At 54.0% G+C, this 70,886-nt stretch overlaps 1 protein-coding gene across 2 annotated transcripts; it reads left to right on the top strand.

The window, feature by feature from the left end:
- Positions 1-35,011: 35,011 nt before the first annotated feature.
- On the top strand, positions 35,012-56,036 carry LOC147109998 (serine protease 1-like). 2 transcript variants are annotated; one of them, XM_086004235.1, is made up of 5 exons: positions 35,012-35,051; positions 38,352-38,499; positions 39,862-40,121; positions 41,983-42,119; positions 55,887-56,036. In XM_086004235.1, exons 1-5 carry the CDS (start codon positions 35,012-35,014, stop codon positions 56,034-56,036), a joined length of 735 nt encoding a protein of 244 aa, XP_085860361.1. The 2 variants fall into 2 exon arrangements, with proteins under 2 accessions (XP_085860361.1, XP_085860360.1); XM_086004234.1 differs by having other exon boundaries at positions 38,352-38,505.
- The last annotated feature ends 14,850 nt before the right edge of the window (positions 56,037-70,886 follow it).

Here is a 70,886-nt window from a genome sequence, read left to right as displayed (position 1 = left end):
GAATGGGCCTCCTCCTGTTCCTGTGTAACAGGCTCGAGGGGCTGAATGGGCCTCCTTCTGTTCCTCTGTAACAGGCTCGAGGGGCTGAATGGGCCTCCTCCTGTTCCTGTGTAACAGGCTCGAGGATCTGAATGGGCCTCCTCCTGTTCCCGTGTAACAGGCTCGAGGGGCTGAATGGGCCTCCTCCTGTTCCTGTGTAACAGGCTCGAGAGGCTGAATGGGCCTCCTCCTGTTCCTGTGTAACAGGCTCGAGGGGCTGAATGGGCCTCCTCCTGTTCCTGTGTAACAGGCTCGAGGGGGCTGAATGGGCCTCCTCCTATTCCTATGTAACAGGCTCGAGGGGCTGAATGGGCCTCCTCCTGTTCCTGTGTAACAGGCTCGAGGGGCTGAATGGGCCTCCTCCTGTTCCTGTGTAACAGGCTCGAGGGGCTGAATGGGCCTCCTCCTATTCCTATGTAACAGGCTCGAGGGGCTGAATGGGCCTCCTCCTGTCCCTGTGTAACAGGCTCGAGGGGCTGAATGGGCCTCCTCCTGTTCCTGTGTAACAGGCTCGAGGGGCTGAATGGGCCTCCTCCTGTTCCTGTGTAACAGGCTGGAGGGGCTGAATGGGCCTCCTCCTGTTCCTGTGTAACAGGCTCGAGGGGCTGAATGGGCCTCCTCCTGTTCCTGTGTAACAGGCTCGAGGGGCTGAATGGGTCTCCTCCTGTTCCTGTGTAACAGGCTGGAGGGGCTGAATGGGCCTCCTCCTGTTCCTGTGTAACAGGCTCAAGGGGCTGAATGGGCCTCCTCCTGTTCCTGTGTAACAGGCTCGAGGAGTTGAATGGGCCTCCTCCTGTTCCTGTGTAACAGGCTCGAGGGGCTGAATGGGCCTCCTCCTGTTCCTGTGTAACAGGCTCGAGGGGCTGAATGGGCCTCCTCTTGTTCCTATGGTAACAGGCTCGAGGGGCTGAATGGGCCTCCTCCTGTTCCTGTGTAACAGGCTCGAGGGGCTGAATGGGCCTCCTCCTGTTCCCGTGTAACAGGCTCGAGGGGCTGAATGGGCCTCCTCCTGTTCCTGTGTAACAGGCTCGAGGGGCTGAATGGGCCTCCTCCTATTCCTATGTAAGAGGCTCGAGGGCTGAATGGGCCTCCTCCTGTTCCTATGGTGACAGACTCGAGGGGCTGGACGGGCCTCCTCCTGTTCCTGTGTAACAGGCTCGAGTGGCTGAATGGGCCTCCTCCTGTTCCTATGGTAACAGACTGGAGGTGCTGAATGTACTGTGGATCTCAACTCTTTCAGAAAGTCCCCTGGTTTGTTTTTAGTTCAGTGATGGTGATGAAGGGATCAGCTTTTCTTGCTGTGGGAGTAAGGCATCTTGTCGCCATGATGTTTTGGGAGGCCCAGTGGCCATAACAGGCTGCGTCTCTTCCTACTAGGCCCTGAGACCCCCTGGGTCCAATTGAGATCCTCACCTGATCTTCTGTTGGTTGCTCCCCTCATACAGACCCATGAACGGAGAGATAGAAAGTTCGATTCAAGCGCGTGAAAACTCACACTCTCACACTCACGCACATGCACACTTGGATACAAGTCATTGCCAGGTAGAGTCCTAGAATGATACAGCAGAGAAGGAGGCCATTCGGCCCATCGTGCCTGTGCCGGCTCTTGAAAGAGCTCTCCAGTTAGCCCCGCTCTCCCCCTGCTCTTTCCCCATAGCCCTGCAAAATGTTCCTTTCCAACTATTTATCCAGCTCCCCTTTTGAAAGTTACCATTGAATCTGCTTCCAGTTGGGTCCAACACCAACAGAATGTTGGCCTACATCAGTTCAATAAAGATTTGCATTTATATAGCACCTTTCACCACCTCAGGATGTCCTCGAGCGCTTTACAACCAATGAAGGGATAAATATTGGCCCCAGGACACCGGGGAGAACTCCCCCAGCGTTTCTTCCAATAGTGGCCGTGGGATCTTTTACATCCACCGGAGAGGGCAGACGGGGCCTCGGTTTAACGTCTCATCCGAAAGATGGCACCTCCGAGAGTGCGGTGTTTCCTCAGTACTGCCCCTCCGACAGTGCGGCGCTCCCTCAGTACTGCCCCTCCGACAGTGCGGCGCTCCCTCAGTACTGCCCCTCCGACAGTGCGGCGCTCCCTCAGTACTGCCCCTCCGACAGTGCGGCACTCCCTCAGTACTGCCCCTCCGACAGTGCGGCGCTCCCTCAGTACTGCCCCTCCGACAGTGCGGCGCTCCCTCAGTACTGCCCCTCCGACAGTGCGGCGCTCCCTCAGTACTGCCCCTCCCACAGTGCGGCGCTCCCTCAGTACTGCCCCTCCCACAGTGCGGCGCTCCCTCAGTACTTCCCCTCCTAAAGTGCAGCGCTCCCTCAGCACTGCCCCTCCGGCAGTGCGGCGCTCCCTCAGTACTGCCCCTCCGACAGTGCGGCGCTCCCTCAGTACTGCCCCTCCGACAGTGCGGCGCTCCCTCAGTACTGCCCCTCCGACAGTGCGGCGCTCCCTCAGTACTGCCCCTCCGACAGTGCGGCACTCCCTCAGTACTGCCCCTCCGACAGTGCGGCGCTCCCTCAGTACTGCCCCTCCGACAGTGCGGCGCTCCCTCAGTAATGCCCCTCCGACAGTGCGGCGCTCCCTCAGTACTGCCCCTCCGACAGTGCGGCGCTCCCTCAGTACTGCCCCACCCACAGTGCGGCGCTCCCTCAGTACTTCCCCTCCTAAAGTGCAGCGCTCCCTCAGCACTGCCCCTCCGGCAGTGCGGCGCTCCCTCAGTACTGCCCCTCCGACAGTGCGGCGCTCCCTCAGTACTGCCCCTCCGACAGTGCGGCGCTCCCTCAGTACTGCCTTTCCGACAGTGCGGCGCTCCCTCAGTACTGCCCCTCCGACAGTGCGGCGCTCCCTCAGTACTGCCCCTCCAACAGTGCGGCGCTCCCTCAGTACTGCCCCTCCGACAGTGCGGTGTTCCCTCAGTGCTGCCCCTCCGACAGTGCGGCGCTCCCTCAGTACTGCCCCTCCAACAGTGCGGCACTCCCTCAGTACTGCCCCTCCGACAGTGCGGCGCTCCCTCAGTACTGCCCCTCCAACAGTGCGGCACTCCCTCAGTACTGCCCCTCCGGCAGTGCGGCGCTCCCTCAGTACTGCCCCTCCGACAGTGCGGCGCTCCCTCAGTACTGTAAGATTCGCGAAATTTTCATTAAATAATCACGTAGGAAAATAGGGTTAATAAAACAGCTTTATTGACCAAAAGAAGCTTTTACAGAGAAACCTTTGATAAAAGGGCACACAAAATGGCCGCCAGACCTCGCGAGCAGCTTCTGGGACCATTTGAATTTCTGTTACTGCAAGTCAGACAGGCTTGTGGATTGAGAACATTAAAAGCCCACGAAAACCAGTTTCGGGAAGCCGAAACTCATGGAACTGAGCATACATATTGATTCGATTATAAGTACAGGACAGATTTGGGTGGCAGGATGAGACCCATCAAGAAATGGGCGGACAATTGAACGAACACTTTAACCCATTACAATGTACAAAGAGAAGCCGTTTAACAGCCACCCAGGGCAATCTCCAGACCGATCAATATACAAACCAAGTTACGGTAACAAAGCAAAGACATTGTCGGCCCAGGAAGGCCAGTTAAGCTATCACCGACTCCCGTTATGAAGACAAAACACCCCTGCAGAGAGTTCTGCCAGCCAAAATTATTACAAAGACAGGACTATGATTTGGCGGGAGATAAGAATGTTCCAAAAGGGTATAACTGTGGATTAAGTAAAGTCCATCAGAGAGTTCTCCATCGGTACGTTTCGGGACAGACTCCATCGGAACCAAGCAGCACTTCGGTTTGGACCTTCGGAGCAATTTCGGTTCGGAACGTGTTCGGTGTTCGGCCAGGCAAGGCCCGGCCACGGCGAGAGGACGACGAGAAGAGTTCGGCTTGGAAGCCAGCTCGGCCAGGCAAGGCCCGGCCACGACGGGAAGACGACGAGGGAGGCCCGGGTACTTTTGTCGGGAGATCATCGACGACCCAGGCCGGAGAAGAAGACACTCAAGGCCCAGGTACTCCAGTTCTGCTCCACCGTTGGAGAAATCAGAAGGACAATTCTGACTGTATAAAGAGTCATTTCGGAACCAGCGTCCCGCCCCGGGGAAGACCATCGGGAGATCATCGACGACCCAGGCCGGAGTAGAAGACACTCAGGGCCCAGGTACTCCAGTTCTGCTCCACCGTTGGAGAAATCAGAAGGACAATTCTGACTGTATAAAGAGTCATTTCGGAACCAGCGTCCCGCCCCGGGGAAGACCATCGGGAGATCATCGACGACCCAGGCCGGAGTAGAAGACACTCAGGGCCCGGTACTCCAGTTCTTCAACATCACATCGGCGAGCGCTCATCGCAGGAGAACCAAGAGGAAAACAAGCTGCGCCAGAAGCTTCCAAACCCACGTGACGACGGAAAGCTGTGTCGAAAGGCTGCAAAGCCTTTTTCGCAATTCTTAAAGTGGTGAGCATGATCCCGAGTCCCTCAAATCGAAACTTAGTTAGGTCTAGGGGAGGGGGTTAAGGGTAATTGTAATGTGTTACCCCTTTTACGATGTGCCGTGTGTTCCCCATTTCTATAGAGTTAAGTTTATAGATGTGTGCATGCTTGTAGTTGCTTTAATCTGTGCATATGACATGTATTTTATAATCTGCAAACTGTTCAATAAAGGCATCCATTTCGTGCTATTCGACCTGGTCTATTGAGTTTTTCTGCACTACAGCTCCCTGCACCTAAGTCCAAGGTCGAGAACCGTAGGGGCGAGTGGGTCGAACCACTCATGGGTAATTATTGCAAGAAGCCTGGCAGGAGACCAGAGCAGGCAAGAGAAACCCCCTACAGTACTGCCTCTCCGACAGTGCGGTGCTCCCTCAGTACTGCCCCTCCGACAGTGCGGTGCTCCCTCAGTACTGCCCCTCCGACAGTGCGGTGCTCCCTCAGTACTGCCCCTCCGACAGTGCGGTGCTCCCTCAGTACTGCCCCTCCGACAGTGCGGTGCTCCCTCAGTACTGCCCCTCCGACAGTGCGGTGCTCCCTCAGTACTGCCCCTCCGACAGTGCGGTGCTCCCTCAGTACTGCCCCTCCGACAGTGCGGCGCTCCCTCAGTACTGACCCTCCGACAGTGCGGCGCTCCCTCAGTACTGCCTCTCCGACAGTGCGGAGCTCCCTCAGTACTGCCCCTCCGACAGTGCGGCGCTCCCTCAGTACTGCCCCTCCGACAGTGCGGTGCTCCCTCAGTACTGACCCTCCGACAGTGTGGCGCTCCCTCAGTACTGACCCTCCGACAGTGCGGCGCTCCCTCAGTACTGCCCCTCCGACAGTGCGGTGCTCCCTCAGTACTGCCCCTCCGACAGTGCGGCGCTCCCTCAGTACTGCCCCTCCGACAGTGCGGCGCTCCCTCAGTACTGACCCTCCGACAGTGCGGCGCTCCCTCAGTACTGACCCTCCGACAGTGCGGTGCTCCCTCAGTACTGACCCTTCGACAGTGCGGTGCTCCCTCAGTACTGACACCCTAGTGGATGGTCGGGGGGAGGGGGTGCGGGGGGAGGACTGGCCAATGATGTAACACTGGAGAAACTTCAGCTATTCAACTCGAAGTGAAGGTGCCTCAGAGGTGACCTTATAGAGGAATGTAAGAGAGTTGAGGGAATGGAAGAAGGAGATCCGCAATATTACTTTCAACTGAACTGTGAGAGTGGCACAATGCGGCACTGCGCCAAAGCTTAAACATTCACCCCATCCACCACCGTAAACATTCACTCCCTCCACCACCGGCGCACCGTGGCTGCAGTGTGGACCATCTACAAGATGCACTGCAGCAACTCGCCAAGGCTTCTTCGGCAGCACCTCCCAAACCCGCCACCTCTTCCACCTAGAATGACAAGGGCAGCAGGCGCATGGGAACACCACCACCTCCAAGTTCCCCCCCAAGTCACACACACCATCCTGACTTGGAAATATATCGGCCGTTCCTTCATCGTCGCTGGGTCAAAATCCTGGAACTCCCTCCCTAACAGCACTGTGGGAGCACCTTCACCACACGGACTGCAGCGGTTCAAGAAGGCGGCTCACCACCACCTCCTCAAGGGCAATTAGGGATGGGCAATAAATGCCGGCCTGGCCAGTGAATGAATAATTTTAAGAAAGCAAATTCATACATAGATCCACAAACTCATGCAATGGAGCCTTGGATGGAGGAGTGGGGGCAAAAACCTTGGGATAATTTAAGAAACATTTAAATGCTGCAAAGAGGGTAAGTGTAGGATCTAAATGATACCCGGGGCTGAAAGGGTTAAATCACGAGGACAGATTGGCACAGACTAGGCTTGTGTTCCCTGGAGTTTAGTAGATTAAGGGGTGATACAATCGAGGTATTGAAGATAATTGAAGGATTCGAGAGAGAGAGAAACTATTTCCTCTGGTGGGGGGAGTCCAGAACAAAGGGGCAGAACCTTAAAATTAGAGCCAGGCCGTTCAGGGGTGATGTCAGGAAGCATTTCTTCACACAAAGGGTGGTGGAAATCTGGAACTCACTCCCCCAAAAAGTTGTTGAGTCTGGGGGTCAATTGGAAATGTCAAGGCTGGGATTAATCTTTAGGTAAGGTAAGATATGGGACTGAGGCGGTTAAATGGAGTTAAGATACAGATCAGACATGATATGAACATAGGAACAGAGGAGGCCCATTCAGCCCCTCGAGCCTGTTACCATAGGAACAGGAGGAGGCCCATTCAGCCCCTCGAGCCTGTTACACAGGAACAGGAGGAGGCCCATTCAGCCCCTCGAGCCTGTTACACAGGAACAGGAGGAGGCACATTCAGCCCCTCGAGCCTGTTACACAGGAACAGGAGGAGGCCCATTCAGCCCCTCGAGCCTGTTACACAGGAACAGGAGGAGGCCCATTCAGCCCCTCGAGCCTGTTACACAGGAACAGGAGGAGGCCCATTCAGCCCCTCGAGCCTGTTACACAGGAACAGGAGGAGGCCCATTCAGCCCCTCGAGCCTGTTACACAGGAGCAGGAGGAGGCCCATTCAGCTCCTCGAACCTGTTACACAGGAACAGGAGGAGGCCCATTCAGCCCCTCGAGCCTGTTACACAGGAACAGGAGGAGGCCCATTCAGCCCCTCGAGCCGGTTACACAGGAACAGGAGGAGGCCCATTCAGACCTTCGAGCCTGTTACACAGGAACAGGAGGAGGCCCATTCAGCCCCTGTAGCCTGTTACACAGGAACAGGAGGAGGCCCATTCAGCCCCTCGAGCCTGTTACACAGGAACAGAGGAGGCCCATTCAGCCCCTCGAGCCTGTTACACAGGAACAGGAGGAGGCCCATTCAGCCCCTCGAGCCTGTTAAACAGGAACAGGAGGAGGCCCATTCAGCCCCTCGAGCCTGTTACACAGGAACAGGAGGAGGCCCATTCAGCCTCTCGAGCCTGTTACACAGGAACAGGAGTGTAGTGATCAATAGCATATCATTCTATAGTGGACACTAGGTGGAACAGTAGAGCTGTATATAGCTGTATGTATAAGACTACACTACCCAGCTATATATTATATTAAGACTACATTACCCATGAGGCTAGGCTACCCACAAGGCAGCAGTCAAGATGGAAGCCTCTACAAGATGCTGTACAAGTCCACATGTGCTCAATAAAGTAACTAGCAAAAGCTAGCTGTGTAAAGAATGTCTATTTATTAATGAACATAACATGGTACCAGGGTGGTGAAGATCTGCTGAAAATTGTGAAAAGCGACATGGAGAATTTGAAGACACCAGAGCATTTGAAACTCACAGAAAAAATCGACTACAATTGGCAGACTTTTAAACAGCAATTCGAACTCTACATTGCAGCCATCGGATTCGGTACGAAGCCAGACGCAAGGAAGATAGCGTTGCTGCTTACGGTTGCAGGCCCACAGGCGATAGAGGTATTTAATACATTTGTATTTAACCCAGCGGAGAACAGAGACAAATTAGACGATGTGCTACAGAAATTTGATGCACATTGTTCTCCCAAAAAGAATGAGACGTATGAAAGATACATCTTCCGTTCTCGGACACAGCAACAAAATGAGACTTTTGATAGCTTTATAACTTAACTGAAACTGAAAGCACAGACATGTAATTTCTCTGAGCTCAAAGCATCCATGATTCGTGACCAGATTGTGTTTGGTATTCATGATAAAAATGTCAGGGAACGTCTGTTGAGAGGAACCGAACTAAATTTGGAAAATGCGGTGAAAATATGCCAAGCCAGCGAGCTGGCTCGAAAGCACGTGCAGACTTTCAGTGAAATCAATAATGATGCGATTGTAATGAGTGATAATGCTGCTGTCGGTGCTGTGTCCTATAAGGGGAAGAAACATGGGCAGAACAGAAATGAAAAGCAATCGGAGGATGAAATTTTTAATTGTAAACGCTATGGTTACAAACACCAGTTAAGACAATGCCCAGCGTTTGGAAAAATGTGCACAAAGTGTAATGGAAAGAATCACTTTGCCAAACAATGCTTTTCAAAAGTACAAACTAAGAAAGGGCAACGAGTTAATGTAATTGAGGACACTGATTTAAGTGAGACATTTTTTGTAGGAATGGTGTCATGTGACAATATCAAAAAGGATACAGAAAATGTGCAGCCCTCAGAAATGGACAATGCTGAACATAAAGTTAATGCAGTAAAAGAGGACAAATGGATGATCCCACTGCAGGTAAATGGAGCATTAGTTACCTTGAAACTAGACACTGGGGCAAAAGCAAACTTAATCAGTTTGAGTGACATTAACAATATGAAAGAAAAGCCCAAAATACAGAAAAAGTCAGTACTACGAAGGACTATAATGGACAGAAAATAGATAGCTTAGGTGTATGCAGACTTAAAGTGACAGTCAAAGACAAAGTGCATCATCTCATGTTTTCTGTTGTGGCTGAAAGGCTTGGTTCACTCCTGGGTGACAAAGCTTGTGAGGACTTAGAACTGGTCAAAAGAGTCTACCGTATAAACTGTGCCATAAGCAGACCAGATGACTCGGTGGATTCTGTAGTGAATAATTTCCAGGATGTGTTCAAAGGATTTGGAGTTCTACCATTCACTTACAAGATCCAGCTAAAGCAGGATGCTCAGCCAGTGGTACATGCTCCACGAAGAGTTCCAGCACCCCTGCGTGACCGGCTCAAGAATGAACTGGACAGAATAACCACACTAGGAGTCATCAGGAAAGTCGAAGAGCCAACAGACTGGGTTAACTCCATGGTATGTGTAAAGAAAAAGAACAATGATCTAAGAATATGCATGGATCCAAAGGACTTAAATGCAAACATAAAACGTGAACACTACCAGATTCCCAAGCGAGAAGAAATCACCAGTGAAATGTCAGGTGCCAGATACTTTACAAAGCTCGATGCCTCACAAGGATTTTGGCAACTAAAACTGGATGAAGAGAGCACCAAATACTGTACCTTGAACACACCATTTGGCAGGTATTGTTTCCTCAGAATGCCTTTCGTGATAATATCTGCATCTGAAATCTTTCATAGAGCGATGGAACACATAATTGAAGGTCTGGAAGGAGTTCGGGTCTATGTTGATGACATCATCATCTGGGGCTCCACACTGAAAGAACACAATGAGAGACTGACTAAAGTGCTACAGAGCATACGCCGGAATGGACTGAAGCTCAACAAAGCCAAGTGTCAGTTTGGCGTCCAAGTCATCCAAAACTCTAAAACCACTGACAAAGGACGATGTTGTCAGGATTGAGGATCCAGATGCATGGAACAGGAAAGCTACAGTTCTTGAGGAAGTAGGACCAAGGTCATACACTGTTAGAACTGAGGAAGGACAGATTCTCAGGAGGAACCGCCGTTCCCTCCTAAAAACACAAGAGACTATTCAAGACCAGATTGATGACAATGCCGCAACTGCATCTTGTCATTCACCGCCAGAACAATCTCATGAAGACACATCAGACTTACCCATGTTGAGAAGATCCACACGTGAAGTAAAAGAGCCTGATAGACTTAATCTTTGAGTACAATGTAAAGCTTTGAAAATGTGTTGACTGTTTTGAAAATGTTTATGTTTATAGAGCACTAACAAAAGTGTTACTGATATTATCTTTATTATTTTCTTGAAAGTTGATTGATATTGATTTTGTTAAACCTCAAAGAAAGGGGGATGTATTGATCAATAGCATGTCATTCTATAGTGGACACTAGGTGGAGCCGTAGAGCTGTATATAGCTGTATGTATAAGACTACACTACCCAGCTATATATTACATTAAGACTACATTACCCATGAGGCTAGGCTACCCACAAGGCAGCAGTCAAGATGGAAGCCTCTACAAGATGCTGTACAAGTCCACATGTGCTCAATAAAGTAACTAGCAAAAGCTAGCTGTGTAAAGAATGTCTATTTATTAATGAACATAACAAGGAGAAGGCCCATTCAGCCTCTCGAGCCTGTTACATGTAATGATATCAGCAAATAGAGATGGTATTTGCCTGTTCGATTATGATGCCTTAATAGCATGTATTGATTGCTTGTGCCTGACCAGCAGAGGGCATGTGACCGAGAGAAGCAAGGCAGTTAGTTTAGTTTCGGTTTCGTTCTAGATGCATCACAGCATCGTGTCTCCTGTAAAACTGTATAAAAGAGTTGAACAGACTTTAGATTAAAACTCATTCTCTTTCATAAATGTCTCGTCATTGAACCCACAAAGAAATCAATACATGGTGTCAGAAGTGGCTGAAAGAGATGAAGAGAAAACATCTGAAGTTAAATCAACTCTCCACAAATTAGCAGCCAAAAGAGAACATCGTTGCTTAACATTAGAGAATAACTAACGAAGTGAAAAATGGAAGGTTTACTCCCACCGGCGACGCTTCAGTTGACAGGTAATGTTGCTGAAAATTGGAGGAGGTTCAAACAACGTGTGGGGTTGTATTTATCAGCAATCGGAGCTGATGAGAAAAGTAATAATAAGAAATCATCAGTGTTCTTACATGTCGTGGGTGATGAAGCGCTGGAGGTGTATAATAATTTCACATTCGCTGCTGATGGAGACAAAATGAAGCTAGATAAAATAATGGAACAGTTTGAGGCCTACTGCATACCTAAACGTAACGTGACATTTGAGAGGCACAGATTTTTCACATGTGTTCAGAAAACGGGTGAGACTATTGATCAGTATGAGACTGAACTGAGAAACAGAAGCAAATCGTGTGAATTTGGGGGACTGACAGACTCGCTGATAAAAGACAGACTGGTGTGTGGTATTCCAGATAATGGTCTAAGGGAAAGACTGCTAAGAGAGCAAGATCTAGACCTGGGAAAAGCCATAGCACTGTGTAGGGCTACAGAGACTGTGAAGTTGCAGGCAAAGGAGCTGTTCAGTGACAATAGCTGCAACGTGGATGCAGTGAGAATGAACGGACATGAACTGTTTAACAAAAAGAGCGCCAATGTGAAAAAAGACATGGCGTGGCAAGCGAAGTCTTCACAGACAACGGACCCCAGTTTTACAATGCAAGTTTCCGACACTTTGCCAAAGAGTGGGACTTTGTCCACACAACGTCAAGTCCTCACTTTCCACAGTCCAATGGTTTAGTGGAAAAATCGGTCCAGACAGTGAAAAGACTGATGTACAAGGCAAAAGACAGTGGAACTGACTTCTACCAGAGCATGCTTGTATACCGCACAATGCCGCTCGAGTGTGGTATGTCACCAGTCCAACCCCTGATGGGACGTCGGCTAAGGTCAAACCTGCCCATCCCGGAGAACCTCTTGAAAACGAAAGAGGGGGAGAAAGTGAGGAAGTTCAAAGAGCAACAGAAAGAAAAGCAAAAGTACTACTATGACAGAGGAACACAAAACCTACCTGAACGCCACACTGGTGACCAAGTAAGGTTCAAAGACAAAACAAACACATGGACTCAGAAGGGAACTGTCCTGAGTGAAGTTCAACCAAGATCATACACCATTCTGACAGATGAGGGTGCTGTTCTGAGAAGAAATCATCGAGATCTTCTCATGGGACCAGCCACAGCAGGTCAAGAGACTGATACTGTTGAACAACCTGATCACACAGCTGAGAACCAATCATCTGAGGCAACAACTCAGATTCAAGGGCAATCAATCAGAAAATCCTCAAGACACGTGAAGCCTGCTGAGAGACTCATTGAGCAAATTTAAGGACTATTGTTATAGAAGGAAGTAATGTTATCTTATTCTTTCTTCAAGTTCTAGTGTAATGACATATTTCACGTGAACACACAAAGCAAGGTTAAGAAACCTTGATCATGATAATGATAATGTAAGTTCATTAAGTGTTACAGTTAAAATGCAGATTAATACAAAGAAAACATGTTGTTAGTTAAAAGTAAAATACTTTTGTTTTAAGAAAAGGAGATGTAATGATATCAGCAAATAGAGATGGTATTTGCCTGTTCGATTATGATGCCTTAATAGCATGTATTGATTGCTTGTGCCTGGCCAGCAGAGGGCATGTGACCGAGAGAAGCAAGGCAGTTAGTTTAGTTTCGGTTTCGTTCTAGATGCATCACAGCATCGTGTCTCCTGTAAAAGCTGTATAAAAGAGTTGAACAGACTTTAGATTAAAACTCATTCTCTTTCATACATGTCTCGTCATTGAACCCACAAAGAAATCAATACATTACATAGGAACAGGAGGAGGCCCATTCGGCTCCTTCGAGCTTGTTACACAGGAACTGGAGGAGGCCCATTCAGCCCCTCGAGCCTGATACCACAGGAACAGGAGGAGGCCCATTCAGCCCCTCGAGCCTGTTACACAGGAACAGGAGGAGGCCCATTCAGCTCCTTGAGCCTGTTACACAGGAACAGGGGGAGGCCCATTCAGCCCCTCGAGCCTGTTACACAGGAACAGGAGGAGGCCCATTCAGCCCCTTGACCCTGTTACACAGGAACAGGAGGAGGCCCATTCAGCCCCTCGAGCCTGTTACACAGGAACAGGAGGAGGCCCATTCAGCCCCTCGAGCCTGTTACACAGGAACAGAAGGAGGCCCATTCAGCCCCTTGAGCCTGTTACACAGAACAAGAGGAGGCCCATTCAGCCCCTTGAGCCTGTTACACAGGAACAGGAGGAGGCCCATTCAGCCCCTCGAGCCTGTTACACAGGAACAGGAGGAGGTCCTTTCAGCCCCTCGAGCCTGTTACACAGGAACAGGAGGAGGCCCATTCAGCCCCTCGAGCCTGTTACACAGGAACAGGAGGAGGCCCATTCAGCCCCTCGAGCCTGTTACACAGGAACAGGAGGAGGTCCATTCAGCCCCTCGAGCCTGTTACACAGGAACAGGAGGAGGCCCATTCAGCCCCTCGAGCCTGTTACACAGGAACAGGAGGAGGCCCATTCAGCCCCTCGAGCCTGTTACACAGGAACAGGAGGAGGTCCATTCAGCCCCTCGAGCCTGTTACACAGGAACAGGAGGAGGCCCATTCAGCCCCTCGAGCCTGTTACACAGGCACAGGAGGAGGTCCATTCAGCCCCTCGAGCCTGTTGAGATCATGGCTGATCTGTGACCTAACTCCATATACCCACCGTTGCCCCATATCCCTCAATATGTTTGGTTAACAGAAATCTATCGATCTCAGATTTAAAATGAACAATTGACCCAGCACCAATTGCCATTTGCGGAAGGGAGTTCCAAACTTCTACCACCCTTTGTGTGTCGAAGTGTTTCCTAACTTCACTCCTGAAAGGCCTGGCTCTAAATTTTAGACTATGCCCCCTAGTCACAGACTCCCCAACCAGCGGAAATAGTTTCTCTCTAACTACCCTATCTGTTCCCCTTAATAGCTTGAAAACTCCGCCATTCAATGAGATCATGCACTTCTTCACACAAAGGGGAGTGAAAATCTGGAACTCTCGCCCCCAAAAAGCTGTCGAGGCTGGAGGGGTCACTTGAAAATTTGAAAACTGAGATCGATAGATTTTTGTTGGGTAAGGGTATCGAGGATTACGGAACCAAGGAGGGTAGATGGAGTTCAGATCCACAAGTGCCTCAGTCAAAACAAGCACCAAACAACATATAATTAAAAATTGGGATTTACTTATTCACAGAACCTGTTCTCCTTCGAGCAGGGAAGGTTAAGAGGAGATTTAACAGAGGTTTATTTATGCTAAACCGTTATAAAACACTGGTTCGGCCCCAGCTGGAGTATTGTGTCCAATTCTGGGCACGGCACTTTAGGAAGGATGTGAAGGCCTTAGAGAGGGTGCAGAGCAGATTTACTAGAATGGTTCCAGGGATGAGGGACGTCAGTGATGTGGAGAGACTGGAGAAGCTGGGGTTGTTCTCCTTAGAGCAGAGAAGGTTAAGGGGAGATTGACCAGAATGGTTCCAGGGATGAGGGGCTTCAGTGATGTGGAGAGACTGGAGAAACTGGGGTTGTTCTCCTTAGAGCAGAGAAGGTTAAGGGGAGATTGACCAGAATGGTTCCAGGGATGAGGGGCTTCAGTGATGTGGAGAGACTGGAGAAGCTGGGGTTGTTCTCCTTAGAGCAGAGAAGGTTAAGGGGAGATTGGCCAGAATGGTTCCAGGGATGAGGGACTTCAGTGATGTGGATAGACTGGAGAAGCTGGGGTTGTTCTCCTAGGAGCAGAGAAGGTTGAGAGGAGATTTGATCGAGGTGTTCAAAATCATGAGGGGTCTGGACAGAGTAGATAGAGAGAAACTGTTCCCATTGGCGGAAGGGTCGAGAACCAGAGGACACAGATTTAAGGTGACTGGCAGAAGAACCAAAGGCGACATGAGCAAAAACTTTTTTACGCAGCGAGTGGTCAGGATCTGGAATGCCCTGCCTGAAAGGGCGGAGGAGGCAGATTCAATCATGGCTTTCAAAAGGGAATTGGATAAGTAGCTGAAGGAAAAAAAATGAAGGGCTATAGGGAAAAGGCGGGGGAGTGGGACTAGCTGAAGTGTTCTTGCAGACAGCTGGCACGGGCTCGATGGGACGAATGGCCTCCTTCTGTGTTGTAACCATTCTATGATTCTATGATAGTTTTTTGTTGGGTGAGGGTCTTAAGTGTTACGGAAGCAAGGCGGGTAAATGGAGTTAAGATACAGATCAGCCACGATCTGATTAAATGGTGTAACAGGCTCGAGGGACTGAATGGGCCTCCTTCTGTTCCTGTGTAACAGGCTCGAGGGGCTGAATGGGCCTCCTCCTGTTCCTGTGTAACAGGCTCGAGGGGCTGAATGGGCCTCCTCCTGTTCCTGTGTAACAGGCTCGAGGGGCTGAATGGGCCTCCTCCTGTTCCTGTGTAACAGGCTCGAAGGGCTGAATGGGCCTCCTCCTGTTCCTGTGTAACAGGCTCGAGGCACTGAATGGGCCTCCTCCTGTTCCTGTGTAACAGGCTCGAGGGTCTGAATGGGCCTCCTCCTTTTCCTGTGTAACAGGCTCGAGGGGCTGAATGGGCCCCCTCCTGTTCCTGTGTAACAGGCTCGAGGCACTGAATGGGCCTCCTCCTGTTCCTGTGTAACGGGCTCGAGGGTCTGAATGGGCCTCCACCTGTTCCCGTGTAACAGGCTCGAGGGGCTGAATGGGCCTCCACCTGTTCCCATGTAACAGGCTCGAGGGGCTGAATGGGGCTCCTCCTGTTCCCGTGCGACAGGCTCGAGGGGCTGAATGGGCCTCCGCCTGTTCCTGTGTCACAGGCTCGAGGGGCTAAATGGGCCACCCTCCTTTTCCTGTGTAACAGGCTCGAGGGGTTGAATGGGCCGCCTCCTCTTCCTATGTACGAAGCTCCGGGGGCTGAATGGGCCTCCTCCTGTTCCTGTGTAACAGGCTCAAGGGGCTGAATGGGGCTCCTTCTGTTCCTGTGTAACAGGTCCGAGGTGCTGAATTTGCCTCCTCCTGTTCCTGTGTAACAGGCTTGAAGGGCTGAATGGGCCTCCTCCTGTTCCTGTGTAACAGGTGCGATTGGGCTGAATGGGCCTCCTCCTGTTCCTGTGTAACAGACTCAAGGGGGCTGAATGGGCCTCTTCCTGTTCCTGTATAACAGGCTCGAGGGGGCTGAATGGGCCTCCTCCTGTTCTTAGGTAACAGGCTCGAGGGGGCTGAATGGGCCTCCTCTTGTTCCTATGGTAACAGGCTCGAGAGGCTTAATGGGCCTCCACCTGTTCCCGTGTAACAGGCTCGAGGGGCTGAATGGGCCGCCTCCTGTTCCTGTGTAACAGGCTTGAGGGGCTGAATGGGCCGCCTCCTGTTCCTGTGTAACAGACTCAAGGGGGCTGAATGGGCCTCTTCCTGTTCCTGTGTAACAGGCTCAAGGGCCTGAATGGGCCTCCTCCTGTTCTTAGGTAACAGGCTCGAGGGGGCTGAATGGGCCTCCTCTTGTTCCTATGGTAACAGGCTCGAGAGGCTTAATGGGCCTCCACCTGTTCCCGTGTAACAGGCTCGAGGGGCTGAATGGGCCGCCTCCTGTTCCTGTGTAACAGGCTTGAGGGGCTGAATGGGCCGCCTCCTGTTCCTGTGTAACAGACTCAAGGGGGCTGAATGGGCCTCTTCCTGTTCCTGTGTAACAGGCTCAAGGGCCTGAATGGGCCTCCTCCTGTTCCTAGGTAACAGGCTCGAGGGGGCTGAATGGGCCTCCTCTTGTTCCTATGGTAACAGGCTCGAGAGGCTTCATGGGCCTCCACCTGTTCCCGTGTAACAGGCTCGAGGGGCTGAATAGGCCCCCTCCTGTGTGTGAGACGTAGTGAGTGAGTGTGTGTGTGAGTGTGTGGTTGAGTGTTTGTGTAAGAACTGAGGGAGCGGTGCACTGTCGGGGGGGCAGTATTAAGGGGGTGCCGCACAGTCGGAGGAGCAATACTGAGGGAGTGACGCACTGTCGGAGGGGCAGTACAGAGGGAGCGCCGCACTGTCGGAGGGGAAGTACTGAGGGAGCTTCGCACTGTCGGAGGGGCAGTACTGAGGGAGCGCCGCACTGACGGAGGGGCATTACTGAGGGAGCTTCGCACTGTCGGAGGGGCATTACTGAGGGAGCGCCGCACTGTCGAGAGGGATAGCACTGAGGGAGCGCCGCACTGTCGGAGGGGCAGAACTGAGGGGGTGCCGCACACTCGGAGGGGCAGTACTGAGGGAGCGCCGCACTGTCGGAGGGGCAGTACTGAGGGACTGCCGCTCTGTGGGAGGGGCAGTGCTTAGGGAGCGCCGCACTGTCGGAGGGGCAGTACTGAGGGAGCGCTGCACTGTCAGAGGGGCAGTACTGAGGGAGCTTCGCACTGTCGGAGGTGCAGTACTGAGGGAGCGCCGTAATTTCGCAGGGCAGTACTGAGGGAGCGCCGCACTGTCGGAGAGGCAGTAGTGAGGGGCCGGACTGTCGGCGGTGCAGTACTGAGGAGTGCCGCACTGTCAGTGGGGTAGTACTGAGGGAGCGCCGCACTGTCGGAGGGGCAGTACTGAGGGAGCGCTGCACTGTCGGAGGGGCAGCACTGAGGGAGCTCCGCACTGTCAGAGGGGTAGTACTGAGGGAGCGCCGCACTGTCGGAAGGGCAGTACTGAGGGAGCGTCGCACTGTCGGAGGGGCAGTACTGAGAGAGCGCCGCACTGACGGAGGGCCGGTACTGAGTGAACGCTGCACTGTCGGAGGGGCAGTACTGAGGGAGCGTCGGACTGTCGGAGTGATAGTACTGAGGGAACGCTGCACTGTCGGAGGGGCGTTACTGAGGGAGTGCCGCACTTTCGGAGGGCAGTACTGAGGGAGCGCCGCACTGTCGGAGGGGCAGTACTGAGGGAGCGCCGGACTGTCGGAGGGGCAGTACTGAGGAGTGCCACACTGTCAGTGGGGCAGTACTGAGGGAGCGCTGCACTGTCGGAGGGGCAGTACTGAGGGAGCGCCGCACTGTCGGAGGGGCAGTACTGAGGGAGTGCCGCACTGTCGGAGTGTCAGTACTGTTGGAGCACCGCGCTGTCGGAGGGGCGGTACTGAGTGAACACCGCACTGTCGCAGGGGCAGTACTGAGGGAGCGCCGCACTGTCCGAGGGGCAGTACTGAGGGAGAGTCGGAATGTCAGAGGGACAGTACTGCGGGAGCGCCGCACTGTCGGAGGGGCACTACTGAAGGAGTGCAGCACTGTTGGCGGGGCAGTACTGAGGGAGCGACGCACTGTCGGAGGGGCAGTACTGAGGGAGTGCCGCACTGTCGGAGGGGCACTACTGAAGGAGTGCAGCACTGTTGGCGGGGCAGTACTGAGGGAGCGACGCACTGTCGGAGGGGCAGTACTGAGGGAGTGCCGCACTGTCGGAAGGGCAGTTCTGAGGGAGTGCCGCACTGTCGGAGGGGCAGTACTGAGGGAGCGCTGCACTGTCGGAGTGGCAATACTGAGGGAGCGCTGCACTGTCGGAGGGGCAGTACTGAGGGAGCGCCGTACTGTCGGAGGGGCATTACTGAGGGAGTGCTGCACTGTTGGAAGGGCAGTACTGAGGGAGCGTCGCACTGTCCGAGGGGCATTACTGAGGGAGCGTCGGACTGTCGGAACGGCAGTAATGAGGGAGCTTCCCACTGTCAGAGGGTTAGTACTGAGGGAGTGCCGCACTGTCGGAGGGGCAGTGCTGAGGGAGCGCCGCACTGTCAGAGGGGCAGTACTGCGGGAGCGCCGCACTGTCGGAGGGGCGATACTGAGGGAGCGCCGCACTGTCAGAGGGGCAGTACTGAGGGAGCGCCGCACTGTTGGAGGGGCAGTGCTGAGGGAGTGCCGCACTGTCGGAGGGGCAGTACTGAGGGAGCGCCGCACTGTCGGAGGGGTAGTACTGAAGGAGCGCCGCACTGTCGGAGGGGCAGTACTGAGGGAGCGCCGCACAGTCGGAGGGGCGATACTGAGGGAGCGCCACACTGTCAGAGGGGCAGTACTGCGGGAGCGCCGCACTGTCGGAGGGGCGACACTGAGGGAGCGCCGCACTGTCAGAGGGGCAGTGCTGAGGGAGTGCCGCACTGTCGGAGGGGCAGTACTGAGGGAGCGCCGCACTGTCGGAGGGGTAGTACTGAAGGAGCGCCGCACTGTCGGAGGGGCAGTACTGAGGGAGCGCCGCACTGTCGGAGGGGCAGGACTGAGGGAGCGCCGCACTGTCGGAGGGGCAGTACTGAGGGAGCGCCGCACTGTCGGAGGGGCAGTACTGAGGGAGCGCCGCACTGTCGGAGGGGCGGTACTGAGGGAGCGCCGCACTGTCGGAGGGGTAGTATTGAAGGAGCGCCGCACTGTCGGAGGGGCACTACTGAAGGAGTGCAGCACTGTTGGCGGGGCAGTACTGAGGGAGCGACGCACTGTCGGAGGGGCAGTACTGAGGGAGTGCCGCACTGTCGGAGGGGCACGACTGAAGGAGTGCAGCACTGTTGGCGGGGCAGTACTGAGGGAGCGCCGCACTGTCGGAGGGGCGATACTGAGTGAGCACCACACCGTCGGAGGGGCAGTACTGAGGGAGCGCTGCGCTGTCGGAAGGGCAGTTCTGAGGGAGCGCCGCACTGTTGGAGGGGCAGTACTGAGGGAGTGCCGCACTGTCGGAGGGGCAGTACTGAGGGAGCGTCGCACTGTCGGAGGGGCAGTACTGAGGGAGCGCCGCACTGACGGAGGGCCGGTACTGAGTGAACGCTGCACTGTCGGAGGGGCAGTACTGAGGGAGCGTCGGACTGTCGGAGTGATAGTACTGAGGGAGCGCTGCACTGTCGGAGGGGCGTTACTGAGGGAGTGCCGCACTTTCGGAGGGCAGTACTGAGGGAACGCCGCACTGTCAGTGGGGCAGTACTGAGGGAGCGCCGCACTGTCGGAGGGGCAGTACTGAGGGAGTGCCGCACTGTCGGAGTGTCAGTACTGTTGGAGCACCGCGCTGTCGGAGGGGCGGTACAGAGTGAGCACCGCACTGTCGCAGGGGCAGTACTGAGGGAGCGCCGCACTGTCCGAGGGGCAGTACTGAGGGAGCGTCGGAATGTCAGAGGGACAGTACTGCGGGAGCGCCGCACTGTCGGAGGGGCACTACTGAAGGAGTGCAGCACTGTTGGCGGGGCAGTACTGAGGGAGCGACGCACTGTCGGAGGGGCAGTACTGAGGGAGTGCCGCACTGTCGGAGGGGCACTACTGAAGGAGTGCAGCACTGTTGGCGGGGCAGTACTGAGGGAGCGACACACTGTCGGAGGGGCAGTACTGAATGAGCACCACACCGTCGTAGGGGCAGTACCGAGGGAGCGCTGCGCTGTCGGAAGGGCAGTTCTGAGGGAGCGCCGCACTGTTGGAGGGGCAGTACTGAGGGAGTGCCGCACTGTCGGAGGGGCAGTACTGAGGGAGCGCTGCACTGTCGGAGTGGCAATACTGAGGGAGCGCTGCACTGTCGGAGGGGCAGTACTGAGGGAGCGCCGTACTGTCGGAGGGGCATTACTGAGGGAGTGCTGCACTGTTGGAAGGGCAGTACTGAGGGAGCGTCGCACTGTCCGAGGGGCATTGCTGAGGGAGCGTCGGACTGTCGGAACGGCAGTAATGAGGGAGCTCCCCACTGTCAGAGGGTCAGTACTGAGGGAGTGCCGCACTGTCGGAGGGGCAGTGCTGAGGGAGCGCCGCACTGTCAGAGGGGCAGTACTGCGGGAGCGCCGCACTGTTGGAGGGGCGATACCGAGGGAGCGCCGCACTGTCAGAGGGGCAGTACTGAGGGAGCGCCGCACTGTTGGAGGGGCAGTGCTGAGGGAGTGCTGCACTGTCGGAGGGGCAGTACTGAGGGAGCGCCGCACTGTTGGAGGGGTAGTACTGAAGGAGCGCCGCACTGTCGGAGGGGCAGTACTGAGGGAGCGCCGCACTGTCGGAGGGGCGATACTGAGGGAGCGCCGCACTGTCAGAGGGGCAGTACTGCGGGAGCGCCGCACTGTCGGAGGGGCGACACTGAGGGAGCGCCGCACTGTCAGAGGGGCAGTGCTGAGGGAGTGCCGCACTGTCGGAGGGGCAGTACTGAGGGAGCGCCGCACTGTCGGAGGGGTAGTACTGAAGGAGCGCCGCACTGTCGGAGGGGCAGTACTGAGGGAGCGCCGCACTGTCGGAGGGGCAGTACTGAGGGAGCGCCGCACTGTCGGAGGGGCAGTACTGAGGGAGCGCTGCACTGTTGTAGGGGCAGTACTGAGGGAGCGCCGCACTGTCGGAGGGGCGGTACTGATGGAGCGCCGCACTGTCGGAGGGGTAGTACTGAAGGAGCGCCGCACTGTCGGAGGGGCACTACTGAAGGAGTGCAGCACTGTTGGCGGGGCAGTACTGAGGGAGCGACGCACTGTCGGAGGGGCAGTACTGAGGGAGTGCCGCACTGTCGGAGGGGCACTACTGAAGGAGTGCAGCACTGTTGGCGGGGCAGTACTGAGGGAGCGCAGCACTGTCGGAGGGGCGATACTGAGTGAGCACCACACCGTCGGAGGGGCAGTACTGAGGGAGCGCTGCGCTGTCGGAAGGGCAGTTCTGAGGGAGTGCCGCACTGTTGGAGGGGCAGTACTGAGGGAGTGCCGCACTGTCGGAGGGGCAGTACTGAGGGAGCCCTGCACTGTCGGAGTGGCAATACTGAGGGAGCGCTGCACTGTCGGAGGGGCAGTACTGAGTGAGCGCCGTACTGTCGGAGGGGCAGTACTGAGGGAGTGCTGCACTGTTGGAAGGGCAGTACTGAGGGAGCGTCGCACTGTCCGAGGGGCATTACTGAGGGAGCGTCGGACTGTCGGAATGGCAGTAATGAGGGAGCTCCCCACTGTCAGAGGGTCTCTTGACCTGCTGTGGCTGGTCCCATGAGAAGATCTCGATGATTTCTTCTCAGAACAGCACCCTCATCTGTCTGAATGGTGTATGATCTTGGTTGAACTTCACTCAGGACAGTTCCCTTCTGAGTCCATGTGTTTGTTTTGTCTTTCAACCTTACTTGGTCACCAGTGTGGCGTTCAGGTAGGTTTTGTGTTCCTCTGTCATAGTAGTACTTTTGCTTTTCTTTCTGTTGCTCTTTGAACTTCCTCACTTTCTCCCCCTCTTTCGTTTTCAAGAGGTTCTCCAGGATGGGTAGGTTTGACCTTAGCCGACGTCCCATCAGGAGTTGGACTGGTGACATACCACACTCGAGCGGCGTTGTGCGGTATACAAGCATGCTCTGGTAGAAGTCAGTTCCACTGTCTTTTGCCTTGTACATCAGTCTTTTCACTGTCTGGACCGATTTTTCCACTAGACCATTGGACTGTGGAAAGTGAGGACTTGACGTTGTGTGGACAAAGTCCCACTCTTTGGCAAAGTGTCGGAAACTTGCACTGTAAAACTGGGGTCCGTTGTCTGTGAAGACCTCGCTTGCCACGCCATGTCTTTTTTCACATTGGCGCTCTTTTTGTTAAACGGTTCATGTCCGTTCATTCTCACTGCATCCACGTTGCAGCTATTGTCACTGAACAGCTCCTTTGCCTGCAACTTCACAGTCTCTGTAGCCCTACACAGTGCTATGGCTTTTCCCAGGTCTAGATCTTGCTCTCTTAGCAGTCTTTCCCTTAGACCATTATCTGGAATACCACACACCAGTCTGTCTTTTATCAGCAAGTCTGTCAGTCCCCCAAATTCACACGATTTGCTTCTGTTTCTCAGTTCAGTCACATACTGATCAATAGTCTCACCCGTTTTCTGAACACATGTGAAAAATCTGTGCCTCTCAAACGTCACGTTACGTTTAGGTATGCAGTAGGCCTCAAACTGTTCCATTATTTTATCTAGCTTCATTTTGTCTCCATCAGCAGCGAATGTGAAATTATTATACACCTCCAGCGCTTCATCACCCACGACATGTAAGAACACTGATGATTTCTTATTATTACTTTTCTCGTCAGCTCCGATTGCTGATAAATACAACCCCACACGTTGTTTGAACCTCCTCCAATTTTCAGCCACATTACCTGTCAACTGAAGCGTCGCCGGTGGGAGTAAACCTTCCATTTTTCACTTCATTAGCTATTCTCTAATGGTAAGCAACGATGTTCTCTTTTGGCTGCTAATTTGTGGAGAGTTGATTTAACTTCAGATGTTTTCTCTTCATCTCTTTCAGCCACTTCTGACACCATGTATTGATTTCTTTGTGGGTTCAATGACGAGACATTTATGAAAGAGAATGAGTTTTAATCTAAAGTCTGTTCAACTCTTTTATACAGCTTTTACAGGAGACACGATGCTGTGATGCATCTAGAATGAAACCGAAACTAAACTAACTGCCTTGCTTCTCTCGGTCACATGCCCTCTGCTGGTCAGGCACAAGCAATCAATACATGCTATTAAGGCATCATAATCGAACAGGCAAATACCATCTCTATTTGCTGATATCATTACATGTAACAGGCTCGAGAGGCTGAATGGGCCTTCTCCTTGTTATGTTCATTAATAAATAGACATTCATTACACAGCTAGCTTTTGCTAGTTACTTTATTGAGCACATGTGGACTTGTACAGCATCTTGTAGAGGCTTCCATCTTGACTGCTGCCTTGTGGTTAGCCTAGCCTCATGGGTAATGTAGTCTTAATGTAATATATAGCTGGGTAGTGTAGTCTTATACATACAGCTATATACAGCTCTACGGCTCCACCTAGTGTCCACTATAGAATGACATGCTATTGATCAATACATCCCCCTTTCTTTGAGGTTTAACAAAATCAATATCAATCAACTTTCAAGAAAATAATAAAGATAATATCAGTAACACTTTTGTTAGTGCTCTATAAACATAAACATTTTCAAAACAGTCAACACATTTTCAAAGCTTTACATTGTACTCAAAGATTAAGTCTATCAGGCTCTTTTACTTCACGTGTGGATCTTCTCAACATGGGTAAGTCTGATGTGTCTTCATGAGATTGTTCTGGCGGTGAATGACAAGATGCAGTTGCGGCATTGTCATCAATCTGGTCTTGAATAGTCTCTTGTGTTTTTAGGAGGGAACGGCGGTTCCTCCTGAGAATCTGTCCTTCCTCAGTTCTAACAGTGTATGACCTTGGTCCTACTTCCTCAAGAACTGTAGCTTTCCTGTTCCATGCATCTGGATCCTCAATCCTGACAACATCATCCTTTGTCAGTGGTTTTAGAGTTTTGGATGACTTGGACGCCAAACTGACACTTGGCTTTGTTGAGCTTCAGTCCATTCCGGCGTATGCTCTGTAACACTTTAGTCAGTCTCTCATTGTGTTCTTTCAGTGTGGAGCCCCAGATGATGATGTCATCAACATAGACCCGAACTCCTTCCAGACCTTCAATTATGTGTTCCATCGCTCTATGAAAGATTTCAGATGCAGATATTATCACGAAAGGCATTCTGAGGAAACAATACCTGCCAAATGGTGTGTTCAAGGTACAGTATTTGGTGCTCTCTTCATCCAGTTTTAGTTGCCAAAATCCTTGTGAGGCATCGAGCTTTGTAAAGTATCTGGCACCTGACATTTCACTGGTGATTTCTTCTCGCTTGGGAATCTGGTAGTGTTCACGTTTTATGTTTGCATTTAAGTCCTTTGGATCCATGCATATTCTTAGATCATTGTTCTTTTTCTTTACACATACCATGGAGTTAACCCAGTCTGTTGGCTCTTCGACTTTCCTGATGACTCCTAGTGTGGTTATTCTGTCCAGTTCATTCTTGAGCCGGTCACGCAGGGGTGCTGGAACTCTTTGTGGAGCATGTACCACTGGCTGAGCATTCTGCTTTAGCTGGATCTTGTAAGTGAATGGTAGAACTCCAAATCCTTTGAACACATCCTGGAAATTATTCACTACAGAATCCACCAAGTCATCTGGTCTGCTTATGGCACAGTTTATACGGTAGACTCTTTTGACCAGTTCTAAGTCCTCACAAGCTTTGTCACCCAGGAGTGAACCAAGCCTTTCAGCCACAACAGAAAACATGAGATGATGCACTTTGTCTTTGACTGTCACTTTAAGTCTGCATACACCTAAGCTATCTATTTTCTGTCCATTATAGTCCTTCGTAGTACTGACTTTTTCTGTATTTTGGGCTTTTCTTTCATATTGTTAATGTCACTCAAACTGATTAAGTTTGCTTTTGCCCCAGTGTCTAGTTTCAAGGTAACTAATGCTCCATTTACCTGCAGTGGGATCATCCATTTGTCCTCTTTTACTGCATTAACTTTATGTTCAGCATTGTCCATTTCTGAGGGCTGCACATTTTCTGTATCCTTTTTGATATTGTCACATGACACCATTGCTGCAAAAAATGTCTCACTTAAATCAGTGTCCTCAATTACATTAACTCGTTGCCCTTTCTTAGTTTGTACTTTTGAAAAGCATTGTTTGGCAAAGTGATTCTTTCCATTACACTTTGTGCACATTTTTCCAAACGCTGGGCATTGTCTTAACTGGTGTTTGTAACCATAGCGTTTACAATTAAAAATTTCATCCTCCGATTGCTTTTCATTTCTGTTCTGCCCATGTTTCTTCCCCTTATAGGGCACAGCACCGACAGCAGCATTATCACTCATTACAATCACATCATTATTGATTTCACTGAAAGTCTGCACGTGCTTTCGAGCCAGCTCGCTGGCTTGGCATATTTTCACCGCATTTTCCAAATTTAGTTCGGTTCCTCTCAACAGACGTGCCCTGACATTTTTATCATGAATACCAAACACAATCTGGTCACGAATCATGGATGCTTTGAGCTCAGAGAAATTACATGTCTGTGCTTTCAGTTTCAGATCAGTTATAAAGCTATCAAAAGTCTCATTTTGTTGCTGTGTCCGAGAACGGAAGATGTATCTTTCATACGTCTCATTCTTTTTGGGAGAACAATGTGCATCAAATTTCTGTAGCACATCGTCTAATTTGTCTCTGTTCTCCGCTGGGTTAAATACAAATGTATTAAATACCTCTATCGCCTGTGGGCCTGCAACCGTAAGCAGCAACGCTATCTTCCTTGCGTCTGGCTTCGTACCGAATCCGATGGCTGCAATGTAGAGTTCGAATTGCTGTTTAAAAGTCTGCCAATTGTAGTCGATTTTTTCTCTGAGTTTCAAATGCTCTGGTGTCTTCAAATTCTCCATGTCACTTTTCACAATTTTCAGCAGATCTTCACCACTCTGGTACCATGTTATGTTCATTAATAAATAGACATTCTTTACACAGCTAGCTTTTGCTAGTTACTTTATTGAGCACATGTGGACTTGTACAGCATCTTGTAGAGGCTTCCATCTTGACTGCTGCCTTGTGGGTAGCCTAGCCTCATGGGTAATGTAGTCTTAATATAATATATAGCTGGGTAGTGTAGTCTTATACATACAGCTATATACAGCTCTACGGCTCCACCTAGTGTCCACTATAGAATGACATGCTATTGATCACTACACTCCTGTTCCTGTGTAACAGGCTCGAGAGGCTGAATGGGCCTCCTCCTGTTCCTGTGTAACAGGCTCGAGAGGCTGAATGGGCCTCCTCCTGTTCCTGTGTAACAGGCTCGAGAGGCTGAATGGGCCTCCTCCTGTTCCTGTGTAACAGGCTCGAGAGGCTGAATGGGCCTCCTCCTGTTCCTGTGTAACCGGCTCGAGAGGCTGAATGGGCCTCCTCCTGTTCCTGTGTAACCGGCTCGAGGGGCTGAATGGGCCTCCTCCTGTTCCTGTGTAACAGGCTCGAGAGGCTGAATGGGCCTCCTCCTGTTCCTGTGTAACCGGCTCGAGGGGCTGAATGGGCCTCCTCCTGTTCCTGTGTAACAGGCTCGAGGGGCTGAATGGGCCTCCCCCTGTTCCTGTGTAACAGGCTCGAGGGGCTGAATGGGCCTCCTCCTGTTCCTGTGTAACAGGCTCGAGGGGCTGAATGGGCCTCCTCCTGTTCCTGTGTAACAGGCTCGAGGGGCTGAATGGGCCTCCTCCTGTTCCTGTGTAACAGGCTCGAGGGGCTGAATGGGCCTCCTCCTGTTCCTGTGTAACAGGCTCGAGGGGCTGAATGGGCCTCCTCCTGTTCCTGTGTAACAGGCTCGAGGGGCTGAATGGGCCTCCTCCTGTTCCTGTGTAACAGGCTCGAGGGGCTGAATGGGCCTCCTCCTGTTCCTGTGTAACAGGCTCGAGGGGCTGAATGGGCCTCCTCCTGTTCCTATGGTAACAGGCTCGAGGGGCTGAATGGGCCTCCTCTGTTCCTATGTTCATATCATGTCTGATCTGTATCTTAACTCCATTTAACCGCCTCAGTCCCATATCTTACCTTACCTAAAGATTAATCCCAGCCTTGACATTTCCAATTGACCCCCAGACTCAACAACTTTTTGGGGGAGTGAGTTCCAGATTTCCACCACCCTTTGTGTGAAGAAGTGCTTCCTGACATCACCCCTGAACGGCCTGGCTCTAATTTTAAGGTTCTGCCCCTTTGTTCTGGACTCCCCCCACCAGAGGAAATAGTTTCTCTCTCTCTCGAATCCTTCAATTATCTTCAATACCTCGATTGTATCACCCCTTAATCTACTAAACTCCAGGGAACACAAGCCTAGTCTGTGCCAATCTGTCCTCGTGATTTAACCCTTTCAGCCCCGGGTATCATTTAGATCCTACACTTACCCTCTTTGCAGCATTTAAATGTTTCTTAAATTATCCCAAGGTTTTTGCCCCCACTCCTCCATCCAAGGCTCCATTGCATGAGTTTGTGGATCTATGTATGAATTTGCTTTCTTAAAATTATTCATTCACAGGCAAGGCCAGCATTTATTGCCCATCCCTAATTGCCCCTTGAGAAGGTGGTGGTGAGCTGCCTTCTTGAACCGCTGCAGTCCGTGTGGTGAAGGTGCTCCCACAGTGCTGTTAGGGAGGGAGTTCCAGGATTTTGACCCAGCGACGATGAAGGAACGGCCGATATATTTCCAAGTCAGGATGGTGTGTGTGACTTGGGGGGGAACTTGGAGGTGGTGGTGTTCCCATGCGTCTGCTGCCCTTGTCCTTCTAGGTGGAAGAGGTGGCGGGTTTGGGAGGTGCTGCCGAAGAAGCCTTGGCGAGTTGCTGCAGTGCATCTTGTAGATGGTCCACACTGCAGCCACGGTGCGCCGGTGGTGGAGGGAGTGAATGTTTAAGGTGGTGGATGGGGTGAATGTTTAAGCTTTGGCGCAGTGCCGCATTGTGCCACTCTCACAGTTCAGTTGAAAGTAATATTGCGGATCTCCTTCTTGCATTCCCTCAACTCTCTTACATCCCTCTATAAGGTCACCTCTGAGGCACCTTCACTTCGAGTTGAATAGCTGAAGTTTCTCCAGTGTTACATCATTGGCCAGTCCTCCACCCCCCCCCCCCCCCCCGACCATCCACTAGGGTGTCAGTACTGAGGGAGCACCGCACTGTCGGAGGGTCAGTACTGAGGGAGCGCCGCACTGTCGGAGGGTCAGTACTGAGGGAGCGCCGCACTGTCGGAGGGTCAGTACTGAGGGAGCTCCGCACTGTCGGGGGGGCAGTACTGAGGGAGCTCCGCACTGTCGGAGAGGCAGTACTGAGGGAGCACCGCACTGTCGGAGGGTCAGTACTGAGGGAGCACCGCACTGTCGGAGAGGCAGTACTGAGGGAGCTCCGCACTGTCGGAGAGGCAGTACTGAGGGAGCACCGCACTGTCGAAGGGTCAGTACTGAGGGAGCACCGCACTGTCGGAGGGTCAGTACTGAGGGAGCTCCGCACTGTCGGAGAGGCAGTACTGAGGGAGCTCCGCACTGTCGGAGAGGCAGTACTGAGGGAGCACCGCACTGTCGGAGGGTCAGTACTGAGGGAGCACCGCACTGTCGGAGGGGCAGTACTGAGGGAGCACCGCACTGTCGGAGGGTCAGTACTGAGGGAGCGCCGCACTGTCGGAGGGTCAGTACTGAGGGAGCTCCGCACTGTCGGAGGGGCAGTACTGAGGGAGCTCCGCACTGTCGGAGAGGCAGTACTGTAGGGGGTTCTCTTGCCTGCTCTGGTCTCCTGCCAGGCTTCTTGCAATAATTACCCGTGAGTGGTTCGACCCACTCGCCCCTACGGTTCTCGACCTTGGACTTAGGTGCAGGGAGCTGTAGTGCAGAAAAACTCAATAGACCAGGTCGAATAGCACGAAATGGATGCCTTTATTGAACAGTTTGCCGCATTATAAAATACATGTCATAAGCACAGATTAAAGCAACTACAAGCATGCACACGTCTATAAACTTAACTCTATAGAAATGGGGAACACACGGCACATCGAAAAAGGGGTAACACATTACAATTACCCTTAACCCCCTCCCCTAGACCTAACTAAGTTTTGATTTGAGGGACTCGGGATCATGCTCACCACTTTAAGAATTGCGAAAAAGGCTTTGCAGCCTTTCGACACAGCTTTCCGTCGTCACGTGGGTTTGGAAGCTTCTGGCGCAGCTTGTTTTCCTCTTGGTTCTCCTGCGATGAGCGCTCGCCGATGTGATGTTGAAGAACTGGGGTACCGGGCCCTGAGTGTCTTCTTCTCCGGCCTGGGTCGTCGATGATCTCCCGATGGTCTTCCCCGGGGCGGGACGCTGGTTCCGAAATGACTCTTTATACAGTCAGAATTGTCCTTCTGATTTCTCCAACGGTGGAGCAGAACTGGAGTACCTGGGCCCTGAGTGTCTTCTTCTCCGGCCTGGGTCGTCGATGATCTCCCGACAAAAGTACCCGGGCCTCCCTCGTCGTCTTCCCGTCGTGGCCGGGCCTTGCCTGGCCGAGCTGGCTTCCAAGCCGAACTCTTCTCGTCGTCCTCTCGCCGTGGCCGGGCCTTGCCTGGCCGAACACCGAACACGTTCCGAACCGAAATTGCTCCGAAGGTCCAAACCGAAGTGCTGCTTGGTTCCGATGGAGTCTGTCCCGAAACGTACCGATGGAGAACTCTCTGATGGACTTTACTCAATCCACAGTTATACCCTTTTGGAACATTCTTATCTCCCGCCAAATCATAGTCCTGTCTTTGTAATAATTTTGGCGGGCAGAACTCTCTGCAGGGGTGTTTTGTCTTCATAACGGGAGTCGGTGATAGCTTAACTGGCCTTCCTGGGCCGACAATGTCTTTGCTTTGTCACCGTAACTTGGTTTGTATATTGATCGGTCTGGAGATTGCCCTGGATGGCTGTTAAACGGCTTCTCTTTGTACATTGTAATGGGTTAAAGCGTTGGTTCAATTGTCCGCCCATTTCTTGATGGGTCTCATCCTGCCACCCAAATCTGTCCTGTACTTATAATCTAATCAATATGTATGCTCAGTTCCATGAGTTTTGGCTTCCCGAAACTGGTTTTCGTGGGCTTTTAATGTCCTCAATCCACAAGCCTGTCTGACTTGCAGTAACAGAAATTCAAATGGTCCCAGAAGCTGCTCGCGAGGTCTGGCGGCCATTTTGTGTGCCCTTTTATCAAAGGTTTCTCTGTAAAAGCTTCTTTTGGTCAATGAAGCTGTTTTATTAACCCTACTTTCCTACGTGATTATTTAATGAAAATTTCGCGAATCTTACAGTACTGAGGGAGCGCCGCACTGTCGGAGGGGCAGTACTGAGGGAGCGCCGCACTGTCGGAGGGGCAGTACTGAGGGAGCGCCGCACTGTCGGAGGGGCAGTACTGAGGGAGCGCCGCACTGTCGGAGGGGCAGTACTGAGGGAGCGCCGCACTGTCGGAGGGGCAGTACTGAGGGAGCGCCGCACTGTCGGAGGGGCAGTACTGAGGGAGCGCCGCACTGTCGGAGGGGCAGTACTGAGGGAGCGCCGCACTGTCGGAGGGGCGGTACTGAGGGAGCGCCGCACTGTCGGAGGGGTAGTACTGAAGGAGCGCCGCACTGTCGGAGGGGCACTACTGAAGGAGTGCAGCACTGTTGGCGGGGCAGTACTGAGGGAGCGACGCACTGTCGGAGGGGCAGTACTGAGGGAGTGCCGCACTGTCGGTGGGGCACTACTGAAGGAGTGCAGCACTGTTGGCGGGGCAGTACTGAGGGAGCGCCGCACTGTCGGAGGGGCGATACTGAGTGAGCACCACACCATCGGAGGGGCAGTACTGAGGGAGCGCTGCGCTGCCGGAAGGGCAGTTCTGAGGGAGCGCCGCACTGTTGGAGGGGCAGTACTGAGGGAGTGCCGCACTGTCGGAGGGGCAGTACTGAGGGAGCGCTGCACTGTCGGAGCGGCAATACTGAGGGAGCGCTGCACTGTCGGAGGGGCAGTACTGAGTGAGCGCCGTACTGTCGGAGGGGCAGTACTGAGGGAGTGCTGCACTGTTGGAAGGGCAGTACTGAGGGAGCGTCGCACTGTCCGAGGGGCATTACTGAGGGAGCGTCGGACTGTCGGAACGGCAGTAATGAGGGAGCTCCCCACTGCCAGATGGTCAGTACTGAGGGAGTGCCGCACTGTCGGAGGGGCAGTGCTGAGGGAGCGCCGCACTGTCAGAGGGGCAGTACTGCGGTAGCGCCGCACTGTCGGAGGGGCGATACTGAGGGAGCGCCGCACTGTCAGAGGGGCAGTACTGAGGGAGCGCCGCACTGTTGGAGGGGCAGTGCTGAGGGAACGCCGCACTGTCGGAGGGGCAGTACTGAAGGAGCGCCGTACTGTCGGTGGGGCAGTACTGAGGGAGCGCCGCACTGTCGGAGGGGCAGTACTGAGGGAGTGCCGCACTGTCGGAGGGGCAGTGCTGAGGGAGCGCCGCACTGTTGAAGGTGCCGTCTTTCAGATGAGACGATAAACCGAGGCCCCATCTGCTCTCTCAGTTGGATGTAAATGATCCCACGGTCACTATTTCGAAGAAGAGCAGGGGGGAGATCTCCCCGGTGTCCTGGGGCCAATATTTATCCCTCAACGAACATAACAAAAGCAGATGATCTGGTCATTATCACATTGCTGTTTGCGGGAGCTTGCTGTGCGCGCATTGTCTGCCATGTTTTCCACATTACAACATTGACTGCAGTTCAATAAAAGTCCTTCATTGGCTGTGAAGCGCTTTGGGACGTCCTGAGGTGGTGAAAGGCGTTGGAGAATTGTCAGTCTTTCTTTCCTCCTTGGTCACGGGTATCCATGGTTCCTTGGGGCTGGTTGGATCGTCTTAGAAGTGTGGGGAAAGAATACTCCCAGCTTATTCCCTGAAAATTCTCTCGCTCTCTCTCTCCTCTTTGTCTCCTCCAGGAGTGAGCATAAGCCACAGCTTGGGGAGAGGTATTTCTGCAGGAGCCCAGTAGGCAACTGGAATAGTTGGCACACTCTGAGAGGTCAACTCACCTTTGACCTTGGCTTAAGTTTCCCAGCAGATGGTAGATTCTTTGACTAAGTCAAGGGGGTTGCGTATTTCAACACTAATTTACTTGATAGTTCATAATCGGCTGTTTATGAAATAGTTTCCAAGAAATGGCACCATTAACAATGATTGATTGCTCGACCAGCGCCAGGCGGTTCTGGCATGACAGCCGTATCTCAGGGTAAAACTCTCCACCGATCGAACGCTGGCAGGTGCCGCAGCCGGTTTGGCTCGCTCCGCAGCAGGTGCGCTCGCTTGTTAGAAGGTCGTGGCTTGGAGCCCCAATCCAGAGATCTGAGTAGGCAGTCCAGGCCGACACTGCAGGGCAGTGCTGTCGCAGGGAGTAGAATCATAGCATCACAGAAAGTTACAGCACAGAAGGAGGCCATTCGGCCCACCGTGTCCCTGCTGGCCCAATGAGCTCTCCAGTCTAATCCCACTTTCCAGCTCTCGGTCCATGGCCCTGTAGGTTACGGCACTTCAAGGGCATATCCAAGAACTTTTTAAATGTGATGAGGGTTTCTGCCTCTCCCACCCTTTCAGGCAGTGAGTTCCAGACACCCACCACCCTCTGGGTGAAAAAAGTTCTCCTCAACTCCCCTCTAATCCTTCCACCAATTACTTTCAATCTCTGCCCCCTGGTTATTGACCTCTCTGCTGGGGGAAATCGGTCCTTCCTATCCACTCTATCTAAGCCCCTCATCATTTTATACACCTCAATTAAATCTCCCCTCAGCCTCCTCTGTTCCAGAGAAAACAACCCCAGCCTCTCCAATCTTTCCTCATAGCTAAAATTCCCCAGTCCTGGCAACTTCCTCGTAAATCTCCTCTGTACCCTCTCCAGTGCAAGAGTGGGTGGGCTTCTGAGGGTCTTGCATTGTTGGAGGTGTTGTCCTTAAGATAGGATGTCTAGTTTGCCCGCATCAACGTCCGTGATGGAGAGAAGGGATGTGGGATGGGTAAGAGAAAGAGAAAGAAAGAGAAAGAGAGGGAAAGACAGAAAGACTCCCATTTCTCCAGCGTCTTTCACCACCTCAGGACGTCCCAAAGCGCTTCACAGCCAATGAAGGACTTTCTGAAGTGTGGTCACTGTAGTAATGTAGGAAAGGCAGCATCCAATTTGCGCACAGCAAGATCCCGCAAACAGCAATGTGGTAATGACCCAGGTCATCTGTTTTTAGTGATGTCGGTTGAGGGTAACATATTGGCCCCAGGACATGGGGGAGAACTCCCCCCTGCTCTTCCTCGAAAGAATGGCCGTGGGATCTTTCACCTCCACCTGAGAGTGCAGACGGGGCTTCGGATTAATGTCTCATCCGAAAGACGGCACCTCTGACAGTGCAGCGCTCCCTCAGTACCACCCCTCCGAAAGTGCGGCTCTCCCTCAGTACTGCCCCTCCGACAGTGCAGCGCTCCCTCAGTACCACCCCTCCAAATGTGCGGCTCTCCCTCAGTACTGCCCCTCCAACAGTGCAGCGCTGCCTCAGTACCACCCCTCCGAAAGTGCGGCGCTCCCTCAGTACTGCCCCTCCGACAGTGCGGCACTCCCTCAGTCCTGCCCCTTCGACAGTGCGGCGCTCCCTCAGTACCGCCCCTCCGACAGTGCGGCGCTCCCTCAGTACCGCCCCTCCGACAGTGTGGCGCTCCCTCAGTACTGCCCCTCCGACAGTGCGGCGCTCCCTCAGTACTGCCCCTCCGACAGTGCGGCGCTCCCTCAGTACTGCCCCTCCGACAGTGCGGCGCTCCCTCAGTACTGACCCTCCGACAGTGCGGCGCTCCCTCAGTACTGCCCCTCCGACAGTGCGGCGCTCCCTCAGTACTGCCCCTCCGACAGTGTGGTGCTCCCTCAGTACCACCCCTCCGACAGTGCGGCGCTCCCTCAGTACTGACCCTCCGACAGTGCGGCACTCCCTCAGTACTGCCCCTCCGACAGTGCGGCACTCCCTCAGCACTGACCCTCCGACAGTGCGGCACTCCCTCAGTACTGACCCTCCGACAGTGCGGCGCTCCCTCAGTACTGCCCCTCCGACAGTGCGGCACTCCCTCAGTACTGACCCTCCGACAGTGCGGCACTCCCTCAGTACTGACCCTCCGACAGTGCGGCGCTCCCTCAGTACTGCCCCTCCGACAGTGCGGCACTCCCTCAGTACTGCCCCTCCGACAGTGCGGCACTCCCTCAGTACTGCCCCTCCGACAGTGCGGCACTCCCTCAGTACTGCCCCTCCGACAGTGCGGCGCTCCCTCAGCACCGACCCTCCGACAGTGCGGCACTCCCTCAGTACTGCCACTACGAATGTCAGCCTTGATTTTGTGCTCAAGTCTCTGGAGTGGGAATTGAACCCTAAACCCTATGCCTCAGAGAGAGGGAGTGCTATCGAGTGAGCTGCGGTGAGACACCAACCAGGGCTAGGGCTTAGTCAAAGCCTAGCCTGATATTCAACAATAAGTAGGTCTCTCTGTGATGGTATTGAAGAATCCAAGTTGTTTTTCAAAATGCAATGAACTTCATTGAACTGACCCTCATTAGCATACTCCTGAACTTGTGCTTTCTTGTGAACAAGGGCATCTGTTTGTCATTACCTCAGATTATCGCTATCACTCAACCTTCATGCACTTTTGGAAAGCCACATATAATTAGGCAACGTGTTTGCTTTCTACATGAATGATGTAAACTTGCGGAGATAGCAGGCTGACCGGTTGACTATAAGTATTGGACCACCTCTGTCATTCCCTCTGTAGTGGAAGCATTCTTACTCAAGATGAAGGTCCTCATTCTCACCCTGTTGCTGGGAGCTGCTGGTAATCTCGAGTTGATCGTTTCCCGAGCTCTCCTGCGAGCTCGAACCTCTCTTCCCTCGCGGCCTCGAGGTGTTTCCACTCGGGAGGGCGGGCAGTCTGCAAGTCGTGGTCATCGGTCATGTGAGGAGGGGGGCAAGAAGGTAGCGGATGGAGTGTAATGTGGGGGAAGTGGGGTCTTTTTCCGAGTGGCAGGCAGTGACTAGTGGGGTACCGCAGGGATCGGTCCTTGAACCCCAGCTGTTCACAATATATATTAATGATCTAGACGAGGGAACTAGATGTAATATCTCCAAGTTTGCAGACGACACAAAGCTGGGTGGGCGTGTGTGCTGTGAGGAGGATGCCGAGAAAGTCCAGGATGATTTGGACAGGTTGGGTGATTGGGCAAAAGCATGGCAGATGCAGTATAACGTGGATAAATGCGAGATTATCCACTTTGGTGTCAAAAACAGGAAGGCAGGTTATTATCTGAATGGCAATAGATTGGGAGAAGGGGAAGTGCAACGAGACCTGGGTGTCCTTGTGCACCAGTCGCTGAAGGTAAGCATGCAGGTGCAGCAGGCGGTTAAGAAGGCAAATTGTATGTTGGCCTTCGTAGCGAGAGGGTTTCAGTACAGGAACAAGGATGTCTTGCTACAGTTGTACAGGGCCTTGGTGAGACCACATCTTGAGTATTGTGTGCAGTTTTGGTCGCCTTACCTGAGAAAGGATGTTCTTGCCATGGAGGAAGTTCAGCAAAGATTCACCAGGCTGATACCTGGGATGGCAGGAATGACGTATGAGGAGAGATTGGGTCAACTGGGCTTATACTCGCTGGAGTTTAGAAGAATGAGAGGGGATCTCATTGAAACTTATAAAATTCTAACAGGGCTAAACAGACTAGATGCAGGAAGGATGTTCCCGATGGCCGGGGAGTCCAGAACCAGGGGTCACAGTCTAAAGATAAGGGGTAAGCCATTTAAGACAGAGATGAGGAGGAATTTCTTCACCCAGAGAGTGGTGAACCTGTGGAATTCTCTACTACAGAAGGCAGTAGAGGCCAATTCATGAAATATATTCAAGAAGGAGTTGGATATATTTCTTAAGGTTAAAGGGATCAAGGGATATGCGGAGAAGGCAGGGACAGGGTACTGAGTTTGGATGATCAGCCATGATCTCATTGAATGGCGGAGCAGGCTCGAGGGGCCGAATGGCCGACTCCTGCTCCTATCCTCTATGTTTCTGTTTTCTATGTAAGTGTGCAATGATCCACGTTGGTAGGAAGAATAGACAAGCAGAATATTTTTTTGGAAGGTGAGTGGCTGGTAAATGTGGATGTTCAGAGGGACCTGGGTGTCCGTGTACACCAATCACAAAGAGTTAAGGTGTAGGTACAGCAAGCAATAAGGAAGGCAAATGGCATGTTGGCCTTTATTGCAAGGGGGTTGGAGTATAAAAGTAAGGAAGTCTTGCTACAATTATATGGGGCCTTGGTGAGACCACGCCTGGAGTATTGTGCACTGTTTTGGTCTCCTTACCTAAGGAAGAATATACTTGCCATAGAGAGCATCAGGGGTTAAGTTACACAAATTAGGGTTGTATTTCCTAGAATTTAGAAGGTTAAGGGGTGATCTGATCGAAGTTTTCAGGATATTAAGGGGAACTGATAGGGTAGAGAGAGAGAAACTATTTCCGCTGGTTGGGGAGTCTAGGACTAGGGAGCATCGTCTAAAAATTAGAGCCAGACCTTTCAGGAGTGAAGTTTGGAACTCTCTTCCGCAAACGGCAATTGATGCTGGGTCAATTGTTAATTTTAAATCTGAGATTGAGAGACTTTTGTTAAAAAAGGTGGAACAGGCTTGAGGGGCTGAGTGGCCTACTCCTGTTCCTATGTTCCTACGTCCCTAACGGGGGCAACAAAGGTTCACTAGACCGATTCCAGGGATGAGGGGGCTGTCCTATGAGGAGAGGTTGAGTAGAATGGGGCTTATACTCTCTGGAGTTTGGAAGAATGAGAGGCGATCTCATTGAAACATGAAATTCTTAAAGGTCCTGACAAGGTAAGTGCTGGGAGGCTGCTTCCCCTGGGCTGCAGAGTCTAGAACCAGGGGGCACAGTCTCAGGAATAAGGGCTCGGCCATTTAGGACTGAGATGATGGCAAATGGAATTCAATCCGGAGAAGTGTGAGGTAATGCATTTGGGGAGGGCTAACAAGGCAAGGGAATACACAATAAATGGTAGGACACTGAGACTTGTAGAGGAACAGAGGCTCCTTGGAATGCATGTCCACAGATCCCTGAAGGTAGCAGGACAGGTAGATAAGGCGGTTAAGGCGGCATACGGGATACTTTCCTTTATTAGCCGAGGCATAGAATATAAGAGCAGGGAGGTTATGCTTGAATTGTATAAAACACTAGTTAAGCCACAGCTAGAGGCCTGTGTACAGTTCTGGTCACCACATTACAGGAAAGACGTGATTGCACTGGAGAGGGTACAGAGGAGATTTACCAGGATGTTGCCAGGACTGGAGAATTTTAGCTATGAGGAAAGATTGGAGAGGCTGGGGTTGTTTTCTTTGGAACAGAGGAGGCTGAGGGGAGATTTAATTGAGGTGTATAAAATGATGAGGGGCTTAGATAGAGTGGATAGGAAGGACCGATTTCCCCCAGCAGAGAGGTCAATAACCAGGGGGCAGAGATTGAAAGTAATTGGTGGAAGGATTAGAGGGGAGTTGAGGAGAACTTTTTTCACCCAGAGGGTGGTGGGGGTCTGGAACTCACTGCCTGAAAGGGTGGGAGAGGCAGAAACCCTCATCACATTTAAAAAGTTCTTGGATATGCCCTTGAAGTACCGTAACCTGCAGGGCCATGGACCGAGAGCTGGAAAGTGGGATTAGACTGGAGAGCTCATTGGGCCGGCACGGACACGGTGGGCCGAATGGCCTCCTTCTGTGCTGTAAATTTCTATGATTCTACAAGTGTCTTCACTCAGAGGGCGGTGAATCTTTGGAATTCTCTGCCCCAGAGGGCTGTGGAGGCTCAGTCGTTGAGTATATTCAAGGCCGAGATCGATAGATTGTTGGACTCTCGGGGAATCAAGGGATATGGGGATCGGTGGGGAAAGTGGAGTTGAGGGCGAAGATCAGCGCTGTGATGTGATTGCATGGCGGAGCGGGCTCGAGAGGCCGAATGGCTGACTCCTGCTCCTATTCCTTACATTCTTCCATGAGGCAGAGGGGCCAATCAGCAAAGTCAATAGGCAGAAAAGCAGGGAGATGTTGACGGGAGTGTTAGTCACCGTGTGGTTCTTGCAATTGGCAGCTGCTTTCTCCGGAGATGAGAAGATTGTCGGAGGTTACGAATGCACGCCCCATTCCATCCCATGGCAGGTCTCCATCAACATCGGCTACCACATGTGTGGAGGATCCCTCGTCAACGCGCAATGGGTGGTGTCTGCTGCCCATTGCTGGTATTAGTAAGTACCCCTCTCCTCCTCGGTCCTCCCGTGAGGCGCGACAGCGAGCGGGCAGCACTTGCTCGGGCGAGTGAGCAGGCGGCAACGTGGCGGATGGAATATAATGTGGAGAAATGTGAAGTGATCCACTTCGGTAGAAAAAACAGAAAGGCAGAGTATTTCCTAAATGGTGAAAGATTGGGGAATGCAGAAGCTCAAAGGGACCTGGGTGTCCTTGTATTTGAGTCACTGAAAGTGAATGTGCAGGCGCAGCAAGCCATTAGGAAGGCAAATGGTATGCTGGCCTTCATTACAAGAGGATTTGAGTACAGGAGTAAAGAAGTCTTACTCCAATTATATAGGGCCTTGGTGAGGCCACACCTGGAGTAATGTGTACAGTATTGGTCTCCTTACCTAAGGGAGGATATACTTGCCATAGAGGGAGTGCAACAAAGGTTCAACAAATTCTCTACCCCAGAGGGCTGTGGAGGCTCAGTCACTGGGTATATTCCAAACAGAAGTCGATAGATCTCTGACTAGTGAGGGCATCAAGGGATATGGCGATAGGGCCGGTGAATGGAGTGGAGGCAGAAGATCCGCCATGATCTCATTGAATGGCGGAGCAGGCTCGAAGGGCAAAATGGCCGACTCCTGCTCCTATTTCTTATGTTCTTATGGTTGGGGAGCGCTCGTTCAAAGTGAGCCCTTTACTTGATGCACTGCGCGCGGTTACAAAATAAAGGACAGAGAAGGGCTGGAGAAGGATGATAGCCAGAACTGAGAGGGTATAACTATCAGGGAAGATTGAACAGGCTTTTGGCTGAGGAGTGACCTGATAGAGGTCTTTAAAATTATGAAGAGGATCGATAGGGTAAACGTAGAGAAGATGTTTCCACTTGTGGGGGAGGCCAGAACTAGGGGCCGTCAATATAAGATAGTCACTGATAAATCCAATAGTGAATTCAGGAGAAACTTCTTTACACAGAGAGTGGTGAACCTGTGGAATTCTCTACCACACAAGGCAGTTGAGGCCAATTCATTAAATATATTCAAGAAAGAGTTGGATATATTTCTTGAGGCTAAAGGGATCAAGGGATATGGGGAGAAAGCAGGGACAGGGTACTGAATTTGGCTGATCAGCCATGATCTCATTGAATGGCGGAGCAGGCTCGAGGGGCCGAATGGCCTACTCCTGCTCCTATCTTCTGTGTTTCTATGTCGTGTGACTATCAGGATGGCAGAGGGAGAAGGAGACGGGCCTCGGTCTATTTCCGTCCAGTGACTCCCTACATTCTTGTTTATTCTGTTCTGTTGTTGGTTCTTGAGGTGTAACGGATGTCAAACTAATCCTTTCTCTGCATGATTCCCCACCCAAAGCCCCAGCAGAATGATGCTTGCATTGGGAGACCAAAACTGGAGCGCTTTCGAGGGGACGGAGCAGTTCATATACGTTGAAAACGCCTTCTGGCACGAGCTCTACGACTACTACACCCTGGACCACGACATCATGCTGATAAAGCTGTCGGAGCCGTGCATCATCAATGATTACATAATACCCGTCAGTCTCCCCACGTCCTGCGCGGCGGATGGGACCATGTGTATGGTGTCCGGATACGGCAACCTAGTGGGCAATGGATGTAAGTGGTTGGCAGTTTCTGAGGCTCGTGGCTTTGAAGGGATTACGGGTAAATTAGGGCCTGGAAACCATGGTGATGGCACTAAGGCGGGGTGGGGGGGTTGGGAGGGGGGAGCGCGAAAGGTCCCACGAACTCCAATGTGATAATGACCAGATAATCTGCCCTTCGGAGGCCCAGTGGATAGCACTCTCTCTCTCTCTCTCTCTCCGAGTCAGAAAATCGTGGGTTCGAGTCCCACTCCAGGGATTTGAGCACATAATTCAGGCCGACACTCCCGGTGACAGTACTGAGAGAGCGCCGCACTGTCAGAGGGACAGTACTGAGAGAGTGCTGCACTGTCGGAGGGACAGTACTGAGGGAGTGCCGCACTGTCGGAGGGACAGTACTGAGGGAGCGCCGCACTGTCGGAGGGGCAGTACTGAGGGAGCGCAGCACTGTCGGAGGAGCAGTACGGAGGGAGCCCCGCACTGTCGGAGGGGCAGTACTGAGCGAACGCCGCACTGTCGGAGGGGCAGTACTGAGGGAGCGCAGCACTGTCGGAGGAGCAGCACTGAGGGAGCCCCGCACTGTCGGAGGGGCAGTACTGAGCGAGCACCGCACTGTCGGAGGGGCAATACTGAGGGAGCGCCGCACTGTCGGAGGGGCGGTGCTGAGGGAGCGCCGCACTGTCGGAGGGGCAGTACTGAGGGAGCGCCGCACTGTCGGAGGGGCAGTACTGAGCGAGCGCCGCACTGTCGGAGGGGCAATACTGAGGGAGCGCCGCACTGTCGGAGGGGCGGTACTGAGGGAGCGCCGCACTGTCGGAGGGGCAGTACTGAGGGAGCGTCGCACTGTCGGAGGGGCAGTACTGAGGGAGCGCCGCACTGTCGGAGGGGCAGTACTGAGGGAGCGCCGCACTGTCGGAGGGGCAGTACTGAGGGAGCGCCGCACTGTCGGAGGGGCAGTACTGAGGGAGCGCCGCACTGTCGGAGGGGCAGTACTGAGGGAGCGCCGCACTGTCGGAGGGGCAGTACTGAGCGAGCGCCGCACTGTCGGAGGGGCAGTACTGAGGGAGCGCCGCACTGTCGGAGGGGCAGTACTGAGCGAGCGCCGCACTGTCGGAGGGGCAGTACTGAGGGTGCGCCGCACTGTCGGAGGGGCAGTACTGAGGGAGTGCCGCACTGTCGGAGGGGCAGTACTGAGGGAGCGCCGCACTGTCGGAGGGGCAGTACTGAAGGAGCCCCGCACTGTCGGAGGGGCAGTACTGAGCGAGCGCTGCACTGTCGGAGGCGCAGTCTTTGGAATGAGATGTTAAACCAGTTATGATAGCATCGTGGTTATGTTACTGGACTAGTAACATTATGTTACTGTGACTCCAGACCCACAGCAATGTGGTTGACTCTTAACTGCCCCCTGAAATAGCCGAGCGAGTCACTCAGTTTTACAAGGCGGTTCACCACCACCTTCTCAAACGGCAACTAGGGATGGGCAGTAAATGCCGGCCTTGGCAGCGATGCCCACACCCCCAGGAACGAATAATTTAAAAAAACGAGATCCCCCCGCGTCTGCCCTCTCGGGTAAAAGGGCGAGGGGGGGGGGCGGTGGGTGGTGGGGAGTTCTCCTCAGGTGTCCTGGGATCCAATATTGATCCCTCAACCATGATCACAAAAAAAAAAGCTTATGCGGTCATGACCAGATCGCTGTTTGGTGGGATCTTGCTGTGCGCAGATTGGCTGTCCGCGTTTTCCCCACATTGCAGCAGGGACCTGACTTCAGGGGGGGGGGCGGGGGGGCGATGGGGGGGGGGTCGTTGAAAGGCGTGGCAGAAATACGAGCTAATTTGCTTCTTTCACGTAACGACCCCGCCATCGTTTCCTTCCAGCGCAATACCCGGACCGGCTCTACTGCGTGGATGTCCCGTTAATGAGCCAAGTGGACTGCGATGGCTCGTATCCCGGCATGATCACCAGCACCATGGTCTGCGCCGGCTACGCGCAGGGAGGCAAGGACGCTTGTCAGGTACGGGGAGTGCGGCGTGCGACTGGACGCCTCGCCTTGCCTCTATTGTTTGGGTCAGCGTAAAACCAGGCCCCTCTCGCCACCCCCCCCCAGCCCCCCGCCCCTTCCCCTCCTCCCGTTTTAGGGGCTGGGCAGAGGTGACTGGGAGAGGGGAGGTGGGGGGGGGGCAACTGAGTGCCAGTTGGGTGAGCAGGTCGAGGAGGTTGGACGGACGTCGCGGTAGATTAGCGAGGTTTTGAGGAGGGTTTATGGGGTAGGGAGAGGCGTGGCAAAGGGGGAGGGGTTTGAAGAGAATTACATGGAATTTACAGCCCAGGAACAGGCCATTCAGCTCCACGCGAGCCACCTCCCACCCCTCTTCATCTCACCCTATAAACATGGAGACCAGAACTGTGCACCGTGCTCCAAGTGTGGTCTGACCAAGCTATATGGAGACCAGAACTGTGCACAGAGCTCCAAGTGTGGTCTAACCAAGGTATACGGAGACCAGAACTGTGCACAGTGCTCCAATTGTGGTCTAACCAAGGTATACGGAGACTAGAACTGTTCACAGTGCTCCAAGTGTGGTCTAACCAAGGTATACGGAGACCAGAACTGTGCACAGTGCTCCAATTGTGGTCTAACCAAGGTATACGGAGACTAGAACTGTGCACAGTGCTCCAAGTGTGGTCTGACCAAGCTATATGGAGACCAGAACTGTGCACAGTGCTCCAATTGTGGTCTAACCAAGGTATACGGAGACCAGAACTGTGCACAGTGCTCCAAGTGTGGTCTAACCAAGGTATACAGAGACCAGAACTGTGCACAGTGCTCCAAGTGTGGTCTGACCAGGGTATACGGAGACTAGAACTGTTCACAGTGCTCCAAGTGTGGTCTGAGCAAGGTATACGGAGACCAGAACTGTGCACAGCGCTCCAAGTGTGGTCTAACCAAGGTATAGGGAGACCAGAACTGTGCACAGTGCTCCAAGTGTGGTCTGACCAGGGTATACGGAGACTAGAACTGTTCACAGTGCTCCAAGTGTGGTCTGAGCAAGGTATACGGAGACCAGAACTGTGCACAGTGCTCCAAGTGTGGTCTGACCAAGGTATATGGAGACCAGAACTGTGCACAGTGCTCCAAGTGTGGTCTGACCAAGGTATATGGACACCAGAACTGTGCACAGTGCTCCAAGTGTGGTCTGACCAAGGTATATGGAGACCAGAACTGTGCACAGTGCTCCAAGTGTGGTCTGACCAAGGTATACGGAGACCAGAACTGTGCACTGTGCTCCAAGTGTGGTCTAACCAAGGTATACGGAGACTAGAACTGTGCACAGTGCTCCAAGTGTGGTCTAACCAAGGTATATAGAGACCAGAACTGTACACAGTGCTCCAAGTGTGGTCTAACCAAGGTATACGGAGACCAGAACTGTGCACGGTGCTCCAAGTGTGGTCTAACAAAGGTATATGGAGACTAGAACTGTGCACAGTGCTCCAAGTGTGGTCTAAGCAAGGTATACGGAGGCCAGAACTGTACACAGTGCTCCAAGTGTGGTCTAAGCAAGGTATACGGAGGCCAGAACTGTGCACAGTGCTCCAAGTGTGGTATAACCAAGGTATATAGAGACCAGAACTGTACACAGTGCTCCAAGTGTGGTCTAACCAATGTATACGGAGACCAGAACTGTACACAGTGCTCCAAGTGTGGTCTAAGCAAGGTATACGGAGGCCAGAACTGTGCACAGTGCTCCAAGTGTGGTCTAACCAAGGTATACAGAGACCAGAACTGTGCACAGTGCTCCAAGTGTGGTCTAACCAAGGTATACGGAGGCCAGAACTGTGCACGGTGCTCAAATTGTGGTCTAACCAAGGTATATGGAGACCAGAACTGTGCACAGTGCTCCAAGTGTGGTCTAACCAAGGTATATGGAGACCAGAACTGTGCACGGTGCTCCAAGTGTGGTCTGGCCAAGTTATATGGAGACTAGAACTGTGGACAGTGCTCCAAGTGTGGTCTAACCAAGGTATACGGAGACCAGAACTGTGCATAGTGCTCCAAGTGTGGTCTAACCAAGGTATATGGAGACTAGAACTGTGTACGGTGCTCCAAGTGTGGTCTGACCAAGGTATATGGAGGCTAGAACTGTGCACAGTGCTCCAAGTGTGGTCTGACCAAGGTATACGGAGACCAGAACTGTGCACAGTGCTCCAAGTATGGTCTAACCAAGGTATATGGAGACTAGAACTGTGCACAGTGCTCCAAGTGTGGTCTAACCAAGGTATAGGGAGACTAGAACTGTGCACAGTGCTCCAAGTGTGGTCTGACCAAGGTATACGGAGGCCAGAACTGTGCACAGTGCTCCAAGTGTGGTCTAACCAAGGTATATGGAGACTAGAACTGTGCACAGTGCTCCAAGTGTGGTCTAACCAAGGTATATGGAGACTAGAACTGTGCACAGTGCTCCAAGTGTGTTCTGACCAAGGTATACGGAGACCAGAACTGTGCACGGTGCTCCAAGTGTGGTCTAACCAAGGTATATGGAGACTAGAACTGTGCACAGTGCTCCAAGTGCGGTCTAACCAAGGTATACGGAGACTAGAACTGTGCACAGTGCTCCAAGTGCGGTCTAACCAAGGTATACGGAGACCAGAACTGTGCACGGTGCTCCAAGTGTGGTCTCACCAAGGTTTATGGAGACTAGAACTGTGCACAGTGCTCCAAGTGTGGTCTGACCAAGGTATACGGAGACCAGAACTGTGCACGGTGCTCCAAGTGTGGTCTAACCAAGGTATATGGAGACTAGAACTGTGCAAAGTGCTCCAAGTGCGGTCTAACCAAGGTATACGGAGACTAGAACTGTGCACAGTGCTCCAAGTGCGGTCTAACCAAGGTATACGGAGACTAGAACTGTGCACAGTGCTCCAAGTATGGTCTAACCAAGGTATATGGAGACTAGAACTGTGCACAGAGCTCCAAGTATGGTCTAACCAAGGTATATGGAGACTAGAACTGTGCACAGTGCTCCACGTGTGGTCTAACCAAGGTATACGGAGACCGCAACTGTGCACAGTTCTCTAAGTGTGGTCTAACCAAGGTATATGGAGACCAGAACTGTGCACAGTGCTCCAAGTGTGGTCTGACAAAAGTATATGGAGACTAGAACTGTGCACAGTGCTCCACGTGTGGTCTAACCAAGGTATACGGAGACCGGAACAGTGCACAGTTCTCTAAGTGTGGCCTAACCAAGGTATATGGAGACCAGAACTGTGCACAGTGCTCCAAGTGTGGCCTAATCAAGGTAAATGGAGACCAGAACTGTGCACAGTGCTCCAAGTGTGGCCTAACCAAGGTAAATGGAGACCAGAACTGTGCACAGTGCTCCAAGTGTGGTCTAACCAAGGTATATGGAGACCAGAACTGTGCACAGTGCTCCAAGTGTGGTTTAACCAAGGTATATGGAGACCAGAACCGTGCACATTGCTCCAAGTGTGGTCTAACCAAGGTATAGGGAGACCCGAACCGTGCACAGTGCTCCAAGTGTGGTCTAACCAAGGTATACGGAGACCGGAACTGTGCACAGTGCTCCAAGTGTGGTTTAACCAAGGTATACGGAGGCCAGAACTGTGCACGGTGCTCCAAGTGTGGTCTAACCAAGGTATACGGAGACCAGAACTGTGCACAGTGCTCCAATTGTGGTCTGACCAAGGTATACGGAGACCAGAACTGTACACAGTGCTCCAAGTGTGGTCTGACCAAGGTATACGGAGACCAGAACTGTGCACGGTGCTCCAAGTGTGGTCTAACCAAGGTATACGGAGACCGGAACTGTGCACAGTTCTCTAAGTGTGGTCTAACCAAGGTATACGGAGACCGGAACTGTGCACAGTTCTCTAAGTGTGGTCTAACCAAGGTATATGGAGACCAGAACTGTGCACAGTGCTCCAAGTGTGGTCTAACCAAGGTATATGGAGACCAGAACTGTGCACAGTGCTCCACGTGTGTTCTAACCAAGGTATACGGAGACCGGAACTGTGCACAGTTCTCCAAGTGTGGTCTAACCAAGGTATACAGAGACCAGAACTATGCACAGCGCCCCAAGTGCAGTCTAACCAAGGTATATGGAGACCAGAACTGTGCAAAGTGCTCCAAGTCTGGTCTAACCATGGTATACGGAGATCAGAACTGTGCAGAGTGCTCCAAGTGTGGTCTAACCAAGGTAAAGGGAGACCAGAACTGTGCACAGTGCTCCAAGTGTGGTCTAACAAAGGTATATGGAGACCGGTACTGTGCACAGTGCTCCAAGTGTGGTCTAACCAAGGTATATGGACACCAGAACTGTGCACAGTGCTCCAAGTGTGGTCTGACCAAGGTATATGGAGACCAGAACTGTGCACAGTGCTCCAAGTGTGGTCTGACCAAGGTATACGGAGACCAGAACTGTGCACGGTGCTCCAAGTGTGGTCTAACCAAGGTATACGGAGACCAGAACTGTGCACAGTGCTCCAAGTGTGGTCTAACCAAGGTATATAGAGACCAGAACTGTACACAGTGCTCCAAGTGTGGTCTAACCAAGGTATACGGAGACCAGAACTGTGCACGGTGCTCCAAGTGTGGTCTAACAAAGGTATATGGAGACTAGAACTGTGCACAGTGCTCCAAGTGTGGTCTAAGCAAGGTATACGGAGGCCAGAACTGTACACAGTGCTCCAAGTGTGGTCTAAGCAAGGTATACGGAGGCCAGAACTGTGCACAGTGCTCCAAGTGTGGTATAACCAAGGTATATAGAGACCAGAACTGTACACAGTGCTCCAAGTGTGGTCTAACCAATGTATACGGAGACCAGAACTGTACACAGTGCTCCAAGTGTGGTCTAAGCAAGGTATACGGAGGCCAGAACTGTGCACAGTGCTCCAAGTGTGGTCTAACCAAGGTATACAGAGACCAGAACTGTGCACAGTGCTCCAAGTGTGGTCTAACCAAGGTATACGGAGGCCAGAACTGTGCACGGTGCTCAAATTGTGGTCTAACCAAGGTATATGGAGACCAGAACTGTGCACAGTGCTCCAAGTGTGGTCTAACCAAGGTATATGGAGACCAGAACTGTGCACGGTGCTCCAAGTGTGGTCTGACCAAGTTATATGGAGACTAGAACTGTGGACAGTGCTCCAAGTGTGGTCTAACCAAGGTATACGGAGACCAGAACTGTGCATAGTGCTCCAAGTGTGGTCTAACCAAGGTATATGGAGACTAGAACTGTGTACGGTGCTCCAAGTGTGGTCTGACCAAGGTATATGGAGGCTAGAACTGTGCACAGTGCTCCAAGTGTGGTCTGACCAAGGTATACGGAGACCAGAACTGTGCACAGTGCTCCAAGTATGGTCTAACCAAGGTATATGGAGACTAGAACTGTGCACAGTGCTCCAAGTGTGGTCTAACCAAGGTATAGGGAGACTAGAACTGTGCACAGTGCTCCAAGTGTGGTCTGACCAAGGTATACGGAGGCCAGAACTGTGCACAGTGCTCCAAGTGTGGTCTAACCAAGGTATATGGAGACTAGAACTGTGCACAGTGCTCCAAGTGTGGTCTAACCAAGGTATATGGAGACTAGAACTGTGCACAGTGCTCCAAGTGTGTTCTGACCAAGGTATACGGAGACCAGAACTGTGCACGGTGCTCCAAGTGTGGTCTAACCAAGGTATATGGAGACTAGAACTGTGCACAGTGCTCCAAGTGCGGTCTAACCAAGGTATACGGAGACTAGAACTGTGCACAGTGCTCCAAGTGCGGTCTAACCAAGGTATACGGAGACCAGAACTGTGCACGGTGCTCCAAGTGTGGTCTCACCAAGGTTTATGGAGACTAGAACTGTGCACAGTGCTCCAAGTGTGGTCTGACCAAGGTATACGGAGACCAGAACTGTGCACGGTGCTCCAAGTGTGGTCTAACCAAGGTATATGGAGACTAGAACTGTGCAAAGTGCTCCAAGTGCGGTCTAACCAAGGTATACGGAGACTAGAACTGTGCACAGTGCTCCAAGTGCGGTCTAACCAAGGTATACGGAGACTAGAACTGTGCACAGTGCTCCAAGTATGGTCTAACCAAGGTATATGGAGACTAGAACTGTGCACAGAGCTCCAAGTATGGTCTAACCAAGGTATATGGAGACTAGAACTGTGCACAGTGCTCCACGTGTGGTCTAACCAAGGTATACGGAGACCGCAACTGTGCACAGTTCTCTAAGTGTGGTCTAACCAAGGTATATGGAGACCAGAACTGTGCACAGTGCTCCAAGTGTGGTCTGACAAAAGTATATGGAGACTAGAACTGTGCACAGTGCTCCACGTGTGGTCTAACCAAGGTATACGGAGACCGGAACAGTGCACAGTTCTCTAAGTGTGGCCTAACCAAGGTATATGGAGACCAGAACTGTGCACAGTGCTCCAAGTGTGGCCTAATCAAGGTAAATGGAGACCAGAACTGTGCACAGTGCTCCAAGTGTGGCCTAACCAAGGTAAATGGAGACCAGAACTGTGCACAGTGCTCCAAGTGTGGTCTAACCAAGGTATATGGAGACCAGAACTGTGCACAGTGCTCCAAGTGTGGTTTAACCAAGGTATATGGAGACCAGAACCGTGCACATTGCTCCAAGTGTGGTCTAACCAAGGTATAGGGAGACCCGAACCGTGCACAGTGCTCCAAGTGTGGTCTAACCAAGGTATACGGAGACCGGAACTGTGCACAGTGCTCCAAGTGTGGTTTAACCAAGGTATACGGAGGCCAGAACTGTGCACGGTGCTCCAAGTGTGGTCTAACCAAGGTATACGGAGACCAGAACTGTGCACAGTGCTCCAAGTGTGGTCTGACCAAGGTATACGGAGACCAGAACTGTACACAGTGCTCCAAGTGTGGTCTGACCAAGGTATACGGAGACCAGAACTGTGCACGGTGCTCCAAGTGTGGTCTAACCAAGGTATACGGAGACCGGAACTGTGCACAGTTCTCTAAGTGTGGTCTAACCAAGGTATACGGAGACCGGAACTGTGCACAGTTCTCTAAGTGTGGTCTAACCAAGGTATATGGAGACCAGAACTGTGCACAGTGCTCCAAGTGTGGTCTAACCAAGGTATATGGAGACCAGAACTGTGCACAGTGCTCCACGTGTGTTCTAACCAAGGTATACGGAGACCGGAACTGTGCACAGTTCTCCAAGTGTGGTCTAACCAAGGTATACAGAGACCAGAACTATGCACAGCGCCCCAAGTGCAGTCTAACCAAGGTATATGGAGACCAGAACTGTGCAAAGTGCTCCAAGTCTGGTCTAACCATGGTATACGGAGATCAGAACTGTGCAGAGTGCTCCAAGTGTGGTCTAACCAAGGTAAAGGGAGACCAGAACTGTGCACAGTGCTCCAAGTGTGGTCTAACAAAGGTATATGGAGACCGGTACTGTGCACAGTGCTCCAAGTGTGGTCTAACCAAGGTATATGGAGACTGGAACTGTGCACAGTGCTCCAAGTGTGGTCTGACCAAGGTATACGGAGACCAGAACTGTACACAGTGCTCCAAGTTTGGTCTGACCAAGGTATACGGAGACCAGAACTGTGCACGGTGCTCCAAGTGTGGTCTAACCAAGGTATACGGAGACCAGAACTGTGCACAGTGCTCCAAGTGTGGTCTAACCAAGGTATACGGAGACTAGAACTGTGCACAGTGCTCCAAGTGTGGTCTAACCAAGGTATATGGAGACCAGAACTGTGCACAGTGCTCCAAGTGTGGTCTAACCAAGGTATACGGAGACCGGAACTGTGCACAGTTCTCTAAGTGTGGTCTAACCAAGGTATATGGAGACCAGAACTGTGCACAGTGCTCCAAGTGTGGTCTAACAAAAGTATATGGAGACCAGAACTGTGCACAGTGCTCCAAATGCGGCCTAATCAAGGTAAATGGAGACCAGAACTGGGCACAGTGCTCCAAGTGTGGCCTAACCAAGGTAAATGGAGACCAGAACTGTGCACAGTGCTCCAAGTGTGGTCTAACCAAGGTATATGGAGACCAGAACTGTGCACAGTGCTCCAAGTGTGGTTTAACCAAGGTATATGGAGACCAGAACCATGCACATTGCTCCAAGTGTGGTCTAACCAAGGTATAGGGAGACCAGAACTGTGCACCGTGCTCCAAGTGTGGTCCAACCAAGGTATACGGAGACCGGAACTATGCACAGTGCTCCAAGTGTGGTTTAACCAAGGTATATGGAGACCAGAACCATGCACAGTGCTCCAAGTGTGGTCTAACCAAGGTATATGGAGACCTGAACTGTGCAAAGTGCTTCAAGTGTGGTCTAACCAAGGTATATGGAGACCAGAACTGTGCATAGTGCACCACGTGTGGTCTAGCCAAGGTATACGGAGACCGGAACTGTGCACAGTTCTCGAAGTGTGGTCTAACCAAGGTATATGGAGACCAGAACTGTGCATAGTGCTCCACGTGTGTTCTAACCAAGGTATACGGAGACCGGAACTGTGCACAGTTCTCCAAGTGTGGTCTAACCAAGGTATACAGAGACCAGAACTATGCACAGCGCCCCAAGTGCAGTCTAACCAAGGTATATGGAGACCAGAACTGTGCAAAGTGCTCCAAGTCTCGTCTAACCATGGTATACGGAGATCAGAACTGTGCAGAGTGCTCCAAGTGTGGTCTAACCAAGGTAAAGGGAGACCAGAACTGTGCACAGTGCTCCAAGTGTGGTCTAACAAAGGTATATGGAGACCGGTACTGTGCACAGTGCTCCAAGTGTGGTCTAACCAAGGTATATGGAGACTGGAACTGTGCACAGTGCTCCAAGTGTGGTCTGACCAAGGTATACGGAGACCAGAACTGTACACAGTGCTCCAAGTTTGGTCTGACCAAGGTATACGGAGACCAGAACTGTGCACGGTGCTCCAAGTGTGGTCTAACCAAGGCATACGGAGACCAGAACTGTGCACAGTGCTCCAAGTGTGGTCTAACCAAGGTATACGGAGACTAGAACTGTGCACAGTGCTCCAAGTGTGGTCTAACCAAGGTATATGGAGACCAGAACTGTGCACAGTGCTCCAAGTGTGGTCTAACCAAGGTATACGGAGACCGGAACTGTGCACAGTTCTCTAAGTGTGGTCTAACCAAGGTATACGGAGACCGGAACTGTGCACAGTTCTCTAAGTGTGGCCTAACCAAGGTATATGGAGACCAGAACTGTGCACAGTGCTCCAAGTGTGGTCTAACAAAAGTATATGGAGACTAGAACTGTGCGCAGTGCTCCACGTGTGGTCTAACCAAGGTATACGGAGACCGGAACAGTGCACAGTTCTCTAAGTGTGGCCTAACCAAGATATATGGAGACCAGAACTGTGCACAGTGCTCCAAATGTGGCCTAATCAAGGTAAATGGAGACCAGAACTGGGCACAGTGCTCCAAGTGTGGCCTAACCAAGGTAAATGGAGACCAGAACTGTGCACAGTGCTCCAAGTGTGGTTTAACCAAGGTATATGGAGACCAGAACCGTGCACATTGCTCCAAGTGTGGTCTAACCAAGGTATAGGGAGACCAGAACTGTGCACAGTGCTCCAAGTGTGGTCTAACCAAGGTATACGGAGACCGGAACTATGCACAGTGCTCCAAGTGTGGTCTAACCAAGGTATATGGAGACCAGAACTGTGCATAGTGCTCCACGTGTGGTCTAACCAAGGTATACGGAGACCGGAACTGTGCACAGTTCTCCAAGTGTGGTCTAACCAAGGTATACAGAGACCAGAACTGTGCACAGCGCCCCAAGTGCAGTCAAACCAAGGTATATGGAGACCAGAACTGTGCAAAGTGCTCCAGGTCTTGTCTAACCATGGTATACGTAGATCAGAACTGTGCAGAGTGCTCCAAGTATGGTCTAACCAAGGTATAGGGAGACCAGAACTGTGCACAGTGCTCCAAGTGTGGTCTAACAAAGATATATGGAGACCGGTACTGTGCACAGTGCTCCAAGTGTGGTCTAACCAAGGTATAGGAAGACCAGAACTGTGCACAGTGCTCCAAGTGTGGTCTAACCAAGGCATATGGAGACCAGAACTGTGCACAGTGCTCCAAGTGTGGTCTAACCAAGGTATACGGAGGCCAGAACTGTGCACATTGCTCCAAATGTGATCTAACCAAGGCATATGGAGACCAGAACTGTCCACAGTGCTCCAAGTTTGGTCTAACCAAGGTATAGGGAGACCAGAACTGTGCACAGCGCTCCAAGTGTGGTCTAACCAAGGTATACGGAGACCAGAACTGTGGACAGTGCTCCAAGTGTGGTCTAACCAAGGTATATGGAGGCCAGAACTGTACACAGTGCTCCAAGTGTGGTCTAACCAAGGTATATGGAGACCTGAACGGTACACAGTGCTCCAAGTGCAGTCTAACCAAGCTATACAGAGACTAGAACTGTGCACAGTGCTCCAAGTGTGGTCTAACCAAGGTATATGGAGACCAGAACTGTGCACAGTGCTCCAAGTGTGGTCTAACCAAGGTATACGGAGACCAGAACTGTGCGCAGTGCTCCACGTGTGGTCTAACCAAGGTATATGGAGACCAGAACTGTGCACAGTGCTCCAAGTGTGGTCTAACCAAGGTATATGGAGACCAGAACCCTGCACAGTGCTCCAAGTGTGGTCTAACAAAGGTATTTGGAGACCAGAACTGTGCACAGTGCTCCAAGTGTGGTTTTACCAAGGTATAGGGAGACCAGAACCGTGCACAGTGCTCCAAGTGTGGTCTAACCAAGGTATAGGGAGACCAGAACCGTGCACAGTGCTCCAAGTGTGGTCTAACCAAGGTATAGGGAGACCAGAACTGTGCACAGTGCTCCAAGTGTGGTCTAACAAAAGTATATGGAGACCAGAACTGTACACAGTGCTCCAAGTGTGGTCTAACCAAGGTATAGGGAGAGCAGAACCGTGCACAATGCTCCAAGTGTGGTCTAACCAAGGTATAGGGAGACCAGAACTGTGCACAGTGCTCCAAGTGTGGTCTAATCAAGGTATACGGAGACCAGTACTGTGCACAGTGCTCCAAGTGTGGTCTAACCAAGGTATATGGAGACCAGAACTGTACACAGTGCTCCAAGTGTGGTCTAACCAAGGTATATGGAGACCAGAACTGTGCTCACTGCTCCAAGTGTGGTCTAACCAAGGTGTATGGAGACCAGAACTGTGCACAGTGCTCCAAGTGTGGTCTAACCAAAGTATATGGAGACCAGAACTGTGCACAGTGCTCCAAGTGTGGTCTAACCAAGGTATATGGAGACCAGAACTGTGCACAGTGCTCCAAGTGTGGTCAACCAAGGTACATGGAGACCAGAACCCTGCACAGTGCTCCAAGTTTGGTCTAACCAAGGTATATGGAGACCAGAACTGTGCACAGTGCTCCAAGTGTGGTCTAACCAAGGTACATGGAGACCAGAACTGTGCACAGTGCTCCAAGTGTGGTCTAACCAAGGTATGTGGAGACCAGAACTGTGCACAGTGCTCCAAGTGTGGTCTAACCAAGGTATATGGTGACCAGAACTGTACACAGTGCTCCAAGTGTGGTCTAACCAAGGTATATGGAGACCAGAACTGTGCACAGTGCTCCAAGTGTGGTCTAACCAAGGTATATGGAGACCAGAACTGTGCACAGTGCTCCAAGTGTGGTCGAACCAAGGTATATGGAGACCAGAACTGTGCACAGTGCTCCAAGTGTGGTCTAACCAAGGTATGTGGAGACCAGAACTGTACACAGTGCTCCAAGTGTGGTCTAACCAAGGTATGTGGAGACCGGTACTGTGCACAGTGCTCCAAGTGTGGTCTAACCAAGGTATATGGAGACCAGAACTGTACACAGTGCTCCAAGTGTGGTCTAACCAAGGTTCATGGAGACCAGAACTGTGCACAGTGCTCCAAGTGTGGTCTAACCAAGGTATATGGAGACCAGAACTGTACACAGTGCTCCAAATGTGGTCTAACCAAGGTATATGGAGACCAGAACTGTGCACTGTGCTCCAAGTGTGGTCTAACCAAGGTATATGGAGACCAGAACTGTGCTCACTGCTCCAAGTGTGGTCTAACCAAGGTATATGGAGACCAGAACTGTACACAGTGCTCCAAGTGTGGTCTAACCAAGGTACATGGAGACCAGAACTGTGCACAGTGCTCCAAGTGTGGTCTAACCAAGGTATGTGGAGACCAGAACTGTGCACAGTGCTCCAAGTGTGGTCTAACCAAGGTACATGGAGACCAGAACTGTGCACAGTGCTCCAAGTGTGGTCTAACCAAGGTATATGGAGACCAGAACTGTACACAGTGCTCCAAGTGTGGTCTAACCAAGGTATGTGGAGACCAGAACTGTGCACAGTGCTCCAAGTGTGGTCTAACCAAGGTACATGGAGACCAGAACTGTGCACAGTGCTCCAAGTGTGGTCCAGGAATTCTGGCCGTGGTGTTTATCGATTGAAATGGACCTGTTTGGATGTGGCCTTGACTTTAGTCGGGAACTGGACTGATCCCACTCCTGTAATTAGAGAATCAGACCTTCAGTATCGGAGAGTTTCCCAAGGTGTTTCCTGTGGGCGGGGGTGTCGGGGGGGTTGGTGGTGAGGAGTTAGTTTCGAGCTTTTGCGGGAGAAAGACTAAGAGAGAGAAGCAAAGAGATAGAGAGGGAGAGAAAGAGAGCGAAGGAGAGAGAGAGCGAAAGAGAAACATAGAGAGAGAAAGAGAGAAAGAGAGGGAGAGAAAGAGAGGGAGAAATAGAAAGAGAAAGTGGGAGAGACAGAAAAGAGTGAGATAAAGAAAAAGAGAGTGAGAAAGAAAGAGAAAGGGAGAGAGGTAAAGAGAGAGATTGCGAGGGAAAGAGAAAAGGAGAGAAGGAAATAGAGACAGAACAAAAGAAAGAGAAAGGGAGAGAAACGAGAGAGTGTGAGAGAGAGAGAGAGAGAGAGAGAAAGGGCGAGAGAGAGTGAGAGAGAGAGAGAGACACAGAATTCAGGGAGGGAGGTCCAGAGAACTGGTCAAGATGGGAGTAAGCGATTCTGCCCATGGTGGCAGGATGTCGAGTGAGATGGGGAGTGTGGGAGGCAGAGTCCGAGCTCACGAAATGGGTAGGGGATAGGTGGAGACGATTGCAGAGGGAGGGTGAGGCAAGGCCGCGGAGGGAGAGATTGGTAGATGAGTTGGGGGGCTGGAGGTGGTGGGGAGCTGGGTGGGGGGTGGTTGGGGGGGAGTGTGCCGGGACTCCAGCCCAGGTCAGCGAGGACTGAGCTCCTTATGAAAGAAGGAGGCTTTGCCTTGACGATAGCAAAACACTGCGGATGCTGGAAATCCGAAACAACGACAGAAAACGCTGGAAAAACTCAGCAGGCCAGGCAGCATCGGCGGAGAGAGAAACGAGGTGAACGTTTCAGGTCGATGACCTTTCGTCAGAACTGGAAAAAGCAGGAAATGGAACAGGTTTAGGGGCTGGGAAAGGGGGAGGGGATGAAAGAACAAAAGGGAAGGTCAGTGACAGGGTAGAAAGTAGGAGAGATTCAGAGACATTGAGAGACATTAAGAGATATTCAAGGCGAGAGGAGGTGGTAATGGGGCAGGTTAAGAAACAAAAGATGGCTCCGGATGGGGTGTGAATTGCGCCGGCAGAATGAAGGACAGCTGCCATATGGGAGGGAAGAAGAAGAAAATCTCGGCTTTGCCTTGACGTTGGGTGTAGGAACGGTATTTCACACTTGTTCTTCTGCCGACACAGGGAGACTCAGGTGGCCCTCTGGTGTGCAATGGTGTCCTCCAAGGAATCGTGTCGTGGGGCTATGGCTGTGCGGAGCAAGACCACCCAGGAGTCTACACCAAGGTCTGCACGCTCACGGGCTGGATCCAAGAGACCATCGCCAACAACTAAAGCCTTGGCTGCCCCTCAGTGAAAACGAGTGGACTTGGGATTCCTCACAACGTTTGATGGGGCAATGTAGCCCAGATTGAAATAAAGAACTTAGATTGCACTTGCTGTGTCGTGTTAGTCACCTTGCCTTCGAGCTCGGAATTGCCACTTTTGCTTTACATTCGTTCACGGGAGGTGGGCGTCGCGGGCAAGACCGGCATTTATTGCCCGTCCCGAATTGCCCTCGAGAAGGCGGCGGAGGCATCTTGCTGGGCCATTTCAGACGGCAGTTAAGAGTCAACTATGTTGCTGTGGGTCTGGAGTCACAGATAGAAACATCGAAACATAGGAGCAGGAGTCGGCCATTCGGCCCCTCGAGCCTGCTCCGCCATTCAATATGATCATGGCTGATCCTCTATCTCAGTACCATATTCCCACTCTCTCCCCATACCCCTTGATGCCTTTTGAGTCTAGAAATCTATCGATCTCCTTCTTAAATATAATCAGTGACTTGGCCTCCACAGCCTTCTGTGGTAGAGAATTCCACAGGTTCACCACCCTCTGAGTGAAGAAATTTCTCCTCATCTCAGTCCTAAATGTCCTACCCCGTTTCCTGAGTCTGTGACCCCTGGTTCTAGACACCCCAGCCAGGAGAAACACCCTCCCTGCATCCAGTCTGTCTAGCCCGGTGAGAATTTTATAAGTTTCAATGAGATCCCCTCTCATTCTTCTAAACTCCAGTGAATACAGGCCTAGTCGACCCAATCTCTCCTCATACGACAGTCCTGCCATCCCCAGGAATCAGTCTGGTGAACCTTCACTGAACTCCCTCTATGGCAAGTATATCCTTCCATAGGTAAGGAGACCAAAACTGCACACAGTACTCCAGGTGTGGTCTCAACAAGGCCCTGTACAACTGTAGTAAGACATTCTTGCTCCTGTACTCAAATCCTCTTGCAATGAAGGCCAACATACCATTTGCCTTCCTAACTGCTTGCTGCACCTGCATGTTTGCTTTCAGTGACTGGGGTACAAGGACACCCAGGTCCCTTTGTACATCAGCATTTCCCAATCTATCACCATTTAAATAATACTCTGCCTTTCTGTTTTTCCGACCGAAGTGGATAACTTCACATTTATCCACGTTTTACTGCATCTGCCATGTATTTGCCCACTCACTCAACTTGTCTAAATCACCTTGAAGCCACTTTGCATCCTCCTCACAACTCACAATCCCACGTAGTCTCGTGTCGTTAGCAGATCGGGTAAGGGTGGAGAATTTCCTTCCTGCAAGGACACCAGTGAACCACATGGGTTTTCACGACAATCTGGTACTCCCATGGTCACCGCGATTGATACGGGCTTTTGAATTCCAGATTTATTTAATTCACTGAATTTAAATTCGCAAACAGCTGTGGTGGGATTTGAACAAGCGTCTCATGGATCATTAGTCGGGCCTCTGCATGGCAAGGTAGTGGTTATGTTACTGGACTGGAGTGACTCTGCCATTTGGCTTTACTCCGACAGTGCGGTGCTCCCTCAGTACTGCCCCTCCGACAGTGTGGTGCTCCCTCAGTACCGCCCCTCCGACAGTGCAGCGCTTCCTCAGCACTGCCCCTCCGACAATGCGGCGCTCCCTCAGTACTGCCCCTCCGACAGTGCAGCGCTTCCTCAGTACTGCCCCTCCGACAAAGCTGCGCTCCCTCAGTACTGCCCCTCCGACAGTGCAGCGCTCCCTCAGTACCGCCCCTCCGACAGTGCGGCGCTCCCTCAGAAATTGCCCTCCGACAGTGAGGCGCTCCCTCAGTGCCGCCCCTCCAACAGTGCGGCGCTCCCTCGGAAATGCCCCTCCGACAGTGAGGCGCTCCCTCAGTACTGCCCCTCCGATAGTGCAGCGCTTCCTCAGGGCTGCCCCTCCGACAATGCGGCGCTCCCTCAGTACCGCCCCTGCAACAGTGCGGCGCTCCCTCAGAAATGCCCCTCCGACAGTGAGGCGCTCCCTCAGTACTGCCCCTCTGACAGTGCACCTCTCACTCAGTACTGCCCCTCTGACAGTGCGAAGCTCACTCAGTACCGCCCCTCCAACAGTGCGGCGCTCCCTCAGTACTACGCCTCCAACAGTGCAGCGCTCCCTTGGTACTGCCCCTCTGACAGTGCGGCGCTCCCTCGGTACTGCCACTCCGACAGTGCAGCGCTCCCTCAGTACCGCCCCTCCGACAGTGCGGCGCTCCCTCGGTACTGCCCCTCCGACAGTGCGGCGCTCCCTCAGTACTGCCCCTCTGTCAGTGCGGCGCTCCCTCAGTACTGCCCCTCTGACAGTGCAGCGCTCCCTCAGTACTGAACCTCCGACGGTGCGGCACTCCCTTAGAACTGCCCCTCCAACAGTGCGGCACTCCCTCAGTACTGCCACTCCGACAGTGCGGCACTCCCTCAGTACTGCCCCCCTGACAGTGCGGCGCTCCCTCGGTACTGCCCCCCAGACAGTGCGGCGCTCATTCAGTAATGTCCCTTCGACAGTGCGGCGCTCCCTCAGTACTGCCCCTCCGACAGTGCAGCACTCCCTCAGTACTGCCCCTCCGACAGTGCGGCGCTCCCTCAGTACTGCCCTCCGACAGTGCAGCGCTCCCTCAGTACTGCCCTCTGAAAGTGCGGCGCTCCCTCAGTACTGCCCCTCCGACAGTGCAGCGCTCCCTCAGTACTGCCCCTCCGACAGTGCGGCGCTCCCTCAGCACTACCCATCTGACAGTGCGGTGCTCCCTCAGTACTGCCCCTCTGACAGTGCAGCGCTCCCTCAGTACTGAACCTCCGACGGTGCGGCGCTCCCTTCGAACTGCCCCTCCAACAGTGCGGCGCTCCCTCAGTACTACGCCTCCAACAGTGCAGCGCTCCCTTGGTACTGCCCCTCTGACAGTGCGGCGCTCCCTCAGTACTGCCACTCCGACAGTGCAGCGCTCCCTCAGTACCGCCCCTCCGACAGTGCGGTGCTCCCTCGGTACTGCCCCTCCGACAGTGCGGCGATCCCTCAGTACTGCCCCTCTGACAGTGCGGCACTCCCTCAGTACTGCCACTCCGACAGTGCGGCGCTCCCTCAGTACTGCCCCCCTGACAGTGCGGCGCTCCCTCAGTACTGCCACCCAGACAGTGCGGCGCTCATTCAGTAATGTCCCTTCGACAGTGCGGCGCTCCCTCAGTACTGCCCCTCCGACAGTGCAGCACTCCCTCAGTACTGCCCCTCCGACAGTGCGGCGCTCCCTCAGTACTGCCCTCCGACAGTGCAGCGCTGCCTCAGTACTGCCCTCTGAAAGTGCGGCGCTCCCTCAGTACTGCCCCTCCGACAGTGCAGCGCTCCGTCAGTACTGCCCCTCCGACAGTGCGGCGCTCCCTCAGCACTACCCATCTGACAGTGCGGCACTCCCTCAGTACTGCCCCTCTGACAGTGCAGCGCTCGCTCAGTACTGAACCTCCGACGGTGCGGCGCTCCCTTAGAACTGCCCCTCCAACAGTGCGGCGCTCTCTCAGTAATGCCTCTCTGACAGTGCGGCAGTCCCTCAATACTGCCCCTCCGACAGTGCAGCACTGCCTCAGCACTGCCCTTCGGACAGCGCGGCGCTATCTCAGTACTGCCCCTCTGACAGCGCGGCGCTCCCTCAGTACTGCCTCTCCCACAGTGCGGCGCTCCCTCAGTACTGCACCCCCGACAATGCGCCGCTCCCCTAGTACTGAACTTCCGACAGTGCGGTGCTCCCTCAGTACTGCCTCTCCAACAGTGCGGCGCTCCATTGGTACTGCCCCTCCGACAGTGCTGCGCTCCCTCAGTACCGCCCCTCCGACAGTGCGGCGCTCCATCGGTACTGCCTCTGCGACAGTGCGGTGATCCCTCAGGACTCCCCCTCCGACAGTGTGGTGCTCCCTCAGTACTGCCTCTGACAGTGCGGTGCACATCAGTACTACCCCTCGACAGTGCGGTGCCCCCTCAGTGCTGCCCCTCCGACAGTGCGGCGCTCCCTCAGTAATGTCCCTCCGAGAGCGCTGTGCTCTCTCAGTACTGCCACTCTGACAGTGCAGAACTCCCTCAGTACTGCCTCTCCGACAGTGCGGCACTGCCTCAGTACTGCCCATCCGACAGCACGATGCTCACTCAGTACTGCCCCTCTGACAGTGCAGCTCTCACTCAGTACTACCCCTCCAAAAGTGCGGTGCTCCCTTGGTACTACCCCTCTGACAGTGCGGCGCTCCCTCGGTACTGCCTCTCCCTCAGTAATGCCCTGCTGACAGTGCAGCGCTCCCTCGGTACTGCCCCTCCGACAGTGCGGCGCTCCCTCAGTACTGCCCCTCCGACAGTGTGGCGCTCCCTCAGTACTACCCATCCGACAGAGCGGCGCTCCCTCAGTACTGCCCCTCCGACAGTGCGCCGCTCCCTTAGAACTGCCCCTCCGATAGTGCGCCGTTCTCTCAGTAATGCCCCTCTGACAGTGCGGCAATCCTTCAATACTGCCCCTGCCTCAGAATTGCCCCTCGGACAGCGCGGCGCTATCTCAGTCCTGCCCCTCTGACAGTGCGGCGCTCCCTCAGTACTGCCTCTCCCACAGTGCGGCGCTCCCTCGGTACTGCCCCTCTGACAGCGCAGCGCTCCCTCTGTACAGCCTCTCCGACAGTGCGGCGCTCCCTCAGTACTGCCCCTCCGACAGTGCGGCGCTCCCTCAGTACTGCCCCACCGAGAGTGCAGAACTCCCTCAGTACCACCCCTCCGACAGTGCAGCACTCCCTCAGTACTGCCCCTCCGACAGTGCGGCGCTCCCTCAGTACTACCCCTCCGACAGCGCAGCACTCCCTCAGTACTGCTCCTCCGACAGTGCAGCTTTCCCTCAGTACTGCCCCTTCGAAAGTGCGGCGCGCCCTCATTACTGCCCCTCCGACAGTGCAGCACTCCCTCAATACTGCCCCTCCGACAGTGCGGCGCTCCCTCAGTACTGCCCATCCGACATTGCGGTACTCCCTCAGTACCGCCCCTCCGACAGTTCGGCACTCCCTCAGTACTGCCCCTCCGACACTGCCGCGCTCCCTCAGTATTGCCCCTCCGACAGTGCAGCATTCCCTCAGTACTGCCCCTCCGACAGTGCGGCGCTCCATCAGTTCTGCCCCACCGACAGTGTGGCTCTCTCTCAGTACTGCCCCACCGAGAGTGCAGAACTCCCTCAGTACCGCCCCTCCGACAGTGCGGCGCTCCCTCAGTACTACCCCTCCGACAGTGCAGCACTCCCTCAGTACTGCTCCTCCGACAGTGCAGCTTTCTCTCAGTACTGCCCCTTCGACAGTGAAGCACTCCCTCAATACTGCCACTCCGACAGTGCGGCGCTCCCTCAGTGCTGCCCATCCGACATTGCGGTGCTCCCTCAGTATCGCCCCTCCGACAGTTCGGCACTCCCTCAGTACTGCCCCTCCGACAGTGCGGCGCTCCCTCAGTACTGCCCCACCGAGAGTGCAGAACTCCCTCAGTACTGCCCCTCCGACAATGCAGCACTCCCTCATTACTGCCCCTCCGACAGTGCGGCGCTCCCTCAGTACTGCCCCTCCGACAGTGCAGCACTCCCTCAATACTGCCCCTCCGACAGTGCGGCGCTCCCTCAGTACTGCCCATCCGACATTGCGGTGCTCCCTCAGTATCGCCCCTCCGACAGTTCGGCACTCCCTCAGTACTGCCCCTCCGACACTGCCGCGCTCCCTCAGTACTGCCCCTCCGAAGGTGCAGCGTTCCCTCAGTACTGCCCCTCCGACAGTTCAGCACTCCCTCAATACTGCCCCTCCGACAGTGCGGCGCTCCCTCAGTACTGCCCAACCGACATTGCGGTGGTCGCTCAGTATCGCCCCTCCGACAGTTCGGCACTCCCTCAGTACTGCCCCTCCAACAGTGCGGCGCTCCCTCAGTACTACCCCTCCGACAGTGCAGCACTCCCTCAGTACTGCTCCTCCGACAGTGCAGCTTTCCCTCAGTACTGCCCCTTCGACAGTGCAGCGCTCCCTCATTACTGCCCCTCCGACAGTGCAGCACTCCCTCAATACTCCCCCTCCGACAGTGCGGCGCTCCCTCAGTCCTGCCCATCCGACATTGCGGTGCTCCCTCAGTATCGCCCCTCCGACAGTTCGGCACTCCCTCAGTACTGCCGCTCCGACACTGCCGCGCTCCCTCAGTACTGCCCCTCTGACAGTGCAGCGTTCCCTCAGTACTGCCCCTCTGACAGTGCAGCACTCCCTCAATACTGCCCCTCCGACAGTGCGGCGCTCCCTCAGTACTGCCCATCCGACATTGCGGTGCTCGCTCAGTATCGCCCCTCCGACAGTTCGGCACTCCCTCAGTACTGCCCCTCCAACAGTGCGGCGCTCCCTCAGTACTACCCCTCCGACAGTGCAGCACTCCCTCAGTACTGCTCCTCCGACAGTGCAGCTTTCCCTCAGTACTGCCCCTTCGACAGTGCGGCGCTCCCTCATTACTGCCCCTCTGACAGTGCAGCACTCCCTCAATACTGCCCCTCCGACAGTGCGGCGCTCCCTCAGTACTGCCCATCCGACATTGCGGTGCTCCCTCAGTATCGCCCCTCCGACAGTTCGGCACTCCCTCAGTACTGCCGCTCCGACACTGCCGCAGTCCCTCAGTACTGCCCCTCTGACAGTGCAGCGTTCCCTCAGTACTGCCCCTCTGACAGTGCAGCACTCCCTCAATACTGCCCCTCCGACAGTGCGGCGCTCCCTCAGTACTGCCCATCCGACATTGCGGTGCTCCCTCAGTATCGCCCCTCCGACAGTTCGGCACTCCCTCAGTACTGCCCCTCCGAAACTGCCGCGCTCCCTCAGTACTGCCCCTCCGACAGTGCAGCGTTCCCTGAGTACTGCCCCTCCGACAGTGCAGCACTCCCTCAATACTGCCCCTCCGACAGTGCGGCGCTCCCTCAGTACTGCCCATCCGACATTGCGGTGCTCCCTCAGTATCGCCCCTCCGACAGTTCGGCACTTCCTCAGTACTGCCCCTCCGACAGTGCGGCGCTCCCTCAGGACTACCCCTCCGACAGTGCAGCACTCCCTCAGTACTGCTCCTCCGACAGTGCAGCTTTCCCTCAGTACTGCCCCTCCGACAGTGCGGCGCTCCCTCATTACTGCCCCTCCGACAGTGCAGCACTCCCTCAATACTGCCCCTCCGACAGTGCGGCGCTCCCTCAGTGCTGCCCATCCGACATTGCGGTGCTCCCTCAGTATCGCCCCTCCGACAGTTCGGCACTCCCTCAGTACTGCCCCTCCGACACTGCCGCGCTCCCTCAGTACTGCCCCTCCGACAGTGCAGCGTTCCCTCAGTACTGCCCCTCCGACAGTGCGGCGCTCCCTCAGTACTGCCCCACCGAGAGTGCAGAACTCCCTCAGTACCGCCCCTCCGACAATGCAGCACTCCCTCATTACTGCCCCTCCGACAGTGCGGCGCTCCCTCAGTACTACCCCTCCGACAGTGCAGCACTCCCTCAGTACTGCTCCTCCGACAGTGCAGCTTTCCCTCAGTACTGCCCCTACGACAGTGCGGTGCTCCCTCATTACTGCCCCTCCGACAGTGCAGCACTCCCTCAATACTGCCCCTCCGACAGTGCGGCGCTCCCTCAGTACTGCCCATCCGACATTGCGGTGCTCCCTCAGTATCGCCCCTCCGACAGTTCGGCACTCCCTCAGTACTGCCCCTCCAACACTGCCGCGCTCCCTCAGTACTGCCCCTCCGAAGGTGCAGCGTTCCCTCAGTACTGCCCCTCCGACAGTTCAGCACTCCCTCAATACTGCCCCTCCGACAGTGCGGCGCTCCCTCAGTACTGCCCATCCGACATTGCGGTGCTCGCTCAGTATCGCCCCTCCGACAGTTCGGCACTCCCTCAGTACTGCCCCTCCGACAGTGCAGCACTCCCTCAATACTCCCCCTCCGACAGTGCGGCGCTCCCTCAGTCCTGCCCATCCGACATTGCGGTGCTCCCTCAGTATCGCCCCTCCGACAGTTCGGCACTCCCTCAGTACTGCCGCTCCGACACTGCCGCGCTCCCTCAGTACTGCCCCTCTGACAGTGCAGCGTTCCCTCAGTACTGCCCCTCTGACAGTGCAGCACTCCCTCAATACTGCCCCTCCGACAGTGCGGCGCTCCCTCAGTACTGCCCATCCGACATTGCGGTGCTCGCTCAGTATCGCCCCTCCGACAGTTCGGCACTCCCTCAGTACTGCCCCTCCAACAGTGCGGCGCTCCCTCAGTACTACCCCTCCGACAGTGCAGCACTCCCTCAGTACTGCTCCTCCGACAGTGCAGCTTTCCCTCAGTACTGCCCCTTCGACAGTGCGGCGCTCCCTCATTACTGCCCCTCTGACAGTGCAGCACTCCCTCAATACTGCCCCTCCGACAGTGCGGCGCTCCCTCAGTACTGCCCATCCGACATTGCGGTGCTCCCTCAGTATCGCCCCTCCGACAGTTCGGCACTCCCTCAGTACTGCCCCTCCGAAACTGCCGCGCTCCCTCAGTACTGCCCCTCCGACAGTGCAGCGTTCCCTGAGTACTGCCCCTCCGACAGTGCAGCACTCCCTCAATACTGCCCCTCCGACAGTGCGGCGCTCCCTCAGTACTGCCCATCCGACATTGCGGTGCTCCCTCAGTATCGCCCCTCCGACAGTTCGGCACTTCCTCAGTACTGCCCCTCCGACAGTGCGGCGCTCCCTCAGGACTACCCCTCCGACAGTGCAGCACTCCCTCAGTACTGCTCCTCCGACAGTGCAGCTTTCCCTCAGTACTGCCCCTCCGACAGTGCGGCGCTCCCTCATTACTGCCCCTCCGACAGTGCAGCACTCCCTCAATACTGCCCCTCCGACAGTGCGGCGCTCCCTCAGTGCTGCCCATCCGACATTGCGGTGCTCCCTCAGTATCGCCCCTCCGACAGTTCGGCACTCCCTCAGTACTGCCCCTCCGACACTGCCGCGCTCCCTCAGTACTGCCCCTCCGACAGTGCAGCGTTCCCTCAGTACTGCCCCTCCGACAGTGCGGCGCTCCCTCAGTACTGCCCCACCGAGAGTGCAGAACTCCCTCAGTACCGCCCCTCCGACAATGCAGCACTCCCTCATTACTGCCCCTCCGACAGTGCGGCGCTCCCTCAGTACTACCCCTCCGACAGTGCAGCACTCCCTCAGTACTGCTCCTCCGACAGTGCAGCTTTCCCTCAGTACTGCCCCTACGACAGTGCGGTGCTCCCTCATTACTGCCCCTCCGACAGTGCAGCACTCCCTCAATACTGCCCCTCCGACAGTGCGGCGCTCCCTCAGTACTGCCCATCCGACATTGCGGTGCTCCCTCAGTATCGCCCCTCCGACAGTTCGGCACTCCCTCAGTACTGCCCCTCCGACACTGCCGCGCTCCCTCAGTACTGCCCCTCCGAAGGTGCAGCGTTCCCTCAGTACTGCCCCTCCGACAGTTCAGCACTCCCTCAATACTGCCCCTCCGACAGTGCGGCGCTCCCTCAGTACTGCCCATCCGACATTGCGGTGCTCGCTCAGTATCGCCCCTCCGACAGTTCGGCACTCCCTCAGTACTGCCCCTCCAACAGTGCGGCGCTCCCTCAGTACTACCCCTCCGACAGTGCAGCACTCCCTCAGTACTGCTCCTCCAACAGTGCAGCTTTCCCTCAGTACTGCCCCTTCGACAGTGCGGCGCTCCCTCATTACTGCCCCTCCGGCAGTGCAGCACTCCCTCAATACTGCCCCTCCGACAGTGCGGCGCTCCCTCAGTACTGCCCATCCGACATTGCGGTGCTCCCTCAGTATCGCCCCTCCGACAGTTCGGCACTCCCTCAGTACTGCCGCTCCGACACTGCCGCGCTCCCTCAGTACTGCCCCTCCGACAGTGCAACGTTCCCTCAGTACTGCCCCTCCGACAGTGCAGCACTCCCTCAATACTGCCCCTCCGACAGTGCGGCGCTCCCTCAGTACTGCCCATCCGACATTGCGGTGCTCCCTCAGTATCGCCCCTCCGACAGTTCGGCACTCCCTCAGTACTGCCCCTCCGACACTGCCGCGCTCCCTCAGTACTGCCCCTCCGACAGTGCAGCGTTCCCTCAGTACTGCCCCTCCGACAATGCAGCACTCCCTCAATACTGCCCCTCCGACAGTGCGGCGCTCCCTCAGTACTGCCCATCCGACATTGCGGTGCTCCCTCAGTATCGCCCCTCCGACAGTTCGGCACTCCCTCAGTACTGCCCCTCCGACACTGCCGCGCTCCCTCAGTACTGCCCTTCCGACAGTGCAGCGTTCCCTCAGTACTGCCCCTCCGACAGAGTCATCGGCCTAGAAATTCAGTTGGGCGCGCCAGCCGTTAGCGCCTTTGGGGGAGTAGATCTCGAGCGCTAGGCGCTTATCGCCCGGGCGCAGCGCGATCTGCGCCTCTCCCCAACTTCAGGACACATTTAGCGCCGGCGCAAAGTCTTAGCGCGCGCCCTGCTGCGCGCGCAGATCATGACGTCATTTAATAGTGCAACGCCCTTTGTGCGCCCCAAACCGGAACTTCACTCGCGCCGGCCCATTGTGCGCCGGGCGTCCCGAGCGACTGTGAAGTGGAACGGTACACAGGCCAGCCGGGCCGGGGGGAGCGCTAATTAAAGGGCACTTACCCAGCAGTACAAAGGCCAGCCATTTTGCAGCATTCACTCTTGTGCAACGGTTTTTTGGACAGAGACCAAGGAGGAGAGTTTACTGGTTTGGACCAACACTTGGACAGGTATTTTTGGCTCAGGCCAGAGCTTAGCAATTATCTTTGCCTTCATTCAGAGCTCAGTGTTTGCCAGCATATAATGGGGGCTGCATTGGGTGGCAACGCTGAATTTCAGCCTTACGCCAGAAGGGCTTACAGACGCCATGAGAGAGTGGCAGCCCTGGCTAGACGCAGAGGGGGCAACAGGCGTCGCCAACTGAGGCCTTACCCACGCAGGGTATACCCCCAGCAGACCTCCTATCTGACCATGTCTGCCGCGATGTGTGTTAGGAGGCTGCGATTCCGAAGGGAGGTGGTTACAGACATCTGCCGGCTGCTTCAGAGAGATCTGCAGCCACAGCTGATGCGCAGGACGTCTCTGTCGGTGGCAGTGAAGGTGACGGTGGCTCTCAACTTCTATGCCTCCGGCTCCTTCCAATCCGCTACTGGGGACATCGCTAACATCTCCCAGTTCGCCGTGCATTGCTGCATCCGCCAGGTGACCGAAGCCCTTTTCAGAAGGAGACATCAATTCATCTCCTTCCCCATGACCCTGGACAAGCAGCAGCAGCGTGCAGTGGGGTTTGCAAGAATAGCGGGCTTCCCCATGGTGCAGGGCGCCATTGACTACACGCATGTGGCTTTGCGGGCACCTCTTGAGCATGCCGAGGAGTACCGCAACCGGAAGGGCTACCATTCCCTCACTGTACAGCTGGTGTGTGACCACAGGCAGCGCATCCTAGCTGTCAATGCCCGCTTTCCAGGCAGCAGCCACGATGCCTTTATCCTGCGACAGACAACTGTGGCTGACATGTTCCAGGCACAGCCTCCCCCAAGAGGATGGCTTATCGGGGACAAAGGCTATCCTTTGTGTACCTGGCTCATGACCCCGCTCCGCGCGCCCACGACCCCTGCTGAAGAGGCATACAACGAGAGCCATCAAGCGACGAGGAGCCTCATAGAACAAACAATCAGCGTGCTCAAGCAACGGTTCCGCTGTCTCGACCGCTCCGGGGGAGCCCTCCAGTATTCGCAGGATCGAGTCTCCCAATTCGTCGTCGTTTGCTGCATGCTGCACAACCTGGCTATCCGCAGGACTCAGGCACTGCCACCTCACGTTGGACCACCACCTCAGGAGGAGGAGCAGGAGGAGCATGAGGACGACGAGGACGAGGAGTACCAGCCCAGGAGGGACGCACAAGGTCCAAGGGCCGCCCGTCGTCGGCTTATTGAACGTCACTTCTAGGCCCCCTGTCAGGGAATGGCTTGTGCCAATGATAGAACATGATTGCAGCCGCTCCGCAAGCCCTCAGCCGGTTAAGGCAACAAACACTTCAAAGATCAAACATGGACAATGTGAATAAATAAAATGCTTTATTGTACAAACTCTGGGCCCTTCCCACATGAAAACCAAAAACAGAGGAAACCCCCAAAAAACACTCAAACACATTACTCGCTCCCACAACCTGGGGAGGATTAACAAAATAGGGCAACTAAAATGGCCGTCATTCTCGGCCTTCGTCCAAAACAAACATCACATCATCGGCCTTCAAAAAACAAACATCCAATTCTCGGCCTCAAGAAACAAACACAAATGGCCACACATTCGACTATTTGGCCCGCTAGGGCGATGCCTTGGCCATCTTTGAGTGGCCCCTGCCCGCCCTGCTGCTCCGCCTCAAAGTAAGGCCATTGGCTGCTGCAAGGCTGGGGGCAGGCTCCTGAGGGGCACATGTCGTGACGGCAGATGCCCTTGGGGGTCGGCCTAGTCGAGGTCTGGCCGTCGAGCGGCCGGCTGTTGATTGCTGCAGCTGTGGCTGGCCAGCATCAGTCGCTGCAGCAGCTCCTGGCAGCTCCACTGGGGGAGTGGCAGTGGTGGCTGGAGGAATGGCAGCAAGCTGGCGGATGGCAGGCGCTCGCTGGTCGCCTGAGACACTGGCACTCGCCCGGGCCAGCACTGCAGCATGCGCACCAATCTGCCGAGGGACAGACCGATGTGCTGCTGCAGCGTGCCAGGTGCCCTGGCGATGCCTGGCTGACACAGCGAGTGTGGCAGCAGTGAGTGCCCGTGTTGACCTGTTCACTGACCGCAGCAGAGCAGCCAGTGACTGGACGGCACCACTAATCACCTGGCCAGTCGCTGAAAGATCTGCCCGGTATTCCGCCCGACTGGTGGCCTCTAAGGGCCCGAACTCGGCCACACTCCGAGAGAGGGAATTGATGGACTCAGGCAACCGTGCCACTGCCGCCATGAGCTCCGTGTGCCGGCGCTCCGAGTCCGCGGACAAGTCTTCGAGGCGTTCCATCTCCTCGGCGAAGAGCATCTCCTGACTGGAGGCCGGACTCTCCCTCTGGGGAGAAGGCCGCCGAGCTGGCCGACCCTTCCTGCGTTGCTGGAGGCCGCTGGGCCCAGCAATTGGACTCCCCTCCGACGCATCCCCCCTCTGGGGAGAAGGCCGCCGAGCTTCCACCCCCCTCCCGCCTTTCTGCAGCACGCAGGTCCCAGGAGCTCCCCTCCCCTTTGACACTTCCGCCACGCTGCCTTCCAGGGAAGACGTGTCCCCTACATTGGCCTGGGTGGCCGCGGCTGAGGGTTCCCCTGATGGGCCGCCTTCCTCTTGCTCCTCCTCCTGCTCCTCCTCGGAGGGTCTGTCACTGGCAAGTTGAGGGACCTCCTCTTGACCATCTGAAAGCAGGAAGGCACAAGAGTAGCTTTAGAGTGAGGAGAGGGCGTCAGTGCGGGATGCATGAGTGGTGGCATTCAGCGCATTGGTCGGACAGTGGCAAAGGATGTAGATCTGATGCGTGAGTGGGACGAGAGAGGTGCAAAAGGTGATGTCCTTACCATTGCTTCCCAGAACAGGGTCGGCATCTCCACATGCAACGGGCCCAATCACCCGGCCACCCATGAGGCGCTCCACGCGATGTTGCAGGTCGGTGAGTGGCTGGATATTCGCCAGCTTGGCCTGCAAGAGAAAGGACGGCCTCTAAGTACAGTGTGTCGCCGTGATCTTGTGTGCACTGCCTCCCATGGTAGAATAGCCTGGCCAGTGTGTCGCCATGATCTGGTGTACACTGCCTCCCATGGTGGAATAGCCTGGCCAGTGTGTCGCCATGATCTGGTGTGCACTGCCTCCCATGGTGGAATAGCCTGGCCAGTGTGTCGCCATGATCTGGTGTGCACTGCCTCCCATGGTGGAATAGCCTGGCCAGTGTGTCGCCATGATCTGGTGTGCACTGCCTCCCATGGTGGAATAGCCTGGCCAGTGTGTCGCCATGATCTGGTGTGCACTGCCTCCCATGGTGGAATAGCCTGGCCAGTGTGTCGCCATGATCTGGTGTGCAATGCCTCCCATGGTGGAATAGCTTGGCCAGTGTGTTAAGTGCAGAATGTGCAATTGATGCTCATGCCTGTCCCATAGCTGCTGGATGAAGGCTGGCCATTAGAGCTTTCAGGTCCCTTTGCCCATAATGTGAGGTGCACATGCAAGGATGAGGAGGTCATTGGAAAGGGTACTCACCCTGACAATGCGTGTGAGGTCATTTAACTTTTTGCGGCATTGGGCACCAGTCCTGGGGACGTCGCTGTTGGCTGACAGCTTGCTGGCGACATGCCTCCAGGCTCTCCTGTAGACGCGGACCGTCGCCTTCTTGCCATTGTCCGGGTACAAAACATGGCGCCTCTTCTCCACAGCAGCAAGCAGCACACTCAGATCACGCTCTGAGAAGCGCTGCGCACGTTCACGGGCCTTCTCCATGTCTTCAGGTGCTATTTGGGTCCAGCAGCAGTGTTCAGGCCTAGCTGGAGGGCTCCACTATCCAGGGCGTGGCAGCAGACACAGTCGACCCTTCCCCCTTAAGAGCTGGCCGGCGCCAGGGTGTCTGCTGTCAGTCACGAGATGGCCGCACCTGCGCTGCGCCCGGCCTCGGCGCTATCGATCACCACCTCCGGCTTAGCGCCCAAAGAGAGGCGTCCAACAGCAGTTTTAGCGCTCGCCCGAACTAGTAGGGCAAAGCTAATGAATATCGGAGAAGTGGCCTAGATTTGGCGGCGGCCGCAAACTTTAGCGGACGCCCCACTTTAGCGCCCCAAAAGTGGCGTCAATGAATTTCTAGGCCATAGAGTC

Source organism: Somniosus microcephalus, chromosome 12 (assembly GCF_052327205.1).
Source record: "Somniosus microcephalus isolate GS21.2 chromosome 12, FLI_Smic_1.0, whole genome shotgun sequence".
Lineage (NCBI taxonomy): Eukaryota > Metazoa > Chordata > Chondrichthyes > Squaliformes > Somniosidae > Somniosus > Somniosus microcephalus.
Note: the sequence above shows the minus strand (reverse complement) of the source record. Positions and strands in the feature narration are given on the sequence as shown.

Bases quoted from the DNA above. Each gene is read 5' to 3' on its own strand.
- LOC147109998 (XM_086004234.1), top strand. From the start codon at position 35,012: ATGAAGGTCCTCATTCTCACCCTGTTGCTGGGAGCTGCTG. The intron at 35,052-38,351 runs GTAATCTCGAGT...TGCAATTGGCAG, and splicing joins CCTGTTGCTGGGAGCTGCTG to CTGCTTTCTCCGGAGATGAG. The intron at 40,122-41,982 runs GTAAGTGGTTGG...GTTTCCTTCCAG, and splicing joins CAACCTAGTGGGCAATGGAT to CGCAATACCCGGACCGGCTC.